General features: G+C 31.8%; 1 protein-coding gene across 2 annotated transcripts; it reads left to right on the top strand.

The window, feature by feature from the left end:
- The first annotated feature begins 2,655 nt into the window (after window positions 1–2,655).
- Window positions 2,656–57,016, top strand: Rpn5 (regulatory particle non-ATPase 5). 2 transcript variants are annotated; one of them, XM_085810863.1, is made up of 10 exons: window positions 2,656–2,680; window positions 3,094–3,201; window positions 12,291–12,350; window positions 12,641–12,877; window positions 13,843–13,947; window positions 30,326–30,475; window positions 38,741–38,988; window positions 40,494–40,668; window positions 47,191–47,268; window positions 56,716–57,016. In XM_085810863.1, the coding sequence occupies exons 2-10, from the start codon at window positions 3,097–3,099 to the stop codon at window positions 56,935–56,937; spliced, it is 1,380 nt and encodes a 459-aa protein (XP_085666989.1). In that variant the 5' UTR covers window positions 2,656–2,680; window positions 3,094–3,096; the 3' UTR covers window positions 56,938–57,016. The 2 variants fall into 2 exon arrangements, with proteins under 2 accessions (XP_085666989.1, XP_035219164.1); XM_035363273.2 differs by lacking the exon at window positions 2,656–2,680 and adding an exon at window positions 2,877–3,011.
- The last annotated feature ends 15,073 nt before the right edge of the window (window positions 57,017–72,089 follow it).

Genomic DNA, 72,089 nt, shown 5'->3' on the forward strand with positions numbered 1-72,089 from the left:
TGAAGAATTTTTTTAAGGAATGAGCTAAGAGCATGAAAAATTAAAATGTATTTTTGAAAAAATACACAACAGTTCCTGAGAAGGATTTACAGGCATCTTAAAAGTTTCATATTTAATTGCAAAAAATTTAAAAACCTCATACAATTGGAGAATCGCTCATTCTTCCTTCAGCAATTAAAATGACATCATTTATGCATACAGAAAAATATATTAATGATTTAAAAACAATAGCATTAAAAAAAAGATACCGTTTCTCACCAAATTTCTGTCATATCAGACACTATAGAATACAAAATCCAGTCTTTACTATAAAACTTGATGACACTACTGACATTATAAAAATGTCTCAATTCATCGTTTATCTGAGATACGATTTTGAAGATGACGCAGTAGAATATTTTTTATGTTGTAATATTTGGGAAGGAAAAGCAACTGGAGAGAAGATATTTGAAATTATTAACAGACATTTTGAAACAAATAATCTTACCTAAAGACACTGTGTCGCAGTTTGTACTAATGATGCTGCAGCATTAACAGGTAATTATAAAAGACTAAGAGAATTAATGATGAAAATTGCTCCCCATATAATATTCCATCACTGTATGACACATAGAAAAGCTCTTGTTGCAAATTAATAAAAAATTGCACAAGATGCAATGTTATTACTGCAATTAATTACATTAACAGGCAAGATCCTAAACAGTTATCTCTTTTTAATACCATGTAATGAGATAAGTTCTGTATATGAGACATTATTACCAAAGTCAGTTGGTTTTCCCACAGAAAAATACTGAGACATGTTTTCAATTTGAGAAATATAGTTTACATATTTTTGGAGGAAAAGAAACATACATCAGCAAGTTCATTCATTAATAATGATTAATTAGGAAAACTAAGTTACATAGTAGACATTTTCTAAAAACCTAAGCATTTTAATACTGAGCACCAATATTGAAGCTTTTAAAACTAAGCTAATACTTTGGCAAGGAGAATTGAACAAAAACAACAGAAACATGTTTTTCAGAATTTACTACAGAAAATAATATAGATTTCTTGTTTAAAACAACATATGATAAAACTGACAGAAAATTTTTTGAAAAATTTCCAAATAAGGAATTAGGTTGGATCTATGACCCATTTTGCCTTTGGTATTTTCAATTCCAACGTATTTCTAAATGAAAAAGCACAATTAAATGATATTTTAAGTGGCAGAATACTGTGTGTTCAAGTGAAGTCTCTAACTTGCCAAAAATTTTAGTTATCTATTGGAAAGGAATATGCTAATTTAAAATGAATGAAAGTAAATTATTACGTTTCTTACATAAAATTGTACAATAAACCTTTAGCTTATATTTAAAACTTCTAAAATGCTTATGTTACATTTTTCTGTTATATAAGCATTGAAAGTGGATTTCTCACTGAAATAAAAATAATTTTGCTATTGAATTAACATGGAGAACTTTTTTATTGAAATATTTTTTCTCTGTGACATTAGTTTCATCTACTACAAACTAAAGATTAAAGAAATGTTTTTAAAACATTTTGAATTCGTTGTTATATTGATCTATGAAGCAGTAGATTAGTGAGTTTTTATTACATTACTGACAAATATAGTTTTTTAACAATCAAAAAATTTTCGGCGGAGATAATTATTTGTCAAATATGAATGTGTTTTCAAAGCGGAAATAAATAATAAGTGATAAAAAAAAGAAAAATGAGTTAGAACATTCACATTTCTAACAAAGTAATTTGCTTTGCTTTAATCTTTATAATACAATACATTTTACAATGATAAGGCAAAATACAATGTGGAATGGTTATGCAAAGATTACAATAGTACCTAGAGTATTCAGCACTTCGTATAATCTTATACCAAGATAATACTAATATTAAAGTAAATTTTATCTGAATAAAGTTTTGTGTTCTTATTACAGAAACAGTAAAATTATGCAATTGCATAAACGAATGCACTTTCAGACAATATACTTAATACTGTTTACAAGTTGAAGCCTAAGTTCTGTTTATGCAAGGCCAACTTATACTCAGATATATGAGTATACGTATTTGTAACTTATATATGAGTATAAGTTGGCCTTGGTTTTTGTTACTTCTCGCCCTTCAGCGCATGCTCAAGAATTACCATCCAGGCGAAACTAGTCGATTTGTCCATGACGTCAAAAATTCGAAAAGTGGGGTAGGGTTTGGAAATACGCTTTCCGGTTAGTCAATCCTAGCCATTTTTTCATTTTTAAGATCTAAGTTTGATTTATTATTTTTCCACAAATATTTAAATGTACAATAGGTTATTAATTCTTCAAAAACAAATGAAGATATTCTCAAATCGCATAGAAAAGTAAGGAATACAAAGCAACAAGAAGACAAAATACCTGCTGTTAGAGACAGCAACTTGACGTAAAAGTTGCTGGAGGAGTTTCTCAATTCTGACTCAAAAATTATTGCGATCGAAATAGCAGGGGGTGTTGCTGCAGAGCAATTCGAAGAGCGATTTACTACTACTACATATAGTGAATACTAGAACATATAGTAAATTTGAGTTTCAGAAAGCTCCTTATTCTCTGTATTACGTGAAGAACATTAGTGAAACAAAAAGACGAAAGTAAAGAGCGATTCATGTACGATTTTCCAACTGTTAAAGATAATTTCGGAAATTAATGGAAGAGTAAGAAAAAACTCTACTTAATTTAAATAAAACCTTCAAACTGTAGTGTTTATTAATTAATTATTTCTGATATTTTGAAAATCATTACAGTTATTCATTTTCACAATCTTTGATGTCTAAAAACCATTTTAAATAATAAGAAGTATTCCTACTGAAATTTTCAAATTTTCAATTGTTAGCGTGCTAGTAAAATAATGAAAAGTAAAATAAAAATCATAAAAGTGGAAATAGGCTGACAAAATTTTGTCATGAGTGACGAATTTCGCGCGTTAGCCGAAACCGGTAATTGCAGACGTGCCGATTCATTGTAAAGTTGTTTTTATAATTTTAGGTGAGGTACATGACGATTGTAATTGAGAATTATAATTGAACTCTCATTCTTAATTTGCTAATTATCTTTCTTCTTCTGATAGATCATGGCTACCGAAGGGTTCACTGATTCGGGGCGAATTTTGAAGATGGAAGTTGATTACAGTGCTACTGTGGATGAGAAAATACCAGTGTGTCAGCGTTTGTGTCAGGTAATTGCTTCACCTTCCCTTTTAAATATCGTATAGTTCGTTTTCTGAGTTTTTTTTTTTTTTTTCATATATTTGGAATCAATCAGGCCTTATTTATTGTTTTACTTGGCCGCCAAAATAGGTTAATTTCTGGATAAGTATTTATGCATTATATATTTTCAAAATGGGGGTTACTGTTATTAAATCTCTTAAGTTCAATTTATATAGAATGTAGATGCAATAATTTGCCATTTCAAGAGAACGGAAACTCTGATTTTTTTCTTTCGTTCTGTTGTAGCGACATTCTGTAAAGCACGCATTTAGCAAAAAGTGTAAAGATAGTTTATTTCATTGATTAACTTTCTGATGGGGCATTTATTTTCATATTTAGATAAAGGTAACGATCCTGAACCAGTACAAGTGAAGTATAGTGCATTTGATAAGTTCTTGCTTGCAAATAGTTGTATGCAGTTTCAGATTGTGTACAGTTGTAAGCATCACTGTACAGTTTATGTGTAATGGTTATTCATGGTTTTAACTGTACTGATTACTGCTAAGAATAATGCCAAGCATATTTTATTTTGAAAACCCGCTTGCAATCCAAACAGTTTTATGTCAAATTGGATTTTCTCAAAAGAAATGTGGTAGGATCTTACTTGAGAGGTTGCTTTTCTGTCTGATTTTACACCTTGCACCTTGGATGATTGTAGCAAGATTTGAAGAGAAGATTTAAAGACACTAAAATTCCAGAAAAAGCCTATGATAAAATCAAAGATTTGTTTATGATATTATAACACAGAATAGATGTGTTTTACAAGAGCATTATGACAAATTTTTCTTATTTTGGGGAGAATTTTTGAAAAACAGTGAAAACAGAGTTATTTGAATTGTCTGCTTTTGATCCCATGAGTCTTTTTCATATGTTTCTCATGGGTTTACTTTCTGAGCTAATCTTTAGAATATGGTAACATTTAGTTTGGCGACATTTTGGTAAGGTGATAAAGGTTATTAGCTAGGACTTTAGCAATAATCTGAGAAGTACACAGTTTGAATCACGGATTATTTTGCCTCGGAGAAATAAGAGATCATGAGACATGTAATGTGACATTTTCCGGAAAATTCCGATCATGATTTTAGCTAAAAAGCACTTAGAAACAATTTCACTGCTAAAGTGCAGAATCGCCCACTTATTTGTTTGGCACTTTTTACAAGAGTAAGAAGAATTAGATTTTTGTCAATTTTCTTTGACTTTTTAAGTGAAAATAGGTCGATGTGTACATAGATAAAGTCAAGAGTGTGCGCAATGCCATTTTTGTGCAATTCTGGGATTTTTTTAAAAGTGAAAATAGGTCGACGTGTACACGGATACCGTGTATGTGCAATTCTTAAAAATGCGGCAAGCAGTTTGCGATTCTGCCCGTTCTCCCAATTTTGCACCTAATCTTCGTCATGATTAAGCATTTTTGTTGCATAAAAGTTCTAGTATAAGCGTAAGTCGGCTAGCAGATTGTTGGAAAAAATGTTAAGTAAAAAAAAAAAAAAAAGTCTTTATTTCGTGAAAACAAAATGGCGTCCAAAAAGCAGGTTGCTGTAGCAGGATTGGTCGACAAATTTTTGCAAAAAAAATCCATAAGGTATCATAATCTAAAGTTTTACCATTTTCTGTTTTATTTTTGAGCTTTTCTGTGTTCATAAGCTTGAAAAATTGAAAAAATACTTTTAATCTTGTCATATGAACAAGCATGTGTAGAAAAGAACTTATTAAGTAATAAGATTCATTGGTGAGAGTAGAGTGAAGGGTACACCTTGTATTACTGCAAAGTTGTTGTTTCATTTATTGCCAAGTGGTGGTTTATTTATGGTAGCCTGAGTAGTTGAATGTTATGGAAATCCTATTATGATGTAATCGGTTGCATGATTGTGGTGAATTTGTATGGGCTTGTGCTGTGTGTTGGTTAAGAAGTACATTGCTTGTTTTCGGTTTTAGATGGTAAAATGGCTGAATGTGGTAAGATTCATTTGAAGTTTCTATACGATTTGGAAAGAAAGGGGAAAAGAGTATTACTTGACTGGTGTGTAAATGAAGGTTTACTTAGTAGCCATCATTGAGTGTCCTATTTGTAGGAAGGAAATGTGTATGGTCGGACTGTAACTGCACTATGAAAGATATTTGTGACTCTTATTTTGTGAATTTATATGGTGACGCCAGTATACAGATTCTAGTTGAGATAATTTTAGGAACTTTTTGGATGCTGTTAAGGAATTTTGTTTGACTGAAGATGTGTTAGTTCGTAACTAAGGTAAGTGGATATTTCCTTTGTGTAGTGCAAAGAAGAATTTCCTTTTTTATGTTATTTCATAGTTTGATTTAAAATCTAGTTTATTGAGATTGTATATTTTTTTGTTGACTGCTCCTTTGACTTTTTAAGTGAATATAGTTCGATGTGTACATAGACAAAGTTAAGGGAATGCGCAATGCCTAGTTTGTGCAATTCTCTGATGTTTTTTTAAGTGAAAATAGGTCGACGTGTACATGGATAAAGTCAAGGGAGTGCCAGGGTTCGTAGCGGTCCTTATATTTGAAAATAAAATATAAAGGCCCTTATAGATGCTTACTTTTTCTTTAAAGCACTTATTTTTTTGTTTTTAGTGCTATTTTTTTTTTTTTTAATGAACGTGCTATTTTTCCCCGTACCAAAGCCAAAACTAAATAAACAACTTTTCTTCCTAATATGGAATGTCAGATGGTGAGTCATACTCCTGGAAATAGCTTTGGTTGATCTTTGGATTATGGTAACTTGGCGAAAATTTGGCGACCAACTCTGTTACAGCAACCCTCTATTTTTTTTTTCGCTGAAGACATGTTTCTTTTCTTTTTATTTACTGAACACTTTTTCCAACAATCTACTAGCCGAATTACACTTATGCTAGAAATTTTATGTAACAAAACTGCTTAATCATGACGAATATTAACTGCAAAATTGGGAAAAAGTGCACAATTGCAAACTCCTTGCGCGTTTTTCAGAATAGCACATACACATAAACCATTTACACGTCGTCTTATTTTTACTTAAAAAAACATCCCAGAAGTGCACAAAAATGGCATTGCACACACTCTTAACTTTATCCATCTACACTGCTATTTTCTCATAAATTACAAAAATTTGCACGAAAATGCAAAAAAATTCTGTGAATCTTTAAACTCGGTAAAAAGCACATATATGAAATTACCTGATTGCGAAAAAGTATATACCCTTTCCAAGGATGAACATTTCCATGTATAAAATAAATAAAATATCCAAAAACTTTTACCTCTAAATTATCTATTATATTATAAACATCACCAACGAATTCATACCGCAAACATTACAAATGGTTACAAATACTTAGTGTCAAATATTTAAATTATTTCCATGCACGTTTACTTCAACTGAAACGTATACCAAATTCCTACAAACATAAAATTCACAAAGTAACTATCATTTAATTAAAATATCACTAAACCATGTACACGTCGACTTATTTTTACTTAAAAAAACATCCCAGAATTGCACAAAAATGGCATTGCGCACACTCTTCACTATATCCATGTACACTGCTTTTTTCTCATAAATTAGAAAAATTTCACGAAAATGCATGAAAATTTTGTGAATCTTTAAATCCGGTAAAAAGAACATATATGAAATTACCTGATCGCGAAAAAGTATATACCCTTTCCAAAGATGAACATTTCCACGTATAAAATAAATAAAATATCCAAAAACTTTTACCTCTAAATTATCTATTATATTATTAACGTCACCAACGAATTCATACTGCAAACATTACAAATGGTTACAAATACTTAGTGTCAAATATTTAAATTATTTCCATGTACGTTTACTTCAACTGAAACGTATACCAAATTCCTACAAACATAAAATTCACAAAATAACTATCATTTAATTAAAATATAATTAAATTCAAAAACACTACTTAAAATATAAATAAGCACATACATTAAGTTAATAAAAATTAGCTTACAATCCTAATTACTTTAAACTAAATCATTGCTAATAACAATTTTCCAATAATACCATATTACTTTATTTACTCCTTAAATTTAGAACAATGCATAAAAATAATATCCTCAAATAATTAAAAATACTAACTTACCCAATCTTCTTCAGAATCTTGATTATGTGGCCGATAAACTTTTCTTATTTCCTCCGCTAAATAAAAAGCAAGCGTATGTACGCCTGTTTCAGGATCTTTAAAATCATACTTTAAGTTTCATACTTTTGAGTTTAAATCATACTTTTAAGTTTATCATACTTACTTTTTTAATCATACTTTAATCATACTTTAAAATCATAGTTCACAGCAAGGTACCAGGTAAAATAAATAACTTAATAAAACATCTTTACTTCTATCTCACACAACCTTAAAAAAACACTTATTACTACCCCTTTCAATCCCACTAAATACCCATTTCGAATTCACTTTAGTTAGGGCCATGGGATCCAAAAATTAACCAACACTGTTTCACACAACACAGAATAAAGCTAAATACAAAATTTCCAGATTTTTTCCAGATTTCCCGCCTTTTCCGATTAAAGAACTGTAATTCGTCAATTAATGTCACATGACATGTCTCATGGTCTCTCATTTCCCTCACACAAAATAAAGCGTAATCGGAACTGAGTACTTCTCACATTATTACTAAAGTCCTAGGTAGTAACCTTTATCACCTCCAAAATGTCGCCAAACTACCAGTTACCATATTCCAAAGATCAGCCATAGCTGTTCCCCCTTTCTCTGCATTAACATAACCTTTGGTGTGCACGAAGAGTACGGACAGGTGCCTGTCGTTCTATTGGTCAAAGAATTGCGAAAGCAATAGAAAATTCCGCTGCATTCGGCATCTTCCCACCCAAATACTACACACGTTTGAATTTCTATCAAGATCTTAAAAATATTTGCATTCTCATTCTGCTTGGTCAGTTCATATTCGTGTTTATTATGATCATTATGCTTATATTATGAGCATATGTATGAATGTTTATAACATAGTTGCAGTAACTGCTGAAGTATAGTAAACTTCCAAAAATGGTTGTGTTTTAACACAGATTAGCTTTCTAAGGAATAATATTCGGGATGGCTTAAATAAAGGGAAATAAAAGTAATCGAATTACTTTTATTTCCTTAATAAAAGTAATCGAATTAATTTATTGGCTTAAATAAAAGTAATCGAATAGTCAAAATAGTTTCATTTTTTTGGCCAATACATTATACAGTACGAAGGTTGGGAGGTCTCCCCTTTCTCCGCAAAATCTTGAATATTGAAACTGTTACAGTTCACTGCGAAACAAGCAACGTACCTTTTTTGGTGGGTGTCACTTTCCAATTTAGATTGAATAGGACTAAAAGTTCTGCAGTCTACCAACCCAAGCGAAGAATGATTCTATTCCGGAAATTTAATGCGGTCTGTTGAAAATTAGAATGAAAAGCACTCCAGTTATTTAGTTCTTTTTTCTCCCAATACTGGCAGTTGTTGATTCCGATTGCGTAATATCACGTAGGGAAGAATTACGGTGCACGTATTGTGCAATAACGTTTGCGATATTTTGCAGAGATAATTAATTTTGATGTTCAGTTCGAGATTTGTTTATGAGCTCTTAAAAGAGTTTTACTGTGCTTGCTAAGCGGAATATTTTTTAGTTCGGTTGGTTTATTTTTATATGATGCACATATTGAAATGTCAAAAGGATTTATTACTGTCAAAGATGACTGCATGAAGCAAATTTCTGTCTTCTGATTTCAGAAATGTTCCTCTTTTTTACTTAAATTACTTTGCTTGCAATATCTGTTAAGAGAAAAACTGATATACAATGAAAATTTAGAAAATGTTCAGAATTTAGATTTAAATTATTTAAATATCAATACGAGTGAAAAAATAAATTGTATTTTTTATTAGGATCCAAGCGAATACAATAAATATGCCTTATTATTTATTTATTTTCTCTATTATGAGCTGAAATTTCATCATTAAATCTTGTAATATAGTTTTTTTTCTCCTCATTGTAAACTAGTTCTGTAAATTGAACTATTATTTAAAATTAAAAATGAGAAAAAAAAAAAAAAAAAAAGAAATTATTTTCTATGGTTGAGGTAATGCATTTTCTCTCTTAATAAGTACTTCATTTCTCATATTTTAAAGTACAAGTCTAATTTTTAAGGTTATGCAGTTGTGTATGATGTAATTAGGAATTTTTTTTTTCTTAAAATTTTTCACATTTTTTTTTTCTTAAAATGTGCTTGAAAAGTGCTTATAGGTGCTTATTTTTTTAACTAAAATGTGGCTATGAACTTTGAGTGCTCAATGCCAAGTTTGTGCAATTCCGGATTTTTTTTTTTGAAGTGAAAATAGGTCGATGTGTACACGGATACCAAGTTTGTGCAAATTTTTTTTGATGTTATTTTGTCTTTGTGTAGCTACACATTGCCGCTACAGAAATCGCCGCTACACAAGCCAAAGTAACAAGTCAAAGAATTGCAAACTCGGTATCCATATACCGCTAAAAATCGGCCATTTTCGCCAAGGGGTACCCGTAAATATACTTTTACCGATTCATTTTATATATATTATTTTTTAAAGTTTTCTGAATTATTCTCAAAAATTTATATTAAGGAAATTTAGTAGCATCTGTACATTATGAACACATGCAGTCTTTAACCCATTGAATACTGCAATAATTTCACATGGCTTGCCTGTCTGGCCAACATGAATTTCTCATTGTGCGTTGAATATTTTGGTGAAATGTTAATTGCAACGGAGAAGTGAATGAACTTATCAACTTTAACTGCATCATGAACTTAAAAAAAATTTTGCGTTTCATTTCCATGTAATGTTTCAATACAGCACATTGCAAAATGCACACGTAATATTTAAGTGTACATTTTATATACCGTCAAAAGTCTTGAATCCGGATGTCCATAATCCGGAATGATCTATAATCCGGATCTCAAAGCTACACACTTTCTGCACATGCGTAAACATGTGTGTTTACGCATGCGCATAATACCTTTACGCATGCGCGTTTAATGTATAACGGACAGTATAAGCTAAGCTAAAATTATCTAATTATCTATTTCAGTTAATGTTGCAGATTGCATTGTTCCATAATCTTCTAGTTGGATCCAGCTTATTATTTTTTGCAGACTGTTAGAGCAGTTTTATAAAAGTAAGCTTGAACTTTCGATTATGCCAAAAAAAGAATTTCCGATTTTGGAGCTGCCAAAGGATCTACAAAGTGAAAGCATGCTTATGTCCATCAAACAAAAAGTGGAATTGCTGCAAAAAATGGATAAAGGCATATCCTTTGTTTCTCTAACCATTCCAAAATCTGTTTATCAATTTCACGCTGCTCTGCCGGGGGGGGATGTTAAGGCACGAATGAACTGGAAGTTGATCTGTCAGCACTATCCTTATATTCAGAGCAGATGTTTTTATATTATTCGGCTTATAATTCCTTACTAAATGTAGTATTTCATCTCGATGTACTCCGTCTTTGATATGATTTAAATAAAATTCCTCGTCATTATAAATATCACGAATACAGATCAAATAGTTTTCTGGTTGCAATTTTCTAATTTCGACTATGCGTAATGTATGCTTTACGCATGCGCGCATTGAAAGAAATGTTTAATAAAGTAAACAAATAAATATTAAGCTTTTTTTTTGTAAATTTTGATACCCTTTAGATCATAATTGCTCTTATTTCATAAATTATGGTTTCATATTTTTAATTTTATAATTTCTGTATGCCATCTTACCAGATTTAAATTGATGATCTATAATCCGGAAAAGCCAATAATCCGGAATTCCCGAAGTCCCGACGAGTCCGGATTAAAGACTTTTGATTATATATAATTAAAATTATTTATGTATGTTATTTATTACATTAATTTCTTCACACCATTTTAGTAAGGATTCTAATATTAAAAAATTAAAAAGATTAAAAATTACTCGTATTATGTGTTTCTAGTAATCTTTGCCGGTCACTGGTAATCTTTGTATCTTTTGTTAAAAACATTCGACATATTAAGAACAACAAAAATCTTTTAACAAATGATTAAGAAATAATGAAGAAAAATTTTTTGAGGAAGCAATTACATAACAAGAAAGAAAAGTGTTTTTCCAAGGCATATTGTTGAAGATGTTAACAAATTAGCAGATTAAAGTAGGAATGTTGATATGTTTATTTAAGTAAATGGACTTTGAAAAGTGCTAAAGAGAAAGAAATAGATAAAAATTAACTAAAATACCCTGAAACATTTCAAATTAAAAGGATATAACTATTTTGTTGTATTAGGTACATTTTGTAGCTTGTAATGTATGATTGTTCTAATATTTTTTTCAAGTCCATATAATAAAATTATACATGTAATTAATTATCTGCTGCTTTAAACTGTAAAACTTCCTTAGACTGGGATTTTTAAGAGTGCTTTTCTTTTAGCAAATACTTTAAAAAGTAAGGAATTTTTTATTAATGAATGTTTAAATCTTCTATAAAATATGTGTTACAAGTGTAAACTGCAAATTGAATATATATATATATTATTAAAGTACAATTTTTAGCTATTATATTCTTAGTAAATGTGTTAATGTTAATTAAGTGAAAAATTGTAGGGAGTTTTATTTTCAAATTTGTTTTACAGTTCTGTTAAATCTTAGATTATCTTTAATTATAATGCAGCCTACTTGTACTTTTGTTTTATTTCTAGGATGATGTTACAAAAGTGAGGCCTGCATAGATAATTACTTTTAAGTTATTTAATTTCCATTTGCTGAAAGATTCTTCTGCCCTTTTCTTTAAAAGTTTAAAAAATTCTTGATTTCTATGCACAGAAATGTGTACAAACCTTATGAGTTATATTGTATTAAATTAACAGTAGCTCTTTTGAAATAAGTTGTGAATTTCTCTCAGTGTATACAAATATCATCAATATAAAATTTTTACGGTCACATACTTTTAAAATAGATGTTGTGCATCATGTTTGCCATCATTGTTCATTTATTTATTATTTTATTTTTTATTTAAATTCATGTATTTATTTTTGTGTCATAGGAAGGCAAACTTTCTGAAGCACTGGACATTTTGATGTCTCTTGAAAAACAAACTAGAACTGTAAGTGTACTCATTAATCGTTTGTGTATATTTTATTTGCTGTTTAGTGTAGATTTCTAATTTATATATTATGCTTATATTACTGGCATGTGTGCATTAATAGTATAAGATTGATAGTTTTGTGAATGTATTCGATATGCAAATATCCACTGTAAAATTAAGCCCGGAACTATAAGAATTACTTTTAGATATAAAATTGAGTGCTGAATCTTTATATTAGAATGATTATAGTTTTTATAATTATATGATAATTTTTCTGTGTTGGGTTAATTTTTATTTTAATATTTCAGGGTGCTGATACACATTCATGTGGACGAGTTTTAGTTGCTATTGTAAGATTATGCTTTGAAACAAAGAACTACCAAGCGTTAAATGAGCATATAGTTTTGTTAACAAAAAGGCGTAGTCAGATCAAACAAGCAGTTACAAAGATGATTCAGGAGTGTTGTTCATATGTTGATCAGATGCCAGATAAAAAGACAAAACTGGAACTTATTGATACTTTACGAACTGTAACTGCTGGAAAAGTATGTTTCTATCTTAGCAGTCTTTTCTTTATCAGTTTTCAAATACCAAATTATATTTCTGTTTGGAGGAATATATTTTATTTAATTTACAATGTGATTGACTTTTTAATAGTAATATAATGCATTAAGTTTCTTTTTGCTGCATCTAAAATAAATATTATAAGAAATCCTTTTTCATTTGTTTGAAACATATTAATTATTAATGGTGATTTGCTTAAAATTTAAATGGGTTTGAATTTAAAGTTTGCCTTTTAAGCTTTTGAGTATTCAAATATAGTAGTTTAGCTATTTTTGGGATATTTGTTTCAATAACGAAAGATTTTATTGCCAGAATAACATTATGTCAGAAGTTTGTGCAGTGGCACATTGCATTTTGCAATGCAGCTAGATTTGCAAATGTTCACCTTGACAGCCATTTATGAGAATGTCAAATGTGGCATGATACTGCACGGTGAAAGAGGGTTAATCTGCTATTCCTGCTATGTGATATGGAATAACTTTTTAAATAGCCATTAACCTCCGCTAATCTCTATATATTGTGACTTCATGTAAAACTGCAACCATTCTAATAATAAAATGCTTTGTTATTAATTTAAAAAAATTGTCTTTTTTTTTTTTTTTTTTTGCATTTATATGGAAATTGCATCGTGCTACTGTTTGTACTTTTTGAATTATTGAGTTTTTACCTTTTCTGTTACTTATGCATCATGCTATGGTTTATAATTAATATTTAATTTATGGCAAATGTTTTTTTTTTGCTTTGTATTTATTTATACATGAACTAAAAATGTACTTTTTTTTTTGTTTTTGTTTTTTTTTGAAGTGAGTAGGCTTGGAGAATACTCCCTCATTATAAAGCAGCTCTTTTAACAGTTTTTCAGCTTTATGTACCTATGAAATAATTACTTTTAATTAGTGTTTGTATCTAGTAATTCTCACTTTACTCCATAATTTGTTATTTACAGATATATGTTGAAGTTGAAAGAGCCAGGTTAACTCATAAGTTAGCTAGAATGAAGGAGGAAGAAGGTAAAATTGATGAAGCTGCCAAAATTCTTCAAGAATTGCAGGTATTTTTTTTATACAGTCAAAAGTCGTTAATTCGGACACCCATAATCAGGACCTCAAAGCTACAAACTTTCTGCGTGTGCGTCGCGTTGATGCATGCGCATAGGCGTTTACTTGCGCACGTAAGACCTTTACGGCTGCGAATATGCTTGTGCGCATGCTCATAAAACGTTTACGCATGCACGTTTAATGTATAACGGACAGTGTAAGCTAAGCTAAAATTATCTAATTCAGTTAATGTTGCAGATTGCGTTGTTCCTTAATCTTCGAATTGGATCCGGCTTATTATTTTTTGCAGACTGTTAGAGCAATTTTATAAAAGTAAGCTTAAACTTTCGATTATATCAAATAGAATTTCCGATATATATTTGTTAATATGTAATTATCTAAAGTGAAAGTATGTTTTGAAATTCGAAATCTGTTTATTAATTTCACGTTGCTCGGTGGGGGGAATGCCGCAGCGCGCAATGAATTGGAAGTTGATCTGTTAGCACTATCCTTATCTTCAGGGCAGATGTTTTTATCTTATGTGGCTTATAATTCCTTACCAAATGTAGTATTTCATCTCGATGTACTCCGTCTTTGATATGATTTAAATCAAATTCCTCGTCATTATAATTCGCTTCCGATAGTGAAGAAAGTGACACAGAGGTTATTGAAAATGAAAAAATTTCGATTGAGAAATTAGTCGGTATTCTCGACACAGCAATTATAGGACTTGAACAGCGGAACTTTGTAACTAAACAAGAAATTATGTCTGTTTAATAGAATTAAAGAGAAAGTATTATCACATGAAACGAAGCAACTTAAACAACTTACATTGAAAGAAATGTTTAATAAAGTAAACAAATAAATGTTAAGCTTTTTCTTTTTGTAAATTTTGTTACCCTTTAGATCATAATTGTTCTTTATTTCATAAATTACGGTTTCATATTTTTAATTTTGTAATTTCTGCATGCCATCTTACCAGATTTAAACTGATGATCTGTAATCCGGAAAAATCGATAATCCGGAATCGCCGAAGTCCCGACGAGTCCAGATTAATGACTTTTGACTGTATTTTAAGAAAAAGTTATCTTCACCTTCTAAATTATGAAGATGTAATTTTGTTTGTTTTTGAATACATGATTGTCCAGTGCGTGTTATTAATATGAGATATTAAGAACATATTTTCTTGTTAGTTATCTAATTGCATCTCATGCACACACTATTGAAATGGAAATGCAAAAACAATTTCCCTCACCAAACAATGCATTAATATCCTACCCTTTAAAAATGATCCAAGCATTGAAGATAATGTTAAAATTGTTATTAAAATTTTATATCACCTACATATACAGTAGAGTCCCGAAAACCAGCGTAATGTGGACCGAAGGGTGGCCGAGTTTGTGAAAATGCCAGGTTATCGGGAAAGGTTTTAAAAAGGAATAAATACGAGTGTTTCCTCAGAAAATACACTGCTTATATATATTAGTTGCTTGAAAATACAACGGTTTACAAAGATTGCAGTACTCTAACTCAAACTTAAACTACACAAATACCCTTAAACAAAGGAAGAGTACCTACTTCATGAAGGCATAGAACCTTTATTAATAAAAATTGATGAATACATTGTGTACAGTAATTTACCCGATAAGAGAGATCTAAAAAAAAAAAAAAAAAAAAAATGCTTTATGAAGGCATAAAGCTGTCTATAATAAAAATTAACTAGTTGACTTTAAAAAAACTGGCTATTTTTTTTTAAAGAAATGTGCAGTGCCCTCTTGTTTTCTGTATTGCACTCTGAATTTTGCTCCTTAATCACAAAGACAACGAAGGAACAGTGAGTCTGTTACTGATGCATCTTGTTCAAAATACTGAAGGGCGGTTTCTACAGGCTTAACGTTCCCTCTGGGGTTTATCTGAGCTAATGGAGTCAGTTTCATGTCTCGACTGGCTCCGCTATGCCTGCAATTCAGGTTTTTCAACTTGCTGCCCTATGGGGAAAACTGGTTTTGAAGATGGATTGGCTATGTCAGTTGTCTCCGTTAGCTCATATAAACTCCAGTGGGAATAGCCCTTTAGTCCTCCACTATGTGATATTTTAGGGGCTTGTACGGTGGAATCCTCAACGTCGTCATCATTTTCTGACATTTCTTCATTAACTGTGATAGCAGCAATAATTTCTACATCAGATATAATGTCTTGCTCGGTATCGTTCTAGAACCACTGTTCGATGCCATTTTCATACATCCAGAAACACTTTTCAGGAAGTTTACATTTTCTGCATCATCATGTTCATTTCATTTAACTCATTTCCCTCGTGATCGAGGTGTTTTTGCCAGGAACGAAATAGTGTTGATGATTCTGTCTCGTTCCAAGCGTCTGCCCGCCATCCATCTAGCAACATTCAATAGTTAATTTTCTTTAAGCTCTGGATAAGACATTGATCATCATCATTTGCAGAAAGAGAGGAAGATAACACCTTATGCCTGTGTCTTCTCTTGAGACTAACCAGAACTCCTTAGTCCATTGGTTGGCGGAACGCTATGACATTGGGTGGTAAAAAAATTGCTAATATGACCCTATTTTGTAACTCTGATGCATCGTCCAAAATCAGAATAGCCTTCCATAGCGGCAGGTTTTTAGATTTTAAAAATTGCTGAACCGATGGAACAAATACTTCATGGAACCATTCATTGAAAATTGCACAACTCATCCAGGCATTTATCTGGTTTAGGTACCAAACAGAAAATTTATTCATTTCATTGTGATTTCTTTGATTTTCATATGATACCAAGTTTTAATTTATGGTTACCTGCTGCATTAGTGCATGCTAGGATTGTTACTCTCTCCTTGCTCCTTTTAACCCATATTTTACCATTGTCCTATATACAGGACAGTACATATTTGATGGCTGAATAACAAAAAAAAAAAAAAAAAATGTTTAAACTATTTTTTTCACACTATATTATTACAATAAAGCTGCTTGTTATATTAACTGTTTATGTTTTAATTTTTATTTTTACAAATCTGTTTTTTTTTTTTTTTTTTTAAACAAACAAGAAGGACTAAATTTGATTTTTTGCACTTGATTTTTGAATGCATAAAAAAAAAAGGTAAAATAAAAAAGTGTGATTTTATTTTAAATAAAATAGGTCTCCATTAATGTGAATGACAAAAAATCCGAAAGAAAAATATATTATAGATCCTTATTTTGCAATCCTTTTTATAGCATCCTATATATAGGACAATGGTAAAATCCGCTATTGTATGACACTAAAACATAACACGGCTTTGGAGTGAAATGGTTTCATCCTTGCTGTAAAATGTAGCGATCAACTATTTCTTGTCCCGAGTCCTCTTTTGTAAATGTAAATATGTATATTTAGCATCTGAAAGCCATTTCATACTTTTGTGAATTGAAAGAAATTTAATTAAAATAGAATGAAAATTAATTAATTGAAAGAAATTTACTTTTGTGAATGCTTATTTTGTAAGATATATTCATTTTACGCATCCAAAATGAGTTGAAAATTTATAATAGCTGAAGAAGCTTTGAAATATTTTACGATATTAGATAATGAAGATTCTGAGCCGGAAATGGCAATAATACCACCTGATCCAGATGCAGACAGTGATAATGAAGAAATAAACTATGACTGCACTAAGACTAGACACAGCCAAGCTATCTGTGATGAAAATGCAGCAGGAACTATAGAAAAAGCAGTAACTGTGGAAATTTTATTAGGAAATGAAGATGATGAAGTATGTGTACTAAAACTAGATTGGAAAGATTGCGTTCCTAAATATTCACGTGCTCTAGAAATATTTTCTCAAGATTCTAGTTAGTCCATTACTGATTTAGTTTCTGGAAAATATCCTACAGAACTCTTTGAATATATCGCTGAAAAAATGATAGACAAAGCTGTTATTAAGACCACCAGTGGCCAAGCGGTAAAAGCCACTGAACACTGGTAGTTCGGTCCAGGGTTTGAATCCCGGCGAACGGGCTGCCTGCATGGGCATTTTTTTGGTTTTCCACATGTGTAACATGGATACGAGACAGTTTCCCTTAAAAAAACCTCCACAGGGCATCACTCCCTTTCCATATAGTGCCTAAGGGCGGAGCAAGTAATAAGTAAAAAAAGAAGCTGTTATTGAGAATAGCAAGATACATTGGGCAGAAAAATTAATCATAATTTTTCAGTGACAAAACAAGAACACAAGCAATACTTAGGTATATCTTTTTATAGTGGCTACCACATTTTGCCACGTGAAAAGATGTACTGGGAAAGTGCGCCAGACACAGGAAATATACTACTAGTTAGTCCAGCAATGCCACGAAATAGAGATATGCTGGGCAGAAAATTTAATCATAATTTTTCAGTGACAAAACAAGAACTCAAGGAATTCTTAGGTGTATCTTTTTATAGTGGCTACCACATTTTGCCACGTGAAAAGATGTACTGGGAAAATGCACCAGACACAGGAAATATACTAGTTAGTCCAGCAATGCCACGAAATAGATATTTTGAAATCAAGCAAATCTAAGCATTGATGAAAGAATTGTGAGCTATTTCGGTCGACATGGTTGTAAAATGTATGTGAAAGAAACCAAAGCTCTTGATCTTCTAAAATATCGACAGGCTATAACAGTCAGTTGTTTGGGATTATCAATACCTAGGAACATTCAAGGCAGAACATTAGGTGTGCAGCAGAGAAATCTGGACTTCTTGAAAATGCAAAAACTGATCACGTGATTGTCAAAAAGCCCGATCGACCGATGTCAACATCGTTGTCAATTAAAAACTCGTATTAGGAAACCAACAACTGTTTGTAAAAAATCCAATATTGGCTTATGCTCAAGTTGTTTTTTTACCATTCCATTTAAAAGAATGTGCTTGAAAGAAAATAAATCTTTGTACCTTCATAGTACTGGATTTGACCATCATCCTATATATAGGACAGCCTGTAATCTAAAAGAAAATAAAAGCTTCGTATGTTTTTCAATTTATTATCTTTTCTTACCTATTTATAAGACAAAATTAGAAATTTAAAAGAAAAATATTAATTTCTTCGATTATTGATAAAATATGGGCTAAAATCAGGCGCTGACTGTTCTACCTCAAAAGCAAGACTTTTTGCTGGTAACAGTTTATAATTTAACCCAGTTTCATCGCAATTATACAATTGCTCTTTGGTCAATCATTCAACTTGATTAACATGTGAAATTTTTGCTTAAACTGAGGTATACCTTCTGTGTCCCCAGATAGTTTTTCACCACAAATACTAAGCTGTCACACTCTGTACCATTTCTTCCAACGATCAAACCAGCCTGTGCTAGCAACAAATTTAGAGTCGATATCTTTTTCTTATTCTTCGTAAAATTTCAAGGCTTTCTCTTGCAAGATTAGCCCACTAATTCACGTACCCTTCCCTCGTGTGGCAAAACCAAATGTAAAGCGCTTCATTTACCTCATCACTTTCCTTCATACTTTTCCTTTCTTTCAGTCTTTCTGTACACATTCTCTTAACACACCAGAACTCAATTCCATCCACTTCTTCCAGTCTCCAGTCATACTTTTGCCGACTCCCAAGTCCTTAGCCACTGCACTGACATTTTCTCCCATATCCAGTCTCTTTAATGTCCCCAACTTTTGCTCCGTAGACAAGTTCACTTGTTTTCTTTTAATGGAAGATGCCATCACAGAGTATTGTCCAGCACCCACACACTTTAAAAAAGCTCTGAAAAATACAGTACAGTCACTCATGTCGAGTTGCGCAGTACGGTTAAGAAATTGATTAATCCTGGCAAAGACTGCAGGTAGACTGAGCAGTTGAACGTTTGCCGGTGCCAGTCACATGGTGGAGGAGTGGGAGTGTGACAATAGAATGCGGGAAGAAGGGGACACATGTGGGCAATGACCTTGAACAAGCCTGCGTGCGGGTTTTTTGTCGCCCTGGCATGTGTTAGCTGGTGATTATCAAGTACCAAGTTTTTGGTACTTGACTGTTCTAGGATCGGGTTTCTTTCATAAGAAAGGAACTTGGTAATAATGTAGCACAGGGTTTCTTAAACTTTTTTTCAGTCGCGACCCCTTTTTATCATCGAGATTTTTTCGTGATCCCCAGGACCCCTAATATTTAAAAACATTTTGTGGGACTCCTTAACCCGCGAGCACACGCACCGATCCGACAAACACGAGAACACGCGCCGGGTATGTCATACCCGAATAAAAATATTGTAAATAAAAATTTGCCGAAAAAATTAATCATTTTTTTAAAAGAAATTAAAATGTAAAACCAAATTAATACTTCATTTTAGATAAAATAGGAAACAATAAGGAGAGAAAAAATTATTTACTTACAATTTTTTTAACATTGTTTACAAAATGGGGTCATATGTTCCATATATATACTTTTGCTACAATTTTCGCAAATGAATCTAGTCTTTCTATCGTTTTTCTTGGAGCACTCTGTACACCTCTTGTAAGTCATTTCAGGTTTTATGGAGGGCGGTCCATTGTTAACATGTTCATCGGTGGTCAGAGTTCGTCCAGAATCAGGAACCACAGATGCTCGTGGTTGAACATTTTCTATTAGCTGCATCCCTAAGGCTTTGAGAAAAGTACTCATCCCGTTCACGAGTTAAATTTTCTCGTATTGAATCAATATAAATATTTGTATTATCAACTACGTGTTTAAAAATATCTTCATCGATAAGCAATGACAAGGACTCTAGAGGTGTTGAAACGTCTTTAGAATACTTTGTATTTCCAGGGAGTTTAGTTATAATATTTTTGGCCCCAATTCTAACATTAGTCCGGAATTTATTTTTGTTCCATTTTACTCCATTTTTTCCAGCATAAAATTCATTGCTACATTCCAGAGTTTCATTTTCTGTTTCTGTATCTGAATCACTACTCTATATGGATGAATCATGATTACTAATTATATTCTTCATCATCTCTTCTTCACTAAATGAATCCTCATCAGAAAAAACTGTTTCAAGGAGATTTCTCAATCTTTTCATCTCTTCATCGTAAAGAATATACGGCCCCATGCTTACAACTCAAGAAAAACTTATAATAAAAGCTTGAAAACGAGAAGTTGCGAAGTGACTCACTGAGAAACGCCAGTACACGCGCGGGTATGACATGCCCGAACAATGCTGGTCCTAAAAAACCGTTGCACTTGCCACCTCAGGAATTCCCCCCCATTTAAGTATGTGACCTTGAACTCAGCTACACCAAGTTTCATCCTTTTATGAAAGAATGGGCGAGAAATATACAAAAAGAAAAATGCACATGGGTATGAAATACCCGCCGCGTGTGCTCGCGGGTTAAGTATTTTGTAAATTCGACACATGCACGAGTAAAACTGTAATTTTTTTCACTTGTACAGTAATATATACTATTGCAGTTTTAGGTCATTAACTTAAATTTCTAAATTTAAGACATAGAACAATGTGAAAATTTTAAATAAGTAACGGACGAAGTGACAGCGTCACGTGCAAAGCAAGGAAAATGAGCATTTATATCATAAAAAGAATGCATAGAAACATTTTCGTTTTTTTCTTTGTTTGTATTGTCTTATCTTTATATATTTTCAGATACATTGTGTAAAAATTGGTAATTATAAAATTATTATAATAAGTTAAAGAAATATCAAAACTGCTAAAATTTTTGGCGACCCACAGTTTAAGAAACCCTGATGTAGTATATGATCTGCTGCTTTTAGGTAATTATTTATTTCTTAGGTGGCACCACTAAAATTTGTTGTTGTTTAAATCAATTCTTTTTTTTTTCCCCCATTTTATCATATTAGTGCATGCGCACGGTTCATAATGGATTGAATGCACAAGTCGATAAAAAGGTATTAAAATTTATTCTTAGCCCAATAAATGAAACAAAATGCTGAAATTTCATTAGAGATATTCATACAATATCACAATATCTAACAGTAGTTATATTTTAAACTATTGAAATGTTAAATAGAACTCAATTAAAAAAAAACAGAGAAAGCTAATCCAATCTCACCGCGAATTCGCTACAATCAACAACAAGAACTAAGTAAACAACTGAATTGAGATGTTTTGATCTGCCTTTTATAAGCTTTTAAATCGTGCACGAGAACATTCTGGTATTTCTCGATAGCAAAAGCGTACGATTGCGAGATATCTATTTATTAAAATGTTAAATGCACATGCTCCTATATTTTAATTGTTTTAGCACAGCTTTCTCTTCAAATGAGTCTCATGCTGCATTGCATGGGAATATAAAACAATTTTAATTTCAAATTCTACTAAAAATAGCTAAATGAATACAAAATGCGTAACAATATATACAAATATGAAAGCTGTTGAATTTTGTATTTTCTGAAGTTTTTATTATCCTATTATGATTAAAGGTATTAAAAATTTAAAGTTTAATTAATAGAATCATTTTATTCATGTATTCTTGTTTATTTGTAACTTTTTCTTATTTAAAATTACTATTTTTATGGCACCACCCAAGGTATAAATAACAAACTAAGGTAAATTGCATACTACCTCATTACAAAACCTTTTTCTAGACTGTGGGGGAAAACTAGAAACCATCAGCCAGACCATCAGCCTTTCGCAACTTTCTTAGTCTGGAACAAAAATTAATAAAAACTCCTGAAGTATATCAACAATATAAAGACTTCATGTCCAAATATTTATCACTTGGACACATGGAAGAATTATCCGATGATAATTTAGATAAAGTAAATTTTCATTATTATATACCTCATCATCATGTGCTAAAAGAATCCAGTCTTACCACGAAACTACGCATCGTTTTCAATGCTAGTGCCAAAACTACATCAAGGATATTGCTTAATGACACGCTAATGAATGGTCCCAAGGTACAAGACGACTCATTTACTATTCTTTTGAGGTTTAGATGCTATCCCATAGCCATTACTAGCGACTTATTGAAAATGTATCGACAAGTTCAAATTCATGATGAAGATTGCACTTTCCAAAAAATATTTTGGAGAGATGATCCATCGAAGCCTATTAAAACTTACAGGTTGTGCACAGTTACGTACGGCACTACTTCCGCTTCATACCTGGCTACTCGCTTACTCAAACAACTAACAATTGACGAAGGAGCTAAATTCCCAAAGGCAGCTGAAATAATATTACACAATTGTTATATTGATGGTGTCCTATTTGGTTCAGACACAGTAGAGGACGCAGTAGAGTTAATTTCACAACTGAGTGAACTTTTACAAAAAGGTGGCTTTCAATTGCATAAATCGTGTACAAATGATCGCTCGATTTTGGAAACTGCTTTTAGTGCTCGAAACTTAAATTCCTCATGTACAGTAGTTGATACTAAATCAATAAAATTATTGGGTTTGGAGTGGTATCCAACGCAAGACACGTTTACTTGTCACTTAGGAAATCTCGAAAACAGAGAGTGTTCTACTAAAAGAATAATTTTATCTTCTATTGCGAAAATCTTTGATCCACTTGGTTGGTTAGCACCTTTTATAGTTGCAGCAAAAATCTTGCTTCAAAATATATGGAAATTACAAATCTCGTGGAATGATCTCTTGCCAGATGAAATCAATCAAAGATGGAAAATCTATTGTGAAGATATCGCAAATCTTGAATGCATTCATATTCCTAGGAGAGTATTATAGCCCAAATTTACAAATGTAGAACTTCATTGTTTCTGGGACACATCTGAGAAAGCTTACGCTGCAGTGATTTATTTAAAGTCTTCAAATCATTCTTCAGTTTCGGTGCAGCTACTAACATCAAAAACTCGCGTAGCTCCCCTGAAAGTAATCTTTATTCCTCGTTTAGAACTCTGCTCTGCAGTTCTATTAGTGCATTTGGTTCAAGCTGCGCAGCTCGCATTTTGTTCTTGCATTCTTAAAAACTGCTAATTGTAACTCTGTCGATTTTTTACTTTGTGCTGTGTTGTGTTCGAAATTTCAAACTACCGAATAAAGGTTAATTTACAGTCCACTCGCATTGATGTATTCTTAGGTTTATTAATTTAAAGTTAAGATACTGCTTCGCTACATTATTTGGTTCGTTCCATGACTTTCAAATCACAATTGCATAACAGGAACAATACCCAGTCTCGAGAGCACAATCACCAGATAACAATGAAGAAACCTCACTATCGCAGAAGGTGATCTACATGAGGTCACAATAAGTGCTCTAAAACGCACAATCTGCACATTCGGGCTCTCAAAATTCGAATCCTTTTCTCTGTGGCCTGAAAACAAAAGTGTTGCATGCTGCTAGTCGGCAGTCCACGGTGTGTTAAAGAATAACTTTTTCATCTTTAAGACATTAAGTTTCAGTCCCAAAATGTGTCTGATAAAGATAAAAAACAATGCTTAAGAGGAAATTCATTTCTTTAGAAGTAAAGCTACAAATTTTGGACCATCCTTTAAGAGGAGAAAAAGCATCTCGCATTGTGAAGAGTTTTAATTTGATTGAAGCAACAGTCCAGACTATTAAGAAAAATGAAAAAGAAATAAGAAATGCAGTTGCTGCAAGATCTTTGACATTCGCAAAACGTGCAGTTCATCTTCCCTCCTCAAAGTGCCAATAATTGAGAAGATGGAAAAGGCATTCAGCATTTGGATTGATGATAGCTGTCAAAAAAGAATTCCATTGGATGTTAATATCATTAAACAAAAAGCACTCAAAATTTCCAAACACCTTAAAGAACATGGAGAATCCTTTGTCAACCCAGATTTTCTGGCAAGTAAAAGTTGTTTTGAAAATTTCAAAAAGTGTCATGCAACTCATAGCATAAGAATTCAAGGAGAATCTGCATTGGCTGATTGTGAAGCTGCTAGGACACTGATTGTGGAACTAAAGTTTGGCTTTTAAATTGTTTTGTGCCAGACACTGAACGTTATTTAAGGCAGAAAAATTTGAGCTTCAAGTTTCTATTACTATTAGATAATGCTCTGTGTCACCCACAAGATTTGAATCATTCCAACATCAAAATACTGTTCCTAACACTTAACACTACTTCATTAATCCACCCATTGGATCAAGGTATTATTCATACCTTTAAAACATATTACATAAGAAGAGCATTACAGTACATTTTAGATGTAACTGATTCAAAATCATTTAAGTTAATGGAAGCTTGGAAGACGTTTTCGTTCAAGCACTCTATCAACATCATATCTTTATCTCTGAAAGATCTGAAAGCATCAACTTAAATGCATGTTAGAAGATATGTCCCTCTTCAGATGAAATAGAAAATGTGCATGAATTGTCAGAAAATGAAATTGTTGGCTTATTAAAACTTGCTAAATCAATAGGAAGAGAAGGTTTTGTCGACATGGCTATTGAGGATGTTCAATTTTTATTAGCGGAAAAAGAAATTGACGAAGCAGATTTAATGGAAATGGCATCCGAAGCCATAAATCAAATTGATTGAATACACTAGCACTGATGAAGATAACGCAGTTAATAATTTAATGTTAAAAAAATTAAAAGAAGGCCTAAGCTTAGCTGAAAATCTCGAATAATTTTTTCTACCCTTCCACTGAAATAAGCCGAAAATTCAAAAGAGAGTTGCAAAACTGTCTAGCTCCATATCGAGAAATTTACATTGACGCAATAAGAACTAGCAAGCAAATAGAATTAGATTTTTTAAAGAGGGAAGAAAATGCCAGAACTTTAAATGAAGAAAGAAATTCTAAAAGTGAAGGTCATCTCATTCCACTGAAAAAACGTTCCTGGTTGAGTATATTGAGCAGTGACAACGAAGAAATTTATTAAACTAAAGTTGTGTTAAATTAAAATATGTGATATTTTTGTTTTGTGCATATGTAGGATTAATTTTTATTAATCCTACATATATATGATTAATAAAAATTAAGTTGTTTATGTAGAATTAAAAAAAAATGTTTATAATAAGTTTTCGGAAAGTAACCTCCCTTTTTATACTAGTACAACACTGAATCTCGTACAACGCGGTTTCACACAACACAGCATTTCTAGGAACCTATCTACCATGTTATATGAGGGTTACCTGTATTTAAAAATATCTGATTCTAAGAGAGTACTTAAGGTAAACGTGAATATTTAGCTTAAAATAGTTGCAACAACCCTATTGATAAATCTAATATTATAAAGTATCCAAGAATTTGATTATCGCTGATGGATCTTAAAATTCATTTATATACAGAATTCTTACAGTGAATGACTGTTATAGAAAATTTTAAATATTTCTGTGTTAACACAGAAGTATTTAAAATTGGTCTTGGCAAAAAATGAGAATTGGTACATTTCTGCTTTGGTGAAAAACAAGTGGTTACCCATATGCACAAGCATTTTGTTTAATATCAACGATACATAATTTATTTAATAGATACATAGCAGAAGCAATTTAAAATGAATTTTTTATTTTACATAATACAATTTATAAGATTTGTAGTTTTGTAGATACGGTTTGTAAGTTTTGTAGATTAAGGGACTCTGTTACAGCTTTTTTTTTTTTTTATATTGTGTTGCTCTATTCAATGTTCGTTGTTCTTGTTTCTTGCTGTAACTGTTCATAATCTGCCATTTGAAATAAAAAACAGTTTAAGTTATTTATTAAAATAAGAGCATATGGGAGCATACCTGAAATTGATTTTTAACAGACACTTTCTAATGCCCTCAGTTAAGCAGTTGCCGCTAATAATTTATTTGCTTATCATGGCTGAGATGATGTCTGAACATGAACTATGCCAAGGAGGGCTCTAAGTGATGGCGAACTATACGCCTGTGCTTTTTGTTCACTATTTTGCTGGCCCTCATAATATCTAATATTAAAAATGGTAAATTTAGCAGTGGCAAACCAAAAAAATAGGTACTTATGTGTTATTGCAACTACCATAGATGGTGCCTTTTTTTTGTTCCAAATTCCAAGGTTTTTTTAAACAAATCTTGATATTTTTTGTTGAAACTTAATTTTAAAATATGTGCCTGTGGAATTTACCAACAGTGGAAGAAAATATAGTTGCATTTCTTCAGGAATACAGAATTTTGTCATAAAATCTCCTAAAGAGGACAATGAGGAGATGCATTTAGTAGATAGTCAGTGTTGCCAAGGTTTGCATGATGCTGGGTCTGTGCAATTCTCTGATGTTTTTTTAACGAAAAAAGAGATCACTGTGTACTTGGGGAGAAAGGAAAAAAATGCAGAAAAATTTGGAAAAGTTTGTGTTTTATTTTATTTAATGTATCATGTAATCCTATGTATTTTAAATTGCTGAAATATTTTTCATATGTAAAGTTTGCCAGCTTATGATAAAGATTGATATTTTGAGAATCTTGAAAAAATAAGTTGCGAAAACTGTCTTGCATCCGATAAGTAATTTATACCTTTTCATCTGTGAAAAATTCCCATATTTCATAAAGGTGGCTATGTTAATATTTAAGTACTGAAAACTTTCATTAACTGAAGAAACAAATTCTGTACACATGTAAAACATAAACTACATACAGATTGGTAACTGTTTGAATCTTGCCAGTACATGCTAATTTCTGTTTTTGACTAAGGTCACTGTAACATGAAATAACCAAATTTGGTTAAAATTTACTCTATGGTACCCCTTAGCGAATCATCTCTTTTTTGACTCCAAGATCGGCACTAATTTCAAGATGGTGCCGAGCCTTCTGTCTGCTACACAAAACCAAAACAAGAAGTCAAAGACTTGTACAAATTCAGTGTCCATGTATACATCAACCTATTTAAAAGAAAAAATCAGAGAAATGCACTAAATAGGCATTGCACACTGCCTTAACTTTGTCCATGTACACATCAACCTATTTTAAATTTAACAAAATCAGGAAGCTAGAACAAAGTTAAAACTATCATGTTAACCAGAAAAATTCGCTGCTGTCTTAACACTCAAGAGACGAACAAATAACCAAAAATACACAAACAGAGTAAATGAATAACCAAAAATACATATTTCCTAAGATAAAATCATTAAACAACAAATCTTTTAACAAAAGTTAATGCACAGAGATGAATAAATAAATGAAATGTCAATTTTTTAGCATACCTTTTTTTCACATGCATATGTTTACGCTTCCCACCACCATATCCTCCATCCTCTACATAAACAATTCAATTAAATTTTTGACACTTTTGCTCATCCGCTGCTAATCATTATTCATACTCTTACCCACCTCAGACATATTCAAATGATAGTATCCACAGCAAAATAATAGCAAATTAAAAATTCAAGACCATACCACGCACATGCAAGGAAACACAGCAACTGAAAACCAAACCCGGGTTCATATGAAAGGGTTACTATTACAAAAAATAGTCCAAATCTAAATTTACCATAACACGTTTGATGACATTCGCGGAAATAACCCCTTTTAGAGACAAAAATAAAAAAAAATAAAATAAAAACTTATTTTCCCCTCTTCCTTTCCAATTTTCTAGTTTTGCCAACATTATCAACATTAGGGTTACCGAAAAACATATTTAACTCAGCAGGCTTCTAGATTTCACGAGCAACCAATACCACTTGCTGACTTTTCCAGATAGAAACCAAGGGGTGCCGTACAGTAAAGATCAACCCCAAATTTTTATTTCATTAATTTAAAATCATAACAAACAAGTTTAAGTCTTAATTTATTTTGCAACTGACAAGTATTAATGTTTCATGGCAGGTGGTGTTGCACTAAATCCATTTTTAGTTTTTTGAATAATGATTTGATGATAATATCGTTGCTTTGGATTATTCAAACCATTTTTGAATTTGAGTGGATTAGCCTTCTCATTTCCCAGACATCAAATATTTAATTTCTTTTTTGTGGGGCCTTTTAAAAGACAAAGAGTATGAGTAATCCGTAGACACTGTAGAAACTGAAAACTCGAGCATGAAATTTCTGCAGTTTCAACAGATTTTCTCTGAGTGGGTGACAAGATTTGGCTTGAGATTGGAAAAGACAATTCATTATCAGGAAAAACATATTATGTTAGATCATATTCTGATGTAAGCAGCTTAAAATAAAAATTTGATTTGATTGGCATTTGTATGACCTTTTTCTTCTTGTTTAATGGAGCGCTAAACTTGGGAAGTAATTTTTGAGTTATCCTTTCTTGCTAATTAGATTTACAATATTAAATTATATATATTAAAGAAAATTTATTATTACAGTCAAAAGTCGTTAATCCGGACACGCATGCGCATAATACTTTTACGCAAGCGCATATGCATGCGCATAATACGTTTACGCATGCACGTTTAATGTATAACGGACGGTATAAGCTAAGCTAAACTTATCTAATTATCTATTTCAGTTAATGTTGCAGATTGTGTTGTTCCTTAATCTTCGAATTAGATCCGGCTTATTTTTTGCAGACTGTTAGAGCAATTTTATAAAATTAAGCTTGAACTTTTGATTATGTCAAATAGAATTTCCGATGCTGGAGCTGCCAAAGGATCTACAAAGTGAAAGTATGTTTCAATGTCCGTCAAACAAAAAGTGGAATTGCTGCAAAAAATGGATAAAGGCATATCCTTTGTTTCTCTAAGCATTCCGAAATCTGTTTATCAATTTCACGCTGCTCTGCGGGGGACGCCGCGGCGCACAATGAATTGGAAGTTGATCTGTCAGCACTATCCTTATCTTCAGGGCCGATGTTTTTATTTTATTTGGCTTATAATTCCTTACTAAATGTAGTATTTCATCTCGATGTACTCCGTCTTTTATATGATTTAAATCAAATTCCTCGTCATTATAATTCGCTTCCGATAGTGAAGAAAGTGACACAGAGTTTATTGAAAATGAAAAAATTTCGATTGACAAATTAGTTGGTATTCTCGACACAGCAATTATAGGACTTGAACAGCGGGACTTTTAATTATGTCCTTTTATAGAATTAATAAGATATAGAATAATAATAGAATTATAGAATTAAGAAGAAATTATGTCCTTTTATAGAATTATTACGTAAGTATAAGTAAAAGTATTATCACGTAAAACGAAGCAACTTAAACAACTTACATTGAAAGAAATGTTTAATAAAGTAAACAAATAAATATTAAGCTTTTTTTTTGTAAATTTTGATACCCTTTAGATCATAATTGTTCTTTATTTCATAAATTACGGTTTCATATTTTTAATTTGATAATTTCTGCATGCCATCTTACCAGATTTAAACTGATGATCTATAATTCGGAAAAATCGATAATCCAGAATCGCCGAAGTCCTGATAAGTCCGGATTAAAGACTTTTGACTGTATTATTATTTTTTGTAAATAATCACTAATTTTATTTTAAAATATCCACGAAGCAATTTTTAAATGTTAAAAATTGTTAAAATTAAAAATTTTGTGTGTTTGAAATTTAAAAATATTTCTTTTTGCCAGGTGGAAACATTTGGTTCTATGGATCGGAGAGAAAAAGTAGAATTAATATTGGAACAAATGAGATTATGCCTAGCTATTAAAGATTATGTTCGAACACAGATCATCAGCAAGAAAATTAGTACAAAGTTTTTTGATGATGCTAGTGCACAAGTGAGCAGTTTATTCATCATGTTTATATATTATGCTGTACTAGTACTTTTTACGAAAAAATATTGTTATTCTCATCCTTGTATTGATTTTCTGTCTATGAATGTACATCATAAAATATATGAAATATGCTGTTTCCTTGAAAGTAGTTCTGTTATTGAGAATAATTTTAAAATGCAGCCCTGTTGACATTTAAAATTTCTTCCTTATAGAAAAATTTCAGTGACTTGGAATTTTTGTACTAGTTAGTTTAATGGTAGAAATGAATATATAATGCTTTAAAATGTATTCTTTTATCAATACTATTAGTGCATATGGTTAAAATTAATCACCTGTATATTTATCACATCCATGAAAGGCAGCAGGTGCATAAATTACCCACTTCCAAAACAGGGAGGTAGTGACGAAAAATAACAATGCGGGGCCAAAGCAGTGTCATCTTTTCATTAAATATCTCATAACACTTTGTTGCTCTTGTTTTAAACATTTCTGCAAGAATGTCACTATCTTGTTGAACTACACTGATTCCAAAAGTTAAGAAACAGCATGTTTTTCAAAGCTCACCATTACAAAAATATCAATAATGTTTAAATTCGCAGTTCTTATGCATGACGATAACGAAGTTTAAGAAAATATGTGTAAAAACAATAGCTACCATTTTTATGTTATAAAAATGGATACTTATATAGGAGTTGGAGAAAAAATGCAAAAATTGTAATTTTTGTTCACGAGTGTTGATCTTCAATTGGTATTACGTTTTTGTGGACAATATTCAGGAGAATCTATCAATATCCAAGATAAGTCGTTTGCCCGATTCGTCGAGGTAGCGGGCGATCGGATGGATGGAAGTGGGGATGTCACAAGCTGATGCTGCTAGACATCTCAATCTCTCTGTTAGTGTGGTCCACCAACTTTGGAATAAGTCTGAATCTGAGGATTCTGTGGTTCCAGTCAGACCTAGAATTATAACGTGTGGGAGACTGTTATTTAGTTCTTTCTGCCCGAAGGAGGAAAACATTACTGTGCCTCAACTCGGCAGATCATTTAGTGGTAACAGGAACATGAATATCAGCTACTACAGTGTGCAGACACCTGGCACAATACAGGTGCCAGGATTACCAGTTATTTGTGTCCCCTTGACACGAGGACACAGAGGTGCCTGTTTATGTTGGGGAAGAGAACACGTCTCCTGGACCAGTCAACAATGGCTTCTATTCTTTTCACAGATGAGTCCAGGTTCACAATGGAGAGTGATTCAGGTTGTCAGCTGATCTGGAGGTAACAACACACCAGATACAACCAATCCCACATTGTGGAAATAGTTACAGAAGTGGTGGAATAATGGTTTGGGCTGGAATTTCTCTCAGTGGTCACTGCATGTGTTCCATGGAGGAACAGACTTTGGCTGGTGTGAGATATTGAGTTGAGATCCTCGATCAGTATGTCCGCCCATATGCTGCTGCTATCGGTCCTGAATTTCTTCTGATGGATGAAAATGTGTGACCGCACCGAGCTTGGCTTGCTGAAGAATATCTTGAGGATCATGGTATAAAGTATATGGAATGGCCAGCTCAGTCCCCAGACATGAATCCGATAGAGCATCTTTGGGACTACATTGGGAGGCAGGTTGCTGGTTTAAGTCTTTTTCCAAGGTCACTGTATGAGCTTGAACAAGGATTATTCTGTGTCTGGTCGTTGCTTCCCATTTCACTGACTGACAACTTAATTGACAGCATGGAACATTACTGCTGCTAATGTATTGCAGCTATGGGTGGGCACATTCCTTATTAGTATCCAATTTTATAATGTCACCATCCCATTATTTCTCAAAAAACTGCAATATACTGTTTCTCCAAGACCGAATTTCTCTGTCAAAAGTGCAATTTTTTGTTCTAATTCATGTTTGTGTTGAACTTTAGAAACATTCTATATCACATTGATTAAAGAACTGTTTAGTGAACATGTCTTCTAAATTTTTTGTTTGTAAGTTGCTTCAATCTCAGATTAGACATGCTGTTCCTTAAGTTTTGGAGAGCAGTGTATTTTCTAGATAGGCATTCCATATGTGCCACACCATCTATTGTTAGTTCAAATTCATTACCTTGCATATCCAACACGCAATGACAGTGATCATGCACGCGATCTGTGTAAAACATGATGATAGGTGATCAGGTTTGATTGTAGCATGCTGTATTAATAAAGGGACAAGAACAGCATCATTTTTGTGAAAAGTGAAAATAAATTGGTCCCTTTCCTTATACTTTCCATGCTGTTGATACATTGCCTAAACAGCTTTATACTTTCATGCACAGAGTAATTTTTAATTGAATATTTTGTTATTCTTTCATGTAGGATAAAAATTTGCATTATAATAGATTGTTGCTAAAAATTATCTTATGAACATTTGTCATTTATTTATATTAGATAATTTTTTTAATGTTCTCTTACCAAAAAATAGCCTACACTAAATAACACTAACCTATAATAAAAGTTCTAATCATATGATAAATACAGTGGTGGGGAAAATTGTGGACACTTTTGGAAATTTTTGTTTTTGAACTTTGTATGCTTATAGAAAATGTTACGTTTTGCGAAATGGAAACTTGTATATATCATTTTAAAGAGAATTTATTACTGAATTCAATACAAAACACAAAACTCAATTATTTGCAATACAAAAAAAGTTATATGTATTTTAATATAAATAAAAAACACAGTTATGAAGTGGTTTGTAATGTCTAGCTTTCCTGGCCAATCACTGTTCTTGTTCTGAGAATCAATCAAATGTTAGTAACTGCCAGTAGAAGCTGACATCATGTTTACACTTGAAACAATTCATTATTTTGCTTTGTTCTGTAGAGGGAGGACCTGTTTCCTATACACTGCAATTACAAGTAGGAATTTTTGTAAAAATTTTTAATATTAGTCAAGAAACAATGACATCAAATAAAAGAGTATATTGGACACCTAGAAAGAGATGTAATATTATTGTGTTACGAGAAAGTGGTCTTTCCTATGCTGAAATTGCAAGACAGGTGGGTGGTTCAGTGACTACATCTGAGTCCGAAAGTTTTGTTTACGATATCATGAGACAAATTCAATAAAAAACAAAGAAGGAAAAGGCCGAAAAAGGTGCACCACATCTACTGATGACAGAAGAAAAAAAGACTATGTCTCCAAGATAGAAAAATGTCATCAGGGGCGATCAGAAGTGATCTGAATGACGCTGGTGTTTCTGTCAGTTCAAGAACAATCAGGAAAAGATTAACAGATGTTGGACTGAGAGGTAGAATTCCATGAAAAAAGCCTTATTTTAATTTTCAGCAACGAAAAAAAAAAAAAAAAAAAAAAAAGAATGCAGTGGGCAAAGGAACACATTAATTGGACAGATGATCAGTGGTCACAAGTTATATGGAGTGATGAAACTAAGATATCGTTATTTGGTAGTGATGGGCAAAAATATGTAAGACGTAGATAGAATAGGAGAAAAGCTACATCCTGACTGCATTCAAGCAACTGTGAAGAACCCAGTTAGTTTTATGATTTGGTCATGCATGTCAGCAGATGGTATTCGTCGCCTTCATGTCATCAATGGGACGCTGAATGCCAGAAAATACATTGACACTATTCTAGAACCAAAACTTCTACCTTCTATCAGAGATCTGTTTCCCAACAATGCTTCATTTATTTTTCAGCAGGATTCTGCTCCTTGCCACACGGCCAAAATATTGAAAGAGTGGTTTCGTACAAAGAGCATTAAATTGTTGTCATGGCCAGGAAACAGTCCTGACCTCAATCCTATCGAAAATTTGTAGCACCGTTTGAAAACTCTTGTTCGAATGAGATGCCCATCAAATAAAAGGGAACTAATTGAGGCTATAATTGTTTCCTGGCATCATGTAATAACGAAAGAAGAGCTTAAAACTCTTGTCAGCTCAATGAAACGTCGATGTGAAGCTGTAATCAAAAATAAAGGGTACCCTACTAAGTACTGATAACTCACTGCATTCATCACTATCTAATGTATGTCGATAAATATTATCGTTTTTTTTTTTTTTTTTTTGTGTTGCAAATAATTGAATTTTGTGTTTTGTATTGAATTCAGTAATAAATTCTCTTTAAAATGATATATACAAGTTTTCATTTTGTGAAACGTAACGTTTTCTATAAGCATACAAAGTTCAAAAACATAAAAATTTCCAAAAGTGTCCACAATTTTGGTCACCAGTATATATGACTTTAGGAGACTTTACAGAATTAAAAAAAAAAGCTAAATCTTCTGAAGTTGGTACGATAGAAAGGTACAGGAACTTGTGTTACAGAAAAGGCATGAAGAAGCTATGTAATCATATTGTGATTTGAATCTATTGGGATGAGCAAATAATGTTTACAGATTGTTTGTGACTGCCTGTATTAGTATTATGTTAATACAAGTCAGTGTAAGAAAAAGTTCTTAATGTAGACATCCCATCTTTTGAAGATAGCCCTGGTGTGTTTTACCTTAAATCAACCAATCATTTGATTTGATTTGATTTGAGATTATAGTTCCTATATCTTGTAAGCCCATACATGATTTTAAATGAAAGTAAAGACGGAAAACAAATTTGAAAATTTGAATCTCTTTACTGTTAGGCATTACAGTAGTTACAACAGAAGTTAAAGGTAAGATGAATAGTCTGAATGGACCTGTTTTCAAATAATGAAACATAGTTCCTTGTCATCATTCAGAATATTCTGCATTTCATGTGTATGACTTTTCAGAGTTTCATTGTTTGATACTTACATATTTTGCTCACTGTCATTTCAACAAATAAAAATTGTTGTTAAACAACATGATTTAAGGCCAGTTATGGATGAGCTTGATGTTGCAACACCCTAATAATATTTTAATTTTGGTTTTGTATAACTCTGATTAATTCTTAGTGAGCTAGTGTGGATATATTCGATCTGCTTTGTTTTTCATCTGCAGTTGGTTTGGATTCTTGGAAGCTTACAAAAACTAATGAACTGAGAGCTGTAGAATTTAATCAACAACATAATTTTGTAGATCTTGGTACTAGCATTCACATTCAAAACATTGAAAGATGGGGGGTTATGGAGAAAAAGCACAATAAAAAAAACCATGTAAAGCAGTGCTATACAACTTAGATTGTATTTAGATGAAGTTATGTAATGTCAGGTTCACAAAGACGACTTTTTTTTTTTCCTCTTTTAAATGCTATTAGGAATTTTTGGCCACTGGAATGACTGTTGCAAACTTGGCATTTTGTGATTATTTTCACCTCCATGAAAAATTGGTGATTTTATAAATTAGCAGAAAACACTTGTTTGGTTAATTTTAGGGCCGTTGAGGTACTGTTTCTTTCATAAAATAATAAAACAAAGTATTCAAAAAGTGTATGAAGAAAACAAAAATCTGTAAGGGCAATCCTTACATTCTTATAACAAGTGGATATTTAGCTGAATGATGGTTAAATATAAAGCATGCAAATCCACATGTAGTCAAACAGGTTGTGTGGTTTACGCATGTGTGGGTTGGGTATCCCTCATATATACTTGAAAATGGCAAAAACATGGCAGTTCTACTGCAAGCTGAAATTTATATGATCACAAAAGTACCACAGATTTTTAATGAATTAATTTGAAAGATAATTTCAAAGCTTGAGTTAGAAAGTCCTTCATAAAGACATCCCTCAGGCAGATATCCTTTGTGTGCTTTGCCATAATTAAATAAACCAATCGAAGCTTGAGCTCATATTTAAAGTTTTTTATATGCTACAGGGTTGAGTGTGGTCTGAAAATGATTTATGAAATGCAGATCTCATTATCTTTTCAAATTTTATTTTAGAATTTATATATCTCTCAGAAATTATAAATGTTTAAATGTTTAGACCATAAACTATAAAAAGATTGTGTTCGTAGACTATAAAGCTTAGTGAGAGATCAAGTTTCTCGTGTGAGCACACTGGCCTAATATAACAAAATGTAGACAATTTCCATTATCACTGATTGTCTGGATGCTATGCTGAGAGTGAAATATTATTTATTCTCATTATATTACAAAATACATGTGCAGTTTTTGGCTCAGAAAATCCTTTTGGTATATTTATTAGGGGTATTTTGTTGAATAACTGGACAGCTTACCACAATTCTTTACATTCCAGGAATCATTCTCTTCCTTTTAGCAATATCTTATCTGTACATCTGCTAGTATGCATATTTCAAGTTCTGATCTAATACTTAAAGAGTCAAGTGAAAAACAGATACTATATCAAAATGTCTTGCTGATGTTACCAAACTTTCAAGTGTTAGCAAAGAAAAGTATAAATGCAACCGATTTCCTGAAACTGATTCCTCTCTCCCCCCAAAACGCAATCTAAATTTAAAAAAAAAAAAAAAAAAAAAGTTTAAATGCGAAGAGACCAGAATGGTAAGCAACTGTGTGTAAAATGATTGGAAAAAAAAAAAAAAAGAATGAATTGTTAATAAATTTTTAAAATTATACTCTTTACTTAGCTCATGAAATTATTTGAAAATATGTATGTATGCATATATGTATTTATTTCACATTAATATTCTGAATTATTTGAAATTATGTAGGAGTTTTTTCCATGCTAGTTTTAGGATTTTCGAAATGAGGGATGCAATCACCCCCAATACTGTATCCATAATTTGTATGTCTTTATTATGTCACTGAATTAAAAGTAATCTGGAATTATCTAACAAAATTAAATATCATCTGTTCTTGCAAAATTCTTCCAGCATGAAATGTTAAGTTTAGCAGGATATTTTTCACCAGCTTTTACAGTCAACAAGAACTGGTTTTCACAGTCAATTAGAAGTGAACTGATTTCTTTCAAATCTAATTTTGAGATTTTCTAAAATCTCCTTTCTACATAGAACTACAGTAAAATTCTGAACTAAAACTTTTTTTCAAATAGTAAAGAAATGATAAGGATTAAACTTGCTTATAACGTGAGAAAAGAACGAATGGCTATCTTCCCTAAAAATCAACTTTTCATGGCCCTTTCCAACAAGAGCTCTGAATAGGTGAACTGAAAAGGAGGTACTGCTCCGTGGTGCTTCAAATCGGCATTCGCTCATTGATTTAAGTGAATCGGTTCTATGAATTAGTTCAGGAGTGAATGATGGTCTGTACAGTCAATATAAAACTATATAACTACCCATTTTATGCAATGATTGGTTGCTAAATTTGTGAAAGTGAAAATTCTCTTCAGGTTTCTTTAACACGTTCAGTCACGGGCAGCTCAATCACTGAACAGCTCTATCAGGATGACATGCTAACTGAATGCATTGTTTTGTGGGAATGGGCAATTCATGCTTCTAATTCTAACTTTGGAAAAAAAAAATCACACAAATTAAATTTGTTGTCCAGCTGCTCCAATTTTTGGTTTGTTTATGAGAGGAGCACCTGTACAATTATCAGAATTAATTTTAAAACTTTATCATTATATTTTCCTAAAAAATTCATAAAATAATCAGTTCTAGAGTAACATAATTTTTGATTTAAATAAATATATATGGCAGAAACATCCAATCATGGATTTTGTTTAATCTGAAACTTTAATAAAAATTCTGAAGCATTGCCAACAAATGCATTTGTTTTGCATTTGATTATATCAACTGACACAGTTAAAGAGTCTGTGCATGGTTCAACAGCACCCAACCAATATACCTATCATTCCAAAACAAAAAGACAAAATGAAAAAAAAAAAAAAAAAAAAATTGCATAGGAATGAAGGTCAACATGCTTCAGTGTGATGAATTTCACCATAATGGACATACAGCTGAATCTAGTGGCAACAAAAAGTACTAATTAAATGTTCTATCTAAAAAGTCATGTGGTACGTCTGGCCGCAGAGTGAATTACACAGGATTCATATATACACTTGGCTGTGAGATAGCACTTGTTGGTGATACACATATGACATGCCTGTTTTAGATGGGTTAAAATTAGCATAAAATAACTTGAATGCTGTTTTTTTCCCATTTTCTTTGTAATGCTTTTATCATTTCTTTCATTATGGCTACAAGTACTGAAACAGTCCTTCATGAAAGCAAAGTGATGTAAAGTGAACTTTTAAAAGTTGGGTATAGTGTACTTGTACCTGTTAAAAAAAAGATTTAAGATATGAATTGATTAAAGTATTAAGCAATGAATGATTAAAGGTATTTTATTCCAAATTATTTATAAATTGCATGATACATAAGTTTATTTATATATTTTCTTCTTGATTTTGCCAATAGGATCTAAAACTGAAATTTTACCGACTTATGATTGAACTTGATCAACATGAAGGTTCTTATTTGTCCATTTGCAAGCATTTTAGAGCTGTCTATGATACAGCTCAGATCCAGGAAGATGTTGAAAAGAAGCACGTAGCATTGAAAAAGGTCGTAATGTACCTCGTACTTTCTCCTTATGATAATGAACAATCTGATCTTATTCACAGAGTGAAAGAAGATAAAACGTTGGATGAGCTACCTAAATATAAGTAAGAATTGGTTAATTAATTATTTTTTTGATATCTATCTATATCTATACATATATATATAATAAGTGGCTAGTGTGTCGTGCAGCTGCACCACAGGTCCAGTGTTCGATCCCTAAGCTGGGCAAGGTTGACTCAGCCTTTCGTTCCTTGAGTGGGTCGATAAAATGTTATTTCCCCCAAGTTTGCTTGGGGACTAAACACCGGGGGTCCTGCGACAAGCTGACCACTTGCCCAGGGCATGTGCTGATGCACTCCGGGGCTCAAGGTCAAAAGCAGATTTTGGGGCACTGCAGGCTGTGGCCTACTAGGGCTATTGTGCCCCTTATGTAGGAGTTTTTTCCATGCTAGTTTTAGGATTTTCGAAATGAGGGATGCAATCACCCCCAATACTGTATCCATAATTTGTATGTCTTTATTATGTCACTGAATTAAAAGTAATCTGGAATTATCTAACAAAATTAAATATCATCTGTTCTTGCAAAATTCTTCCAGCATGAAATGTTAAGTTTAGCAGGATATTTTTCACCAGCTTTTACAGTCAACAAGAACTGGTTTTCACAGTCAATTAGAAGTGAACTGATTTCTTTCAAATCTAATTTTGAGATTTTCTAAAATCTCCTTTCTACATAGAACTACAGTAAAATTCTGAACTAAAACTTTTTTTCAAATAGTAAAGAAATGATAAGGATTAAACTTGCTTATAACGTGAGAAAAGAACGAATGGCTATCTTCCCTAAAAATCAACTTTTCATGGCCCTTTCCAACAAGAGCTCTGAATAGGTGAACTGAAAAGGAGGTACTGCTCCGTGGTGCTTCAAATCGGCATTCGCTCATTGATTTAAGTGAATCGGTTCTATGAATTAGTTCAGGAGTGAATGATGGTCTGTACAGTCAATATAAAACTATATAACTACCCATTTTATGCAATGATTGGTTGCTAAATTTGTGAAAGTGAAAATTCTCTTCAGGTTTCTTTAACACGTTCAGTCACGGGCAGCTCAATCACTGAACAGCTCTATCAGGATGACATGCTAACTGAATGCATTGTTTTGTGGGAATGGGCAATTCATGCTTCTAATTCTAACTTTGGAAAAAAAAATTCACACAAATTAAATTTGTTGTCCAACTGCTCCAATTTTTGGTTTATATATATAATTAATTTATATTAATAATTTATATAATCAAACTGAAAGTATGAAACAATTTGTAAAAAGTATACTTTTTCTGCTCCTTCTAAAATCTTAGATGTATTTCTTTATAAGGAAACTTATATATTAAATTAATAGATTTAAAATTTTCATTAATAAATATAGTAAACTTTTAAAGTTAGTTTTGTTTTAAATATTTTAAGTTGCCTTGCATACAGACCTCATGAGTATTTAAGTATCACAGGAGCGTAAAATATTGTTTATGTGGGGAAGGAGGAATAATTTTCATTTTTAACATGCTTCACATAAAATCTGAAGACTTAAATTTTAAGTATAAAAAATAAACTTTATTTTCAGGGAATTGTTGCAGCTTTTTACGACATCTGAATTAATTAACTGGCGATTATTGCATCAAAAATATGAACCTGACTTACGTGAAGCTACATCAGATATAACAGCCGCTGAAGTCTTTGGTCATGATGAAATTGGGAAGAAATGTTGGCAAGACTTAAAAAATAGAGTTGTTGAACATGTAAGTTTGATTTAATGTATTAAACAAATCTATACCAATTGGTCTGTGTTGATAGCATTCTTGAATTTTTTTTTTTTTTTGTTTTGTTTTATGCATGTGGTATAGTATATTTCTGAAAAAATATATAAAATGATATATTTCTCCCATATAAATATCTCTGTAAATAGATAGCAAGTTTTTAAGAATTTTCTCCACACTGTGCATGTAGTTATACTGACATGAATTTAAGTAACTTGAAAAAAATTATATTAAAGTGAAAGAAGCCCGTACCCATCAAAATACACCAGTTATCATTAATTAAGGAAAAAAAATCGCAAAAATGATAATTACTCAAAAAGTTACATGTAGAATTTAATGAAATTGACTTACAACACATAGTAAGGTTTAAATAACATGAAAAGAAGTTGCCAGACAATTATGGTGTTATAGAAATTAGCATATGTGTAAAGTGAACAAATCCAGATGCATATATTTGGTATACGAAAAATACATTCGATATGGAGTTTAATCTCCCCTAGAAGCAGTACAACACATACAGCGATGTGTGATGTTGTTAATCATGCAGTCTATCAATTCCATAGGAAATGAAAGCCATTGCTCTTACAAAGCAGTTGCAAGAGTCTAAAGAGGATTATTGAGAGCAGCCATACATCTTCCTAAAGCATCCTGAAATATCTGTTAGGATTCAGGTCAACTGATTGAGCTGGCCACTCCTTGTGCTGAATTGTTTGCTGCTGAAGATAATCATCCACAACATGAGCCCTGTGCAGTCTAGCATTATTGTCCTGTAGCAGGATATCACCTATTGCTGTGGCATGAGGGCACACATAAGCATCAAGGATGCTATCTCTATACTCTTGTGTATTCACTTTTCCATATAGAAAGAAATAGAAATCTGTGCTTTCACCCAAAAAGATACCATCCCAAACACAGACACTGCCTCCTCCGTATGCATCTCTTTCACAGATGTTTGATGGATGGATAATGGGTTCCAGGTTCTCTCCAAACCAAATAACACTTGTCACTTTGAAGGTTAAACCTGGATTCATATAGAAAGAACAGTTTTCCATTGATCAGCTGTCTAGTGGACATGTTGACATCCCCACCTCAAATGTTTCCTTCTGTGATGTGACATGAATGACATCCAAATGGCTGGTCACCTTGCATACAGACCTCCTTTGTGAAGCTTTCTTTGTACAATCAATGTTGACACCAACCTTCCAGTGGCTGCAGCAAGGAAATATCTGAGTTGTGAGTCAGAGTTAAGGTTCCAGTCCTTCATGCACTTACCAACAAATATTGGTCATCATCACTCTCCATAGCACTTGGCCATCCTTGGCTGAACCTCCTGGATGCCAAATCTGTGGTTAGATATTATTACCAAAGTCTATGAAACACGGAAGGACTTGCATTTTGCCATCAGGTCACTTCTGTCTGAGTTGCCTCTAGTCTCCCAATAGCTCTTCATCACAAATTTTGGGGCAAATTATGCCTGGAGGTCATTGTTACAAATTGGCTATCCCAGATTTCTTATCTCAGTATTACAAATTTTGCGAAATTTGCAGGCTTGCTCTGAAACATGCAATTTTATGTTCCTCGCAGATGACATATTTTGATTGCAGCACCACTAATTTGCATACCGCAGTTTTACTGAGTATTTCTTATTTGACAACATATTCAAATTTTATACAGATTGGATTATTTTTTAATAAGTTATCGCTGTTTTTGCGATTTTTCCTTAATTTTTGGAAACTACACTCGCTTCCAAAAGTTAAGTACGAAAATGTAAAATGCAAAAAAATCAACAAATACTGCTTTGATTGACACAAAATTCGGCAGGAAAGTAGCATATATATTTCTGCATAAAACAAAATCAATAATTGTATACACAAATGAAAACAATATTAAAATTTTGTAAGTTATCAGATAATCACATACTGGAGACATAAACAGAATTATGTATAAAGTGAAAAAAAAAGGACATTAATAGGGTATGTGATCCCTCCTCATCTGTATACAAACTTTACACCTTGTGACCATGCTTTCAATTAGGTGGTCAACCATCGCAGATTTAAGCAATCACCATTCTTTTTGTATAGCAGTTTCTAGCTCAGTAAGAGTGGCTGGAGGTGGGAAATGTGAAGATACAGCACGGCCGAGAGCATTCCAAATATTTTCAATGAAATTAAGATCGGGCGAATATGCTGGCCATGCCATACGTGCAATCCCTTCACTATCCAGGTAGTCATCGACAATGTCAGCTCTATGGGGATGTGCGTTATCGTCCGTTAAAACAAAAGTAGGGCCTCAATCTCTTCACTCTCCAGGTAGTCATCGACAATGTCGGCTCTATGGGGATGTGCATTATTGTCCGTTAAAACAAAAGTAGGGCCAACTGCTGCAGTGTACAATCTCACAATGGTTTCTAGGACTTCATCTCGATACCGGACAGCCATCAAAGAACCCCGTTTAAAGATTTGCAGGTCGGTGCAGTATTCTAATGAAATCTCTGCCCACTGCATAATGCTTTTGCCTCAGAATGCGTGATGTTCGGTGATGTTTTGGGACTGATTGTGCGTTCATTGTTCACGCCATATCCTTATACACTTGTCATCTGGCTCCAGAAGGCTACAATAGCAACATATCGATCTTCCGCAGGGGTTGTAACCCTTGGGCAACCAGCTACGGGCCTTCAGACAACTGTCTGTGTGGTTTGGAATTGTTTTCATAAACGTGAAATTACAGAATGATGAACGCCGAAGAAAAAAGCAACATCTGTGATTGACTGTCCTGCTTCAATGTGCCCCACAGCATGCCAGCTCTCAGAATCTTCCATTAGTCTTCTGGAAGTCATAGAAACATGTATGTCTTGAAAACAAATTGTACGAAAGTTTTAAACACCTTCTATCAGCACTTACAATCAACTTCTGTAACCCTTCATAAAGCTGGCTTCTTATAAGACTGCCTTTTTTGCATATTTCTTGAAATGAAAGCACGATTGACTATTACCTAACATATTTGCATACTTCCATCTACCTCTGCAGCGAATTGCATCCTCTTCAATTCTGATTCGCTTCTGGAAATTAGCATTTTCCTCTCCTTGCTTAACTTTTGGAAATGAGTGTAGTATAGATAGTTGGTGGTGACCTGCAGGTTGATTTCTGATGACTTATTGTTGGTCATCCCATAAAATCACTGTTGTTGAGCAGTGTAATAAATTTACACAATTTCTCAAAATAATAATAATAATAATAATAATAATAATAATAATAATAATAATAATAAAAACCACTGATGTATGCAAGGTTGCCATGCTACCTGGAAAACAAGAAAAAGTCGAGGAATTCAAAAATTGACTCTAAACTTCAAGGAAAGTCAGGGAATTTCATACGGCAATCCTTCCCCAAAAAACTGAGTTTTGCACCAGCGTTGGAAGTGATCACTTTCTTGACAAATTGTGTATCGCATGAGCATCATTCGGGCATCTAGCATAGAGCCAATTTTTGCAGCTCTAATAAATTGTCTTTTAGAAAGGCAAAGAAAATTTTCAGCATCTTTGGCTTCCAGTAACCTCGAGAGAATCGCATGTGCATGTTGGTTTAATCCTAGTATACGGTACCATGGAGGTTAGAATAAAAAAATATGTATTGTTAAGAAGGAAAACTTCTGCGTAACAAACAGGAGTGGCTCTGTTCCAACGTAGAGGAAAACAGCTGCGCATGCGCAAAATATCTGTCGGCAAAGCTCGAACCCGATGTCGACATAAAATGAATATCGTTTAAAATTTCTTTAAATTTAAAAGAAAAGAAAATATTTTTTCACACAAGTAAATTAGTTATTTTGAGCCCCAAGAAACAAACAAACAAACAAACAAAAAAAAAAAAAAAAAACAGTATGCAAATCCGTGTTTAAATTATTGCGAAAAGTCAAAGAAGAAACGTCTTCCTCAGTTTCAAAGAAGAAACGTTTCTTAACACGTTTTCCTCAGTTTCCTGTAGACATCGCAAAGAGGGAAATTCTCGCCTCCAGTTTCCGAAATTCCTTGACGAATTTTCCCTCCTCTTTCTAGTGGCGTAATAGCATTACGTCTATGGAACCTTTCATACTTTATTTAGTCGTTCTTTGGTTAGAATAGCCTCCATGTATTCTATTCTAACCTCCATGTATGGTATACACGGGATTTGGAGACATAATGATAAACAGTAAACAGGTCATTTTGGTGTTGGTGACAATTTTCGAAATCTTGCCAAGGCCGTAGCGTATACTAGGATTTTACCTGCAAAATCTTTTAAACTTTTTTTTTTCTTTTTAATAAATGCCTTATTTGTCATTTTGCAGTAAAATAAAAAAATAGTAATCATCTAGGCTTAAGGCTTAACCATTTAATATAACTATATTCGCTAAAATATCGTTAATTATTCTAATTCAATTTTTAAGTAATTATCTTTATTTTTATGTTATTCGTATCATTTAATGTTGCTTCTTCCCTTTAAATTTATTTATTATTAATAAATAATACTTTCAAATTTCAGGAAATTTTCTCTAGCATAATCCTGAAACTAATTCTAGCAGTATGATGACATACTATCACGAAATTTAATGCACATATTTTTTGCTTAAGTATGCTGCTAAATAAATATAACCCGAATATGTTTAAAAATATCATTAAATAGATTTGTTTCTTTCATTTGTCTGCAAAAAAAAAAAAAAAAAAAAAAGACATTTTTAATCCAGATCTGGCAGATTCTGATCTCAATTTTCAGTGGAGAAAATAACTCCTATTTTAGTTATCATAGTAATGCTTTTTGGATTATATTTATATATGCATATATATATATATAAGTCATATGTAATTAGCAAATTTTTGTGTTTTCAAGTAATACCATAATTATTTTACCTCTTAGCACAGCAAACATGCATAACGCGAATAGACTGGAATTTTCTTAAAAGATACCTGGGGAAGTCGGGGAATTTCATTCTCCTGTTTGAGTAGCAACCCTGTGTATGTCAAAGCTGTTGGTTACTACTGGTCTATGGATTTTCAATCACCAGTGTAGGGCAGTGCAGCTTTATTATAGTGGCAATAAGTGCATGATGGCAGTGATGACTGGTAGTATAATGTAATGCGGCAAAATTTTTGGAAAGATGCTGCTATGCATTTTTCTGGTATAAAAAAAAAGCAGGATCCCCCCTCCAAAAAAAAGTTAACTTGATGACTGTTTTACCAGCAGATTTTTATTACCTCTCTTCGACATAACTATATTTACTTGATGCTAAAAACTGACAACAGGGAGGGAAAAAAAAAAAAAAAACTTTATCACATTTTTAGCATTTGAAAACTTGTAAATTACTTGGATGAAAGTTCATTTGGCATATCAGTTTTAACAAAATTATAAATTAAAGAATGTTGCACATTAACAAATCACAATCATTGAATGACATTCAAGGGAAAAAAACATTACCTCAAATTATTATAATTTATTTATTAACAGATCGCTCAAGGCAAGTTGAAAATGTGAAAAATTGCAAATTTTGCAATTAAATATCTCAGTTAATTTTTATCATATGCGAGTCAGCCCTTCTGTGTTTAAGTTTTTATAATGAGTACTAAATATAAATAAATATAGAGACAAGAGTACTGTATAAAAATTTATATTTCATAATTTTTTTAAAATTAATTTTTCTAAATTTAAAGTTGCTAAATCATGAATTTTTGCATCATTTGAAACAGTTTTGTAATTGAAGCATATGTGTACGGCTAACAATTGTGAAAATAAAGGCCAGGTAAATAATTCGTGGACATGATGTATGTATATAACTGCATGCACTTGCAGTACCTTCCCCTAAAATAATTTCGCTTTAAATACCTTTTGAGCTTTTCTGTGTGACTAATGCCAGTTAGAGACTGCATTAAAATTTCATATGCTTCTTTTCTACCCATTAGCCTGAAATTGTTACTTAGTGTTATAATAAAGTACATGACATATTATTTTTCCTCATTATAGTATTTTTTAAGTGTCATGCACATGACATATTAATTTTCCTCATTATAGAATTTTTTAAGTGTCATGCAGTATTTTTAAATGGATCTGCATGTGAATTGTGAATTGCATAGCTATTAGCTGTGGTTTTTAATGATAGACTTGGCCTTATAATTATACATTGTAGTGATTAATTTAAGATTCAAATTTATATTTTATTCATTTATTTATTATTTTTATTCTGTAAATAATGTTGTTCATTCTATTGTAAAAGCAAGAAATTATGTTGGTAGTAATAATCCTTTTAGTGGAAAATTATTAAATGGGTTCACATCTGCCTGCCACCTTTTTTTCAAAGGATATTTTATTTAGAAGCCTAATTATTTTAATTCAAATTTCCGTCAGAGAGAATTTAAATAGCTTTCATACAAACCTAAAAAAGGGGGGGGGTGGCTGAAAACATTTGTATTAGCATAAAATTGCTTCTTGCTGAATTATATATTAAATCTCTAAACAAGTCTTTAACTGTATTTTATTCCAGAATATAAGGATTATGGCAAAGTATTACACACGCATTACTCTTCAGCGCATGGCTGAATTGTTAGATTTGAATGAACAAGTAAGTAATTTCAATATTAATGCAAATGTTATAAATTCTCCATATGTGCTTAAACGATTTTATCTGATTTTTTATTAATGTAGTTATTTATGTTACTGCACAAGCCTTTTTTTTTTTTGTTGTCGTTGTCTTTGTTTTTGGAAGTTCCAGGAATCTTAGATAGGTTTTTAATTTTATAATTTATTCATATTTTAGCATGAAGTGATTCAATGTTGGTTTTGCCATTGTTGTAATGGCCTGAGTTCCTGTCTACCGATACGGAGCTGCTAGTCATGTATTATAATTACAGGTGCAAAAACATGCTTGAGATCTGGCTGCTGCATGCAGTATGTCTTTTCTATAAATAAGAGAGACCAGTTCTTTAGTGCACAGCATAATACTTGAAAGTGCAAATTAGTCAAAGCAAGTCTGTTTCTAATTGGAATAAAAACATGCCAATGTAAAATGCAAAATTAGGCAGATCTCATAATTCCAGTGGCAATTCTCTAGTGTAAAGCACAATATTAAAAAATACAATTATAGTAAAGATTGAGCCTTTTCTGATTAGAATAGAAACATGTCAGTGTAAAATGCAAAATCTGACCAGTATATTTGGTCCTGAATAGGTAAAGACCTATGTCAGATTGATAGAGTTTTATTTAAAATTCTTTTGATAGAAATTTATTTAAAATGTGTGGCAATCTAAGGGGCTTTATTTTTTGCCTAATTTTACCTGAGCTTGGTTCTTTTTCGAAGCCCTAGTGCACTAAAGTGTGTGTTTATATATATATATATATATATGTGTGTGTGTTTGTGTATACTGAGTCCATGTGCTTTGAAGGATATATTTGGAAGGATGTGATTGAGCCCCATTGAGTTTGAGTTAAGTGAGCTAGTTGCATTATGGTAAAGGTGAAACAGATCATCTCATACTTGTGATCACCACTGAAGTGTCTTGCTGTTGATTTTCTTTTTAGTGTGATGTTGGTTTTTTCTATTAGGAAAAGTTGGAGATGCCATGTTCCTTTAACTGCAGACTTAAGAAAATATCTTAGCTATACATATATTCTTTACCAAAATTTTTTGTGAATAAGTGAAAGCTCTACATATTCCTCTCGCAGTGTGCAGTAAGGCGTAGACAAATCATGATATATCAAGGTTAGTGATTTCTGTTGTGGTATAGTGGTGATGTTGTTTACTAATGTGAGTTTGAGGCATTTTGTTCCCATTGTCACCACATTTTATGAACGTTCCTCATCATTTAATATTTGAAAATCTTTAATTCTAGCTATCTGTAGCAATACTCATATTTACTCTAGTATTCTTTTACAGTGACAAAACAGTCATGTTTTATTGTATAATATGGTCTAATTTAAATTATGATTTTTTTATACTTTTTATTTATTGCAGATTTTTGTTCATTTTTTCCATACAGTAGTTGGTGAATAATAGAAGCATGCAATTAACAGAGCAACAAATAATTAAGTTTCTATTATATTAAAGCAAAACGCTATTGAATTCCTAATTCTCTTGGTCTTATGCATCACTGTCTCTGCCTGACTGCAGATCCCCAGAGACCATTACTTTACCCATCCAGCTGGATTAAATCAAATAGAAACATTCATTACATTGAAATGTTTCTTAAAATTCTTCATAGTTATTGTCAGGGAAATTAATTTTCATGCTTTTATGATCCAGTTATACATTTTGCTTGAATTTAGCTGTTATGTTTTATCTCAAGATATGGTTATTTCCATTCTGTTGTCTATCAAAGAAATTACTTTCACCAACCAATATGTGGCATTGGCCGCTATCATTACAGGCTTTATACAATTCGAGTAGGGATAAGTCAGATGAAGGTTTTATTTTGTTTTTGGCGAATGTTTATCATGGGAGAAATAGAACAATATTGTAATGAATATTTTATTTAAGGCAAAAATTAAAGAGTGTATATTGCCAATTTGCCATTAGTTGCATGAAGATGATAAACTTAAATGCATTTTTTCACAGGCCAAAGATTTGTTTCTTTGCCAAGAAATGGCTGTTCAAGAGCTGTTCCTGTGGTAGACAGACAGTAAAAGCCATTCAGCCTTTGAAATTGATCTTTGAAAGATTTCTTAACTGAGACATTCATAGTATAAGACCGAAATTAAATTTTTAGAAATCGCAGCCATATACCTTCATCCTTATTGAATATCATTCTTAATTTCTCCATTTAGATTGGCCATGTCTAATGGATTTAGTCTTTGATTTAATGTAAAAGAATTAATTGGATATTCTTTTGGTAAAAATTTTTGTCAGAAAAATAACAAAAGTAAAAAATAATTCATGGAAATACAGTTTTCACATTATTTTTTAAACAAATGAACATTAAAAAAATGTAAACTTTTTAGTACAGGTCTGGCCAACTTCTGTACGAATGAGACCGAATTTAATGTATTTGGTGTTGTAGGCTGCACAGTACATTTTGGTAGCCAGTATTTTTATGAATACATTCTAGAACAGGAAACATCAATTAGTTAAAAATAGTTTTTTTTTCTTCCAGATTACCTAAATTGGTCAAACATTTTTAAGATTGAATAACATTGCATTGTAAGCTTGCATATGAAAGAAATTTAGAATGCTGTTTTGATTGTATTTTTATCTAAAATATTTGAAATTTAGGTCTTAAAATGTAATATAATCAGGATTATAATGGTAATGCTAGCATATAGTCTTGAAAATCATTTTCTGCTCTATTTTATTAGAAATATCCAGATGTACTATATATTATCCTAAAAACTATGAAAATAACATGCCTCTGGAAGTTCACAATAAAAATTTTTTTTAACCTGTTGAACTCCACGTGTATTTCTTAGGCAATCTCGTTCACGCCACGCGCGGCGCTTAAAAGTACTGTATTGTAGGGCCAGTGATTCTTATCACAGTAGAAGATAGTTTATGTTTGGAACGTGATTCCTTTAGGCATTGATTCAACACGTTACGTGCCAAGTCTGTTTTCTTTACTGTTTGGCCAAATAGATAAGATTTTATCGAAATGGATTCGTGGCCGATTTATGAAAGATATTATGAAGCAGAAAATTAACATTACTGAATTCTGGAAATAATTAGTGCTATCTCTTACAAGTTATGAAAAAGAAGACATTCCATCAAACAAAAATGCAAGAATATCTAAAAAGTGACAACATAAACTCCAAAGAAAACCGGGAAAAGCCTCTGAAGTACGGAAATATTGTAAATTATGTTATGATAAAAATGCAACAGAAGCTGGTGGAGTAAATGGCCAGAAAAAAGACTAACAGAGTTGTCACATTTTGTAATAGCTGTAATGGAGAACCGTTTTTATGTTTACCGTGTTTCAGTGAAATCCATTAGTCCTATAATGATTCAAAATTACGTTAAATTTTAAATAAGTTTTCTGTAATTTAATTCCATTAACCCTTTGACACGCGGTGGTCGCGCCCTGAAACCACCATTTTCCAAATTTTTTTTTTCCGAAATTTTTGAGAGAAAATGAATTGATTACTGATCTTTTACATCTAAATAACACAAAATGACTCTAGAATCATATATGTTTTAGGTATTAATACTTCAAATCGGATGCCTTTTAAAATTCGTTTTCGATGAGACAAAATAACTTCCTTTTATTAATATCCTCTATATGTATGGCATTTGCTATGTGGTTTCAGGGTGCGACCACTGCGCCACTAGAACATTGTGTCACAATGCTTACAATCCTCTAGAGGCTCGGTGGTCGCACCTTGAAACCACTGGCGTTTGCTTCTCAATGGCGTTCGCTTGCTTTTCAAATAGGAATGTTTATTTTTACCCGGATATAGATAACAGGCTTTGAAACCACAAAGTTATACAATACATGCACCTGCCCAGTAAAAAGGTCTTTCTTTTCCAAATACTTTTTTCTGACATCAACACACTTGCTCCCCAAGCTAGTGTTGTGATTTTATAAATTATTTCCTGTGGTTTAAATTTAATGTAAATATACTTTGCTATAATTTAAAATAGAAAGTGCGTAAAAATTTTATTTAAATTAAAAACATTTTCTGAATATTTTGGGATGAAGTGCGAATAAAATAAGTATGAATGGGAAATGAACAATCCGTACAAAGCCAAAAAGACCCCCCCCCCCATTAACATAAAAAACCCACAAATTTCATGTGCCAGATGAAAAGAAACTAAATAACGCTGGACATATACCAGTGAATTTTAAATCCAGGCAGTGTACATTTTGTAGCACAAGGAAGAAACCTCATAGAACAAGATGTATGTGCGAAACGTGCAATGTGGGTCTATGCATGTACCAAAGAGACAAAACATGCTTTGAACAATGTCACACACACACACACACAAAAAAAAAAAGAGTTCTTTAAAATTTAAAATTAAAAAAAAAAAAAAAAAAAAAACCACTGAGTTCTTTTTTATTGTTATTTTATTGAGTTTTTTAATCCATTTATCCAAATGTCCTTATTATGTAGGTACTTATATTTTCACTGCTATAGAAAAATTACATAAATGTTTATTTTTTAATTTTTTCTGACGATTTACTTTGTAAAATAATGTAAAAAAATTATATATAATGCAATTCTTACATGCATTTTTTTAAAATTCGTAAATTTCGTCATTTATTAAAACGCGCACAGAGAAAAGTTAAGTTTTTTTTTCCTACTTACCTCGGTAAGTTTCAAAGTCCTAGACGCGCGGTGGTTTCACAGTGCGACCACCATCCACAGAACAATGGGCAAGAGTAGATTTTTTTAAATTTGTATATTATTTGTCTCTAGGATCATAATATTCAATTTCTGGAGTTTTTAGTTAAAAAAATTATAAAAATAATATCAAAGGGTTGTTAAACAGTGTATATTTGATAGTTATACTATGTCATGTTACACACTGTCAGCCAGCGGCGGCCGATGCGTCCTGAACAGAAAGTCTAGTGTCAGCCACAGATGGCTGACACAGCCTAAACGGAAAGTTTAGTGTCGGGCACAGATGGCTGAAACGGCCTAAACGGAAAGTTTAGTGACAGCCACAGATGGCTGACGTGGCACTCAATGTGTTAATATAGTCACTTATAAATTTCATTTTTCCAGTTGGAGTCTCATGGGAAGCACTAAAGCAAATTTTTTAATTTTTCAATTCTGGATTATAAAATCTTCAGATTTTATATTTCTTTGGAAAAATGTTTTATCATTATTTTCTTCATATTATTGGTGTATAAAGTCTCTTGTAAAAATATTGTAAAAGAGGAAAGACATCTGAATGCAAAGAATATTGATACCTTTATTCTGTGGCAGATATGTCTAGTGAATGATAGCAGCTCATAAATGAGCAAAAAAGCATAAATGGAACTTCAGAATCAGATTTATAAGATGTAATTCAGTGTTTTTCCTTTCACAAATTATTCATTTTGACAACACCATATTTAATTTTATGTTAAAGTTTTTCTAATTAATTTTATAATACAGTTTATGTTTATAATACAGTTTTATAATACAGCAATTTTTATATTACAGTTTAAATTTCATAGCTAATCTAATTTCATTACTTAGCACAGGCTAGACAACACTGTTTTGCTATTGGGTACTGTCAAATTAATATTTTTTCATTTCATTTCTTTCTTTGCTTTATTATAAGAACTAACTACTTGAATTTTATGATTTGTGGATCAGATTTTCATTTTTTTATTATTTTTTCATATGTTGGATTATTTCTGCTTAATTTTAATTAGATCTTTAAGGTTTTTTTCCTTGGTTATATTTTTTATGCTGTAATTTTGCAGTTTTTTCACTCTGGCCTGTTTCAGATTTTCATATGTTATTATTTTTTCATGTTTGAATTTACATGTTTTTGAACTTGCTCTGCCCCCCCCCAAAAAGCTTTTTTAAAGTTTGTTAAGGATTTTGATGCTAGAATTTTACAATATTTTGAAAATTGTTTCTTATTATGACATATAGTGGTTGGACTGATAAGGGCAAAAATTACTTTAATTTTCTACAGTTATTTTAAATAGTAAACTTTGTGTTTTTGTTGGTTCAAAAATAGGCTGATGTAATTACTTCTTTTGTTGCACCATTCTGACAATGATGCAGTGAAAGATTTAAATTTTTTTATTTCCTTTTTTGATTTTGTCATTTTTTGCATTTTTCATGCAGTTTACCACTGTGCTTCTGTTTTTCTGTTTTTTGCATATGGTTTGTTCCAAATTTAATATGGGATTTATTTAAAACATATTTTAATTTATGTTGCATTATATTTCAGAATTTTCTAATGTACCAAATTTTTTTTTAAAAACATATTTTTTACGGAGATTATCTAACCTTCCAGCAAGCGCGCCTTCTGCAACAACAAGAAAGGTCGCGCATATTTCTTAGATACGCTATTACAAAAAATAAATTTTCCAGAGCAAAAATATTAAAATTAGTTTGTAAATAGTTAAATGTTAAGTACAATTGAGTTAAACAATATTAACTTTAAATTAAGGAAAATAAAATAAGTATAAAGCAAAAAAACAATATAAAATGGACTAAAGACTTATCAAACTAACTTGAAAGTAAAACAAAATTAAACTGCTAATATTTCAACTGAACTTTTATATTTTTAATCAGTAAGTGAAAAAACACATTAAATATTACATAACAAATCAATTTCATAGTCACTTCATTGCATCGGTGCAGTCTGAACATATATGTTTACAGTGCTCTAGACAAATGAATTTTAAACAAATCTCACAGCTGAACCTCGTAATTCTAGTATGCTTGTCATTTTGGCAGGGTTTGCATCTTTTTTTCCCTGAAGTCATTTCTTCAACAACAGCTAATTCTGCTTTTTGTTTCAAAAATTTAAATTTCAGCTCACTTTGAAGAGAGTTAGGGATTCTTCTTTCAACGTTTTCCTTCACAAGAGCATTTGCTAGCTTTCGCAGATATTATCTTCTAAGTAAATTTTCACTATTATTCATTGAATGGATTATGTAGCTGTTGATAGCTAGCTTTCGCAGATATTATCTTCTAAGTAAATTTTCACTATTATTCATTGAATGGATTATGTAGCTGTTGATTGCTGCTATATTCAGCATAGAGAAGAAAACTACAAGAGGACAACGCCTGGTGTTCCTGGCAACATTGTAGGAAGCACAGAGTTTATCCACTGTATCCACACCTCCTTTGGTACGATTGTAAAATGTGATAATCTCAGGCTTTTTTTGGTCTTGGGTATTTTCATCTATTGCTACGTCATCATGAAGATTTGAAATCAATATGACGTTTCTATAATGTTTGGGTACATAGGAGAGAAGTGTCATATTTTTTCTAAATCCAAAAAGACTCGTATTAAGTTCCCGAGTTTTCGTGAGCTTGAACTGATCAGGAATTTGAGGTTTATTGTTTTTCAAAGTACCTACAAATGACAATTTTTTTCATCTATTTCTCGTACTAACTCAAAACTTGAAAACAAGTTGTCTGTGGTTACATTTCTTCCAGTGTTATCAATAGGTTCTGTCAACCTTTTTACAACATCTTGTGGTTTGTTGCTTACGTAAAAAGACAATCTGGCTGCGCTCCAGCATAAATGTCCATATTGTATGTGTAAAACATACGAGCGTCTACCATGGTATAAATTTTTATGCCATATTTGTTCGGGTTTTTGGGAACGTATTGAATGAAACCACATCTTCCTCAAAATCCTTCTAATTTCTCATCGGTTGTGACATTCTCTCCAAGTGAATAGCACTTCTGGCAATTAGAGACAAACTTTTCAAAAATGTTTCTTATTGGAGCCACGCGGTCGACTTCTCTTCGTTCTGCTCTTGTGTTTATGTCATCAAGCCATAAAGCTCTTAGTAAAAACAAAAATCTCTTCAAGTTCATTACTACTTTAAATTCCTCCATTCTCCACAGTTCCTAAAGATTCCAGAACTCTGTTATCATGATAAATACCAGCTAAGTAAAGTAGCCCAAAAGAGCTTATTTCTGCCCATTCGTTTCTCTGCTGTTCCTTATACGAGAATAATTAGACTTCACAGAAGAAATAAACTTATTCGTATCTTCAGCGATGATTTCTATCAAACTATCAGTAAAGAGGCATTTCCATATATCCAAAATATCTGTTAGATATTTAGCTTCACCGATGACTCCAGAAACATGAACACATATGTTACGAGGCACTCGTTTAGTTTTCTTTTTATGCCATGTCCAAGAATCGGTGACTTTTCTGTTTTTCATTTGATGAGCTATATACATTTCAGAAGAATTATCATCATTATTTCCCTCTTCAGAATTGCCCTCTGCACTTATCTCCGATTCTGAATCACCTTTTCCTGAAATTCGCTCTTCTTCATCTGTAATGCTTTCACCTGAAATAATGTGCTCATCGTCATAACTGTCACATAAAAGCATATTTCTTATAATCTCAAGATCCTTCGGATCATTCATGTCGAGCATTTTACTTTTATTCGTAACTTTTATGCGTAACTGAAAAGAAAAGAACAAAAATATCATACATGGTCGCGCGTATGTGACGCATACAGTGCTTCTATTTTATCATTAAAAGTAATTATGCACACAAATTATACAAAATCATAAGATTTAGATGCAAAAGAATAAAGATTTTCTATAATAAAAAAGGAAATTAGATATAGCAAAAACTTACTTCAACGGTCGCGCATATTTCTGGAATACAAATAGTAAATCTGCAGACTTGCATTAACCCCTCGAAATACAGCAGATGACTGAAAGAAGGGCGAACGAAGAGGAGAGAATAGCTAAACATACGTGGTCATAGCGCCTTCTGGTCTACGAAAAAATGCGAAATTAAAATCTAGTGTATATCACACATACGCGCGCCCGCTGGAAGGTTAATTAATATTTGGGTAGCTGTTGAATTGTTTCATTGGATTAAATTGTTTCAAATATTTTCTATTTCATGTGCTATTCCTTGAAATGATTACATGTGTCATAATATTTTGGGTTTAGATATATCTGAACAAAATTAGAAAAATAGTTATAATTATTTCCTAATGTAAAAAAAAGCTTAAACTAACCAGTAATCAAGCATTCTGCTAAGCAGAACACCATGAAATAATTGATGATGAAGTGGTCTTAAATATGTTAAATGCAAACATTTTTCTTTTCAGTTATCTTTTTATATAAATTTTAAGTTATATAAAAAGTTTTAAGTATTTAAAGTTATATAAAAAAATAAAATTTTTGACCTAATTTAAAAATTGTTATGAATAAATTAGTTATATCATAAGAAATTATTATGAATAAAATAGTTGCATTATATCATATTCTTATGATAAAACACTATATGAATAACTTCCATTCTAGGTATCAAATTTAATTTTCTCTGCCAACATTATAAAGTAATCTTATAACATTATAAAGTAATTTTCTAAACCTATAGCAGAAAGTTAACCTTCCCTAAATTTAACTAAAATCTCTTATTTTATAGGAAACTGAGGAAATTCTATCTAATTTGGTTGTGAATAAAACTGTATGGGCTAAAGTAGATCGTTTGGCTGGAATTATTTCATTCTCGCAATTGAAAGATCCAAATGAAGTTTTGAATGACTGGTCTCATGATTTGAACAGTTTGATGCAGCTTCTCAGCAAGACGACACATCTTATTAACAAGGAAGAAATGGTGCACAAGCATTTATTGTCAGAAGCATAATATATGTTTATATAAATGTTTTAAATTCATGTAATTTGAAAAAAGAAGGAGAGGGGGAAAAAAAAAAAAAAAAGAAAAACTTCATGATTTTTCTGTTTCAAGTCGAAGATACCCTAATAATATGCATGTACAGTGGATAACTGTTAAATGGAATTATTAACATGAGGCTTATTATTTAACATATAGATATATGGTTCCATTATTTATATATGCAATATTTTATTAATGCTAATTTTTTGAAACTGTAGATGATACTTGGATATCTTCTTTCATTTTCATTTTTGTAAATAAAAATACAAGTATTTCATTAAAAAATTTTGTGTTGTTGCATTAATTTACTGGCATTTTAAAAATTTTTCATTGGAGATGAGCGCTGTAAGTTTTGCATTAAAAATATCTTCTATTATAGAAATTGATGTTTACTCTTATAAACTTTTTAGAAAAGAAAATTCAAGAAATTATTCTTCATGATGTTAAATACTGCTTTGTAAAGAAATAATTTTAGGAATAAATCCCCTTTTTAAATAAACAAATCTGAGCTGTATGTATTTTTCTTATTTTTTCAAAATTTAACATAGGGTGACTAGACATCTTGTTTTTAATGGGATTTTCCCCTTATTTTTTGGAAAATTGGAGTCTATAGAAGAATGTGGATGGAATGCAAAATATACTTTTTTGTAAAAAGTGAAACATTTTTTGTGTGTTCATAAACTCCAGATTTGAGTGTTCATACATGAAATTTTCAAAGCATTTAAAAATACTATTAGTTTTTTTTTTTTTTTTTTTTTAAACAGATGACACTATAATAAACTACCATATTTTGAAATTCGATAATCTTGCTTGGGTTGATAATCAAAGATTGCAGCTTTGATGCTTCAGTTTCAGACTTCTAACCTTCGTGTTCTCATTTCTTTAATGCATTATTATTGTATTGAATCATGTTCATTATATATCTTTGTGATATATAATTGCGCCATAAATTTAGGCCTAATTATTTAAGTTAATATGTTGATATACTGTAATGTAAGTGTAATTTCATGGACACTTTAAGAAAGAAAGAACATCCATTCTTTGTTCCACGGTTTGTTGAAGATGGTGGTGGTAAAATGTTATGCACATTTTGTGGAGCTTATTTTTCTAAAACATAGTGGTTATTTAGATGTTGCACAGTGTGTTGTGAAAAAGAGGCAAAAGGAATTGCCACAGAAAACGAAAGTTATAAATTAATTATTTGCATAATATCATAAATTGCACTGGAAGTTCTTTGCTGCATGAGAAAAAGTGCTAGCTTTTCATACTTTTAACTCTCCGACTGCAAGTAAAAATTTAATAAAAACATAAAAATATATGTACATCCCCCTTCCAGAGAAATTGATCACAGATGAAGTCAGTTTCAGAGAAACTTCTGTTCCTTTCCTATATTCAGGATAAATGGGAAAAGCAGTAATGACTGATCCTGCAGCCAGAGGGTTAAGCACACCCAATGTCACAAGAAATTTGGTCCAGGAGAAAAATTTTCCAGTGCAAAAATAAAATCGGAAAATACTGTTTTGATACTTTTCTTTTGGACTCCTCACAGTCCGCACTTCGATTAGTTCAGGTGAACTCCCTTGTGCTCAGTGATTTGAAGCAAAATATGTATATATTTGTTTAATCAGTCATATTGAACACTGGTTTGGTGAAATATGTTGCCCATCCATATTTCTCTGGAAAGAGTGTGTCTGATATTATTTTTCCAAATTTGATTTTTTTTCAGTTTAAGACTTGTTTTCAGCAGATATTTTTTTTAATGCACAATGTTTGACATTTATTCATTTATGACAATCCACCTTTATTCATATTAATGTACAAGAATTGCATTTTTTCATATATGAAAATTTTTATTTAAGTGCAATCATGCCATTTTCTGGAACATTATCATAAAATTTTGAATTTTAGCGTGAATTTCTTGTCACTTTTATTTCTGGTAGAACCACTGGTCCTAATCTCTCATGTCTAGTGATGAATATCTTCTTAATGTCTGCAATCTGATGTTATGGCTGTAAGTGGCTCTGAAATTATGAACACCTTGTACATCTCTGCATATTGCATTGCATGCATATTGCTAGCAAATGTTTGCTGTGAATGGAGTAAAAAATGTGTGTTGTGAATCCATTTGCAAATCTGTAAAGATTCCGAAGTACAAAAGTCATTGCTAAATCTAAAATTTTGAAATCTTGGTTAACCGTTAAAGTGATTTTTATTGCAAATCAAAATTTAAGTCTTCTTTATTTCCTAATTGCTCCTTGTTGTTGTAGTTATTTTGTGAATCTCTTAATGATAGAGCAACTGAAGTGAAATTTTAAGTAAATAATAAAAAGATTAAAATTTTAAGAAAACAATAGTAACTGACAATTTTATGTATGAGAATGATATTCCTTGAAATAAGTGCATTGCCGTATGCAGAGACAGAGCTCGGGCTTTAACAGGAAAACATTCCGGAGTGATGACACATCTGAAACTAAATTTACACACTGCTCCATAAATCGTGAAGCTTTAGTAGCCAAAACAATCCTTGAAAGCCTGAAAATCGTTTTGAATCAAGCTGTGAAAATTGTTAATTTTATTAAAAGCCGAGCTTTAATAAAAATGCCAAGAGATGGGTAGTGAAAATATAACGCTTTTGTTATATTCCGAAGTAAGGTGGTTATGCAGAGACAAAGTTTTAAATCGTCTTTTTGAATTTGGATCAGAAATTCAAATTTTCCTCTGTGATTCAAAATTTGACTTGCAAAAATGTTTATTTAGTGAATTATGGTTGGTGCATTTAGCATACTTAGCTGATATTTTTGAAAAGTTACATAAATTAAATTTAGGATTACAAGGACAAAATGTTAATTTGTTTATCGTTAGAGATAAATAAAGGCAATGATAAAAAAAAACTCGAGTCAATAATCAGAATTGGATAACAATATTTTAAGCTTTTCACCACTTTTTGAACGTTTTCTAACCGAAAATAATTTGAAAATAAATGGGAAATTTGCATTAAAAATCATTGTTTTTTTATTGATAAATAATTTTAACATGTATTTTCTTGAGTGTTATGAAAAAGAAAATTAGATTAGAAATCCATTTGTACAAACATACCCAAAATTTAATCTCGTAGGAGACTGAGAAGGGGGAAAAAAAAAAAGAAACAACACTTTTAATAGAAATTTACTGTGACCAAATGGCTTAACCTGGGGGGGGGGAAGAATTTAGAAGCATTTCAAATAAAGCTATTAAATTTTTATTACCTTTCCGCAAAACCTATATATGTGAACAAGAATTTTCTTTTAAGTTATATTTAAAAAATAAATACGGAACAAAAATAAATGTAGCTTCTAATTTATGCTTAAAACTAAATGAAATAAGACTAGACATAAAGAAATTGATTTCTCTTAAACAGGTCCAAATTTCTCACTAAATTTTAGAATTAAAGTATTATAACTTAAATTTTGATAAATAAAATGGTAACCAATCTCAATCTAATGTTTTTATGTGTGCATATTTAATTCAAATAGCCAATGGGTTTTGTAAATAGCAAAATATTTTTTAGCCCAAAGGGCGCTAGCTCAGAAGGGCTATTAATTTCAAAACGGGATTTTGCGTAGATTCACTTTTCAAAGTATTGCCCTCAAATATTATCGCTATGTATTATATTTAAAGAAAGTAAATAATGAAGAATCTGCAAGAATGCATGTGAAAAATTGTGATGTGCATTGTGAAAAAATCGCGAAATTATATTATGCCCAAAGAATATAATTCCTCTTTGGGCATAATATAAATGCATTGTGAAAAAATCTGATGTGTACACCACAGGACTTCCTTGTACGGAATATTAAATTATATGTATTTTTTCTTGCATTTCATTTAAACTTCTTGGATTGAATTAAATCTACTTCGCTGATAGCGCATAAACCACAATAGAATAAATGCATTCTTTAAAATTCACTCTAGTATTTGTTTACCATAGCGACACTCTGGCGTTTAACAGTGTTTTATTTCGTTCATATTATAACTCATAATGCACAAAATTTATATCATTTAAAGAATCAAATTATCTAATCGTTGCCACATGTTCTATTCAAATACTATAATAAAGCTAGAATGATGTATAAAAGAAATTAAGTAAACAAAAGAAAAAAGAAACAGTTTTTCACAGACGATTGAGTATTTCTCATTCAATTAATTAAGTTCTCACTTCGCGAGAAGGCAAAAATACATAAAAGCTCAAAATATCTATATTAAAAATTACGAAGTAAATCTTAAACACTTATTTCCTCGAAAAAATTCCAGAAAGGATTAAGCATGATTTAATTGGCAATAATAAATGAAGGCGTTATCTTTGTTGTTGCGAAGCTAAGTTTCTCTAGATTGGCAACAAATCCACTATCCTGCTGTTTCAAATGTAAACAAATAATTGCCGCCATCAAGAGAAGTTTTAGGCTTAGCGGCACTTAAACAACTTTAAAATTGTTGATAATTCTAAAAATATTGCATAGAGATTTACTAAAGGCATAAAAACCTTAACCGTAAGATAAGAAAAACATAATTCAATCATTTTTAAAGCAAAAAATGTACAATTTAAAAACATATAAGAGTAAAGAAACAGATCACTGAGCCAGGTAACAGAGTGGATATTTATATAAATATATTTATATACGTTTGGTGCGGCCGATTGCGACCAAAATACGAGGTGCACATCTACATGTTAAAGCAGTCCTATATACAAAATTTCAACGTTCTGAGGCTACTCGTTTTTGAGTTATGCGAGATACGTACGTACCTACGTACGTTCGTACAGACGCCATGAAAAATTCTCTTCAGAATTCATTTTAAAGCAGTTTTATAATTTTTTTGAAGGAAAAGAGTGTTTTATTCTGTCCTTACGTACAGATAGCACGCAAAAACATCGTTAAATTGCATTCGATTACAGTCAAAATGGATATTTTTGTTGAAATATGCTGCCTGAAACTTTTCGCGATTACAATACTTCCCTTTTACTTCGTACAAGGAAGTAAAAACAACGGTAGCTAGGCCCATCGAATTTTGAATAACGTAGTCTTTCAACCGAACATGACCACCTGGAAGCCAGAATTTTGAATTTCTAATTTATTTTATTATCTATTTAAAATTTTGTAAAACTTAAAAGAATTTTTGATTAACAAATGAAACGATTTCAAAGCGAGCAATAGCAACACTGTACAGAAACAATTTTTAATCTCCAGCGCACGAGACTGTGTACCGGAAATTCTAAAGGTATGCTGTTTTGCTGCCTTTAAATATTTTGTGATATTGCTGTTGTATTGAATTTTATGTTTTTTAAGTGCGAAGAACATGATATTTAATAAATAAAGGTAACACACCAAAAGTTAAAAAAAAAAAAAAAAAAAAAAATTCCTCTTTGGGCATAATATAAAATCTGAAAGCATTTAGATTTTTCTTTCTTTTAGCGTTAGCCCAGAAGGACTATTAATACCGTTTTGGCATTTTGCTTTGAAAACTTAAATATCCGTTTCTTTTTTCAAATTGTTGCCACCAAATATTATTGCCCTGTGTTATATTTTAAGAAATTAAATAATGAAGAATCTGCATAAATGTATGCATGTTTCTCGCATTTGATAAAACAACGGTACGTATAGCCATCAAATTTTGAATAACGTAATCCTCCACCAAAAGATGAGCATCCAGGAAGAATTTGTTTTATTATCGATTTCATATTTTGTAACACTTTAACGGATGTCTGATTAACAAACTCAACGATTTCAAAGCGAATAATAGCAACATTGCACGGGGGGGGGGGGGGACTTATCTCCAGAACGCGAACTGTCTATCGGAAATTCTAAAGATATGCTCTTTTAAATATATTGTGATATTGCTGTTGAATTGAATTTTATGGTTTAAGTGCGAAGAACATAATATTTAACAAATAAAGGTAACACACGAAATATTAAAAAAAGGCCCCTTTGGGCGTAATATAAAATCTAAAAGCTTTTTAAAAAATATTTCTATTCAGAAATTGAAAAATAATCATTCTGAGATGTAGTGGTGGTACTAAAGGTTTTCAATTTTTGTTTAGATGGTACGCGTTAGTCAAAGAGTTGAGAACCGCTGATCTAAACTGTGTCTTTATTTGGAGGTCTTTTAGTGGTTAATACGTCTTTCAGTGGGCCGTTCAGAAATGATCTATAAATGAAGTTATGTTATCTGCATTTTAATTTAGAATGATATGCATTGAAACAATTTTCCCTGGTTTTATCCCTGTGCCGTTGCTATGCATAATTTTATCAATTTACATTTTGTTTATTAAAATATTATCCGTATTTTCCAATAAATTCAAAATTTTCATTTTAGAAATCTCAAAAATCAAATAGCATAACACAAAAAGAGCTAAATTTTATGCAAATAAATAAACAAAAATAATAAAATAAAATAAATTAAATAAATATTTTATTTTCTTAATGCCCTAAATTTTTCTTCTTAATGGCTTATTGACTTAAGAAAACCTTAATGCCCTAATAATTTTGTTGAGGCATTCTGCTAGTATATTCACAACTATCCTTCCATTTTTATTCGCTATATATCATACTCAATTTTAAAACAGCCTGTGTTCTGTGACATTCTTACAAGTAAAGGTGTCTCGCCTTCCGTTTCATTGGTAATTGGTCAGAGTAAAGGAGATAAGCTATTTTGTGCATGATACTGAATGTCTTTAAAGACTAGGCGTTTTGAAGGCAGGAGATGAAAGAAGAGACTAGTTTCATTAATAATGAAAATTTAACTGATATCCATATACTTTTTTTGGATAAATTCATGAATCTTCAATAAATTCAATTGAAATATCTTTGAATTCTCCATTTATGACATGAGGTTCAGAGGCGTAATTTAAATTTATACAACCCGTCAGTGAAAAACCACCCGCCCTTCAAGATGTTATTTCTTCTGTCTTTTTCGCTAGTATAGGCCCATTCGCTGGAACATTTGACACCTTGCACCGAGTGAAAACCTCAGCAAAATATGATCGGAACTTCCAGATATTTCCCCTTGAACAAGCAATTTCTTTGAAGCGGTTTTTCGAAAACTGATGCTATTTCTTCTAATTCTTTCTTTCAGAAATATTTGTTTTTAATGTTGACACAAAAATGATCTATTTTTCTCGACAGTTTATATCCGCAAATTATGGGTTATTAATTTTTTAAAAAAAACTTTAGTCACTTAGTTGTATCTTTCAAGGAGACTGGTTTTCATTTTCTAGACATTTTAAGTGCAAATTATAGCAAAACCCAGGGGACAATAGTTGAATTAAAGTATGTCTGCCAAATATTTACAAAAAAGTTTTTTCTTTTGAAAGAAAAATTTTAAGCTGATCATAACAGTTATCATAACAGTTCTTAATGAGAGAAAACCTTAAGGCATTAAACTTAGCTTTCCTAATGTTTTAACAACAAATGTTGTATATAAAGCTTAAGTTATTTATCGGAACCCCAATTTTTATATGAAATCATAATATTGCGATACAGCTATGGCTGTCCTAAAAACGTGTTTATTTCAAATTTAAATCAATAGATTCAATAATAGAAACAACGATCAATCCTTTTTACAGTTTTTTCACATATTTCCGTTCCCAGAAAACACAAACTGGCATTCCCCATGGACAGCGTTAGATTCAGTTAGTTCGCCACTTGTCGTGCCCTGTAGTTAAAAGTAGCTTTCTAATATTTGAGATATTGCCAAAAATTACGTTTTGTTTTCAGTGGATTTAACAGTAGTGTAAATTATTTTGTAGATTTTTTACATATTCTTTCTAGAATTTTCCATTTTAAAAAAGAAATACTTTTTTTAGTTATTTAAAACTGATGATCACTGGGTTAGAGCTTTGTCTTTGAGAAACCAAAATAATGCGAACATTGCAGAAAATAAGGACATAGAAATTTCGGCAATTTACAATACAATAGATTCACTTTTTTAAGCTTTCATTAAAAGCGAATTTGTAGCGAAAGTGTTATTTCAAAATTAAACACTGGTATACTTTTGTGTCAGAGGATTTAATATATTAATAAAGCGAAATAATATCGAATTGGGTGTTATATCAAAATTTAACACACGTATTCTTTTGTGGCGCAGGATTTAATGTATTCATAACGTGAATTAGTAGCGAATTAAGTATAACATCAAAATTAAATACACGTATTTACTCTACGGTACAAGATTTAATATACTAGCCAATTATACCATATATATTTAATACTCCATAGCTCTAGGAAAAGAAAGTATTTTTGAATTGCATTTTAGTTCGAACGGTGCATGTCATTTTCTAGTTAAAATTAAATTAATATAAAATTTCTTAAACAAATTAATTTCAGTACATTTTTTTTTTCAAAAAACAGTTTACATACAGTTTTGAAATTTTCAAAAAATGTCCCTTCAGTGATTTCTTGCTTGTATAAATACCCCCTTTTGTTAGCCGTTATGAATCGCTGTTACCTCAGCACCAAAAGAACGAAATCTCTAGTTTCTTCCTTTGGCTCAGAATGCGAAAGGGAGATTTTTGATGTTATTTAAACCATCTATATGAGTAATATTGTGCTAGTTCATTCTATGCGTTGGAGACAAAACCTTTATGAACTGTAGGAGAAACAGTGTACAGTAGTAAAATGTTTACATCAAGTAAGTCGAAGCCTTGGTTAACTGGGACAGAAATCTCTCGCTTTGGAGTTTACCTCTTTTCTACTTTTTTAAAAAAGTAATATCATTTTATTTCTTTATGAAAAATAAATAAGATTGCATTAACTATAAAAACCATGTATGAACTATGAAAACTGTAATTAAATGGGTTTTTTCCCCCAATTCTAGTGATTTCTAAGCCCGTAATATATGGAATTGCTTGCCACTTCACAAATGATATTAATTTCATTTTCTCAGTCTGAATAAATATCTTTGCACCCTCTAGTGAATACCTGGCACACTGCCAAAAACATGTTATGCAGTACAAAGAAGTTGAAATACAAGCCACAACACAAACTTTCTCCACAAATTAGTTTTAGTAATTCCAACAGACAATTTTCTTAGCCTTTTATCTTGGCAAATGTTAAGAAAAATGCAAACGCTTCGAGGTTAAAAGTAAAACACCGAGTTCAGTTCCCCGAAGATCTTCATTTTCAAAATTTCAGCACTCACTCTAGCCAAGTAATTTAATTGTGCTAATTGCTATTAAGAACCGCCAACATGTCTGCCTCGTTTTCGCAGTTCTGTAATTGAAAAGCCCTTAAGTCGAGTTCGAGCTTCCACCTAGTGAAAACACTGAAGTTTGATTAAGTTGTAACATCCATCCAATAAGCTGCAGGAAGAAAACTACTAAACCGGAAAGGGAAACAAACGCTTTCTGAGGCGTGAAATCGAGTGGATTGTCTACGTCCCTTCGCTGTCTCTGCGGCCAATTCGATTCGCAAATCCAGCAGCCCCTGCCTTCAGCTCCGCTTTCGTTTTCCTCAAAGATAGCCCCAGGGAGTTCCACGAATCGGGCGGGGAGGCGGGAAATTGTCTAGAGCTTCGTTTCTCACACTTTTCGAAGCGCCGCAAATCGAATAAATTCTACTTTTTCTTCAGTACTTGACGACGGGTTGTTACTGTATTGGTATTTGAGTTTAATCTTTGCGAAGCTGATAACGCCTAGTGAAATCTGATTTTAAAGAGAAGGATATTTTTAAATAAGAAAATTCTAGGATAGAAAACTTTCGCGGTTTTATTACTGAAAGGAGGCAGGCGAATTTTAAACTGTAATGTAATGGTAACTGTATTTCTTACAGACATTAAAAAAAAAAAAAAAAAAAAAAAAAAAATATATATATATATATATATATATATATTTAAAATTCCCCGTAAATCTGTGACTGCTGCAGAGCTCTGGGATATTGAGACGCCAATCCATTTGCACTAACATTTAGGACGGATATACATAGAAAATATAAGCGTCTTTGCTGTCACTTCCACAACAACAAGACAGCAATAATCATAATTACTGTTATTTGTTTACTCAACTGAAATGGCAAACCGCGCGAAGTCTTTCAGCTTAGAAGGGATGTCTTCACGAAAGATATTTGAAGGGTTGAATTATTTATATTTTAAATTACCTGAGGGTTATTTGCCTGATGAGACGGATGGAGGACTTTTTAAGGGAAACTGGCCCGTATTACGCTACACATTAGGAAAGCAAAGGTGCAGCCCATCTGCTCTTTGGGATTTTAATCTGGATCGAACTAGCAATGTTTAGAATTCATATTCGTTCGCTAATTGAAGGAACATTAGAAAAAATATTATTGAGTAACTGACTATAAAGAAAGAAAGTGTTGTAATCTGCTAAATAGCTAAAATAGCGCTTCTTCATTTAAGTGAAATGAAAATGATTAATGAATAACTTATAGTTCAAAAAATTAGTTAATAGTTTTCTTAAAGCTTTCCAGAATTTGTAATCATAAAGAACAAAGTTCGCGTTTTTCCAATTAGCAAACAAAAGCAATTAGTCGAAAAGTCATCTATCGGAAAGACAAAAGTAACCTCGAAAAACATTGACTACATTGTCTGTCCAGCAAAGTAACTACAGTAGAGTCTCATTTTTTCGATGTATACTGGCGGACAGAGAGTAGGATTAGCGAATATGTGGGATAATAGGAAGGTGTTAAGCAAAAGCCCAATGTCAAACTATTTTATAATTTTATACATTACAAGACCAATAGTCATGCTTTAGAACAGCACAGGAAAAATTAACTGAAAAATGTGTAGAGGTTACTTTAAGTTTCTTAATAGTTATTTTAAGTTTAAACATGCATTACTGTCTATTCTCTTTTCCCATCTACTGTTCCTTACTAGAATGAGTTTTTACTATCGCGTTTTATGCAAATGAGTTAGAAGGAGTATTTAAGGAAGTTCAACTTAATTCGAGACAGAGAGAGAGAGAGAGAGAGAGAGCTTAGGAGTCCTTAGTGGCGCGTGTTTGCCTTCTGCTACATCATTCTTAAATTTACTGTGGTCGTCATTATTGTCAGGCCTGTTGAAAATCGCCGGCTAGTTAAGGGATAACTACGTTAGGTATTTGTGTCTAGCTTCGACTCTGTTTAGTTAGCATTAGATTTGTTTCTTACTTTATTATCTTGAGTTAAAAGCCCGAGTGGAGGCTTTCCTGTAAGCCCGAGAAGGGGCCATCTGTTATTTATTGCTTTGAGGGAATACAAAGGGTAATTTAACCCTTCTCTAGACTCTGTCGTTAGTTACTCGAACTCAGCGATAAGTCACTACTTATTTCGCAAGGTTCCTCTCCATTTAACATAGACAAAGTACTGAGGAACAGTATAAATGAACTTATAATCAAACAGATTTGAAGTTAAGTACGGTATTTACAACACTTCAAAAATTCAGTCCTGTAATGATTGAAAGAAATTTGAGTGTAGTTTACTTTCTTTATGAGTGAAATTTCTTCGCTGGGAAGTATCGCCATCTTAGCAGAAACATTACGTCGATTTCGGTAGCTTCTCCTTGTTGCTTAATATATTTAATTGCGGTTTCTAGAGCCTACTGCGTCGTCTCATGAAATTCTAGGAGGCTGAAAATAGATCTTGATCTTCAATTTTCGTTTTCATTACATGTTCTTCATTAGTTGTTTCATACTGATCATCATCTGTTTCCAGCTTTCGATTTCTTGAAAGGTGCATCGTCACATCCAGGGATACGTTACGCTAAAGGTAGAATGTTTTTTTTTTTTTTTTTTTTTTGTTTCATCTGCTTATTCTATTTTTATGCTTTCATCATCGCCCAACAGCTTCTTCCATGATTTGACAATTTTTGTTACCCTTACGTAAGCCTCGGCTTTTGCAACCCAATAAGCAACATCGTTTACATTGATGCATTTCAATTAGTTAATCATGCCTTTCCCTTTTTCAGATTTTAACATCAAGCTGTTCTAAGCAAATGCTGTAGTTTTTTTTTTTTTTATTTTGTTTGATAGCTTAAGTAGGAATGGTTGGAAATATGTATATAAACAAAATTTTAATTTGTAAAAGTTCATAAAGTAAATTAATCTAAACCATACCGAAAAAGTACTTCATTAAGTTACTTACCGAAAATACCGAAAAAGTACTTCATTAAGTTACTTACCGAAAATACCGAAAAAGTACTTCATTTGTAAAAGGAACATATAACTTGTTCCGTTATATGTTCCGATACCAAAGCCCCAGTTGTATATTTTTTAAATTCTTCTTATCCATGATAATTTGTCGAAATGTCTTTAAAAACTGTCTTTTTTGTTTTAGAATAGTGTATTATCTCTTTGGAAATAGTTTTAAAACTCAAAATAAAATTAGCGGATCATTAGAGATTTCATTAGCTGTTCTATCATCTGACTTTAACAGATATGTAAATTCACAGCTTATTTAAACTGTTTGTGCCTAAACGAAAACACTCTCTGGTCAATTCTGATTAGGACCTTATTTTCGAGGTTTTATGCAAGAGGTTCAGTAGTTTACCTGGCGTTAGCTATTACATATTAGTAGAGGTTTTAAAAGGATTCTATACGACAAGAGCTCGAATGCAGGAATACGTTATTTCCTTACAGATGCTCATGAAATATATGTGAAGTGTTCTAAGAATTTAGTTAGAGTGAACACCTCTTAACTCGGATTTTGTTTTAGTTTGGTGATGAAAAGTGTTCCTTCGCTTGCAGGTAAAAAGGAAAAACAAACATTGACGCTATAAATAGCTCCGAAAATAAACAAAATGATACATGCAAAAATAAGTTTTGAGAATTACGCTGATTTCTAAACGTATTTCTTTATTCACGTTTTGCCTTGAAGTCTGCTCTAGTAACAAAATGCGGAATTCTCAATACAATTTCCATAAATAGTCTTAAAGCAAGTAATTTGAGGCCAAACATTTTTATCTTTTATATGAAATCTTATTCCTAAGCTTTGATGCATTTTTGGCACATTTATATATCATAAATTTTGATAATTCACTTTTAATTATTTTGTCCAATGATACAGAAAGTTTCACAACTTCCTAGAATGAACAGTATTACTAATTACAATCATATTATATCTTTATAACTTCACCGCACTACTTGAAATTTTGGTATAGTCATATACGAAATTCTAAAGTAAGTGAGATGAATTAGGAAAATAATTCTTTTTAATCTACATATACACTTTTCTGAGTCTTCTTGCTTCGTTTGTTCTTTCTTTTCATTATTCGGAGGACATTCCCAAGTGATTACCTCTCCCGAAAATAGACCTTTACCGAGCACTTTGTTGTTGTTCTTAATGACAAAACATTCTATTTCCCGATTTTCCTCTAGGCTAAGAGATTATCTCAAAGAGCGTATTTTCTGGTCTGGCTCAGATTAACGCGAAGCTATTTTCGGCTTAGAGCATTTACCAAAGATAAACCTTATCCACAATCTCCCGGCACTGCTTTCATCCTCAAATAAAAGACAGTTTAATTTACTCATTAAATAGCGTATTGCTAGAATGTGAGTTCAGATGGATTGAGAATGTATTAAGAATTCGTGAGACCTGGTTTATAAAACGTATGCTCTTATCAAGGCCGAAGTAGCGGTATACGCTATCCCAGGAAGTTAAAATTTCGTAATAAATAAAGATATAATACTAAAGGCAGAGCTAAAGGTTATGAGCTTCTTTATTTCAATTGTTTTCAGAAAATTCTTTCCTTTTTGATTTTTGTTTTCAGTATTTTGATTATATAAACTAAAGATGGTAAATACGTTTGCGGCTCAAAAAGTTCGCAGAAAAGTCATGCCACGTTCTTGAAACTTGCAGTAATTGAAATTGACTGTTAGTGGTGTTAGTATATCCTTTGTAGACGAAATATATGAAGTGACAAACATCGTACAGGACAGCACAGTTCATACTCTGATCTTTGGCGCGATGTCATATTTTGAGCAATGAGCATTTTAGTTAAGAATTTGTATCTTAAGTCTCCCTCCCAAATAGTTACAGCTGCTTTGTCTCTTGTATCACTGTATTTCTGCTCCCTTGTTTCTTCTTATTGAGATGAATTTATGGGGTCAGCGTTTCTCGCAACTCAAGTTATTCATATTGACGCAATGGGCAGTCTATTTTTGGTACAAAAACGGGCATTACGTTCATGTTTCATCGAATATCAGAGGCTCTGGATTAAGTCTGTATGTTATAATGGATGTTACTTCGTAAATGATTAGCTAATAAATTTTCACGTTTGATTCCCATTTTCCCTACTACTATTTTCCGAGAACTTTTAGAATGCTAAAGAGTGCACTGAACTCCCAATTACGTTTGTAATGTTTTCGGCTCTCGAATTTCTCAGTTTAGTATCTGAAGAAATAAAATTTTTGCGACTTGTTAATATGATTTTTGGCGCAGAGAACCTCATTCCCAGGCCTTGGAATAAAATTTAAAACTTTTGAAACTAATTCATGATTTAAATAAACTGCTCGCTGCTATTGTGAAATATTATTTAAGTTCTTCCGATAAAGAGAAAAAGGCATCATGGTTTTTGAAATCCTTTTTGGTGTTCAAAGATTAACAAATTTAAGTGAAGAAAATAGAAAAGCGAACACCGTGAAATACAAGCACGATAAATGGCATAGGATTTTATTATATCAAGTCATTCTTAACGAAGTGAGACAACAGCACTGAAATATGCAAGGAAGCTGTCAAAATAAATGAGTAAACATAATTCATATTGAATGACCGTATTGCTTTGTACAATATTTACCATGTTATCAGAAAGAATATCTACATGAAGAAAAAGAACAATTTTTTCCGGATGGGAAACTGAGGATTTATGCATATTTTATCATTATTTTAATAAAACCACGTTTTAAATCGTACGCTGTATCCGAAGAAATTTTACGCTCTCGTTACAATTTTGTAAGGTCCTCGTTACCATTTTATATGTGCCCTTGTTACAACATTATAGGCCATTTTCGGATTATTCGTGTTTATCAGTTTTCTTAGAATACTCGCGCATTATTTATCATGGATAAGAATTCAATGTATTAAATATTTATGATGCATTAAACGACTCGATTATGTTCAGTTAATCGATAACGTTCTTAAATTTGTTTTAACGTGTTTGTACCAAGC

The sequence above is a fragment of the Stegodyphus dumicola genome, chromosome 2, assembly GCF_044657685.1.
Source record: "Stegodyphus dumicola isolate Sdum_Otavi_A_Nest chromosome 2, ASM4465768v1".
Classification (NCBI taxonomy): domain Eukaryota; kingdom Metazoa; phylum Arthropoda; class Arachnida; order Araneae; family Eresidae; genus Stegodyphus; species Stegodyphus dumicola.

Excerpts from the sequence above, each read along its gene's own strand:
- Rpn5 (XM_085810863.1), top strand. The coding sequence starts at position 3,097 with ATGGCTACCGAAGGGTTCACTGATTCGGGGCGAATTTTGAAGATGGAA. Across the intron at positions 38,989-40,493 it reads GATGAGCTACCTAAATATAA|GGAATTGTTGCAGCTTTTTA; the intron begins GTAAGAATTGGT and ends CTTTATTTTCAG. Across the intron at positions 47,269-56,715 it reads TGTTAGATTTGAATGAACAA|GAAACTGAGGAAATTCTATC; the intron begins GTAAGTAATTTC and ends CTTATTTTATAG.